This window comes from Trichosurus vulpecula, chromosome 4 (assembly GCF_011100635.1).
Source record: "Trichosurus vulpecula isolate mTriVul1 chromosome 4, mTriVul1.pri, whole genome shotgun sequence".
In the NCBI taxonomy this organism is placed as follows: domain Eukaryota; kingdom Metazoa; phylum Chordata; class Mammalia; order Diprotodontia; family Phalangeridae; genus Trichosurus; species Trichosurus vulpecula.
In genome coordinates, this window is record NC_050576.1 from 161,294,579 (window position 1) to 161,365,560 (window position 70,982).

The window sequence follows — 70,982 nt, forward strand, 5'->3', positions numbered from 1 at the left end:
TGTTTGTCTCCCGACAATTACTCCTAACTTCTCCTTTACTAAGGAGGAAGGAATTTCCAGCCGAAGGGACCCCACGCCCTGCCTCTACTGCAGGCCCTGCAACATCTATCACCATGGGCCCTATCCCCAAGGCAATCCCTACTCAGGTTCCAGCCTCGGGCCCTGCACCCACGGCAATATCTCCTCCCCTAGCCCCTCTCTCTGAGGTAGCACCCACTTGGGTCTCTGGGGTATCTTCCACTCTGACCTCTACCCCTCCTCAGGTACTAGCTGATCTCCCTTGCCAGGCAGATGCCCTGGCCTTGCAGTCTAATCTACCTCAGCCCCAAGCTCCAGGTCCCACAGTGCCTTCAAGGCTTTTTCCCCTGAGGGAAATGCCTGCCTCCCCTGCTGGGACAAGGAGATTGCATGTTCCATCCTCCATTTCAGATCTCATCCAAATTAAAGAAAAACTGGGGAGATATTCAGAAGATCCCACTAAGTTTACTGAGGGTTTTAGGGATCTGTCCCTACAATTTGAACTTTCTTCGTGTGATTTGCATATCCTTTTCTCTACCTGTTGTACCACTGAGAAGAGGAGAATATGGGAACACGCTCAAAAATTTGGGGACAGTTTGGCTAGCAATAACCCCATAAACTATCCCCCAGGAACAGCTGCTGTTCCAACTAGTGACCCAGGATGGCATTATCAAAGGAGTGAGGATAGAGAAAAGAGAGACCATATGGAAATTTGCCTGTTAGAAGGCCTAAGAACTGCATTTCAAAAGCAAATAAATTTTCAAAAAATTAGGGAGATTACTCAGGGAGAAAAAGAAAACCTTGTCCTTTTCCAAGCCCGGCTAGTAGAAGCTATTAAGAAGTATTCAAATTTGGATCCTGATTCTATTGAAGGGGCGGCAATACTTAACATGTATTTCATTAATCAGTCTGCCCCAGATATTAGGAGGAAACTGCAGAAATTGGCAATGGGACCCCAAACACCTCAGGCCCAATTACTGGAGACAGCATTCGGAGTGTTCAATAATAGAGACTTAGTCCAGGCAGAGGAAAAAGCCAGAGACAGAGAACATGCCCAATTCTTGGCGGCTGCCATGGCCAGGAGATTGCCGGAGGGTGCTTCTGGCAACTTTGGCAAAGGGGAAACCTGCTTTCGATGTCACAAGGAGGGTCACTGGTCTAAGGAGTGCCCCTCTAGGGCGCCCCCCTGGAAGAAGCCTCTAGGATCCACGCCTCCAGGACCATGCCCAGCATGTCCCCGAGGCTGGAAAAGTGGTAGAGCCTCCTCCCAGCACCCTGTCCTCCAGTCTTCTCAAGACTCGGAAGGAGGGGAAAGCCTGGGGCTTGGCTGTGCTCCCACTTTCTCCACCTCTCTCGCGGAGCCCTGGGCAAAATCGAGGCAGAAGGTAAGGTTACCCACTTTATCACGGCTATGTTCTCTTGTTTTAACTAATGGCTCTGGCCCCACATGCCCCTCGACCCATCAGGTCATGGGCATCAAGGATCTGTTGTCTGAACACTCCTTCTCTGCCCCTGCCTTTTGGGGAAGGGACCTGATGGTGAAATTGGGAAGCCAATTTTCTATAGTTAAACCTCATAACTCCCTTTTCCCTCTGTTTCCCAGACCTCCCCATGTTCCCCCAGAGGCATGGGAGAGGGTTGAGCCAATTGTTTGGGATCAGGGAATTCCTGGGCAAGCTACTTCTGCCACCCCAGCCATAGTTCCCCTCCATTGCCTTCAATATCCAATTAAGTCCAAGGCTTGGGAGGGGCTGCAACCATTAATTGGCACTCAAGGCCCTGACTCACTCCCTCTAGAGTGGGGCCCCTACCCAGCACAAGCTTTTGGGACTTTGAAAACTAAACTGACCACCACTCCAGCATTAGCCTTACCTAATCTAGAAAAACCCTTCACTCACTCTGCTGAAGGAAGGAGAGGACAGGCTTTGGGAATTCTAATCCAGTCCTTAGAATCTGACCCCTGTTTTCCAAAACAATTAGATTCTCTGGCTGCTACAGCCATTCCAATTGAGGAAGCTTCTAAGCCTCTAGCAGACCAGCCCCTAGAAGCTCTGCCTTGCCAGAGCACCCTGGAAGCAGAGGGCCACCAGTGCCTGGCTAACCACAGGCTCACCAAACATCAAACCTTGCTTTTAGATATCCCCAACCTAATTTGGATGTGCTACACACTCCTGAACCCCGAAGCAGAACAAGTGGTTAGGGGAGCTAGGTATGAAATAGTCATCTTTAATTCCCACCAGGGATATTGTCCTTTTTCTGTACTCCTGTACTGTCTGTTTTGTTGTTGCTTAACTTCCTTGCCAGGTTTGTCTCCTCCAGTCTCCAAGCCATCAACTTCCAGATGACTGTGCACCCCTTGAACTGGACCCATCAAGCCAGCTCTACGCCCCTTGTCAGCAGGAAGCAATTCCAGAAGCTGAGACCTTCGTCCCTGACCCCAAAAGAATTTGGGTCCCATTTGTTTGAGGGGGGAATGATGAGGGCACAGTCTCTGGGAACCCCTTGAACCCTTGAACTCTCCTTGAATCTTCCCATTCGAACTGGCCTTGGCCTGAGGCTATAACCATTAAGCCCAAATGCCTACCTTGCCCAGTCCTCTATTGTCCAGCTGTTTCCCACCCTTAATCCTGTTTCCCATCCTTAATCCTGATCAAAATATCTATACCCTAGCTCTGTTACCCTAGCCCTTCATGGTCTGTCATTTCCATATAGCCTTCAGCTATTTCCCCCACCCTGGAGTCTGACCTCGTCCTTAAGTCCCTCCCTAGACCCCTCCTCTGGTCACCCCAGACCACCCCTCAATCCCTCCCACAACCTTTGTGTATATAATCTCCATCTTGCCTCCATGAAGGCGGTCAGAACCAATCTAGCTCAGATGGGTCTGGCCCTTTTTCCTTACAGGCGTCGCAAGGGGTGGGATCTCTCGGGGCAGGCTTATTTGGCTAACTCTTAATAAACTTTATCCCTTCCCTTGGCTGAGAAGGCTTGAGTCGAATTCTTTCGGCAGGACCCGGCGTGTCGGTACTTTGGGGTGTCGAGCACCTCTCACCCCAAACCCTCATCAGTTTCAACTGACTTTTGTCAATATCCTTTACAACTCTATTCAATTAAGGAAAATCCTCTTCTTGTATCATGATTAAACATACATGGGGGTCATAAAAAATGAGGTAACACAGGCTTGCTAAGTCTGCTAAAATAACGTATATAAGTTTTCTCATTCCTTTGTTCAGACAACCAGAGCCTATGCTCTGACTCCTTGTACGTACAAGTAAGCTAGCTTAGCTATGCTTTAAGGGAAAATAATAAACAACATGGATTTTTCTATCACCTAGCTTGTTTGTTTCCTTCAACCAAATTTTCAGGTTTAACAGCCCTCACGGGTATATGCTCCACTGATTATCAGTCAGATCTAATTTTTTAACTTTCAGAGATGGTATTCATCAAGCAAATGTGCACCAGCAGTTGTTACAAAAACATCCCCTCTCCCCCCAACTCCTCTGGAGTGCATCATGCCGCTGTACCAGGTGCCTCTCCTCTCCTCCCTTTCAGCTTCCTTTCATGGGTTGTCTTTCCCATTAGAATGTCAGCTTCTTGAGAGGAGGGATCACCTTTTTCCTTTCTTTACATTTCCTGCTTAGCACGGTATCTAGCACATAATAGGCACTTTTTCAATGTTTATTGACCCAGACCAGAGATACCCTTTCCCCCTACACATATGAAGTCTCTGGGAATAGAAAGTGCTCAAATAGAGAAAGCACATGTGATCAAAAGTTTAATTCACAGTCCTGTTTACTGGAAGGCCTTTTTCAAGGCCTCCCTAAACTTTCTTTTAGAGTTAGTTCTCTTCTGGCCTCTTAAGGTCAGTGCCCTTCTAGAGTCCTAAAGCTTCCTTGTGTCTGGTCTGACCTTGGCCTCTCTCTCAGTTCCCAAAGCTGCTGCTCTGGGGGATACTCCTGACCACACCTATGGGAATTCCCAATCTTCCCATCTTTCAAGTTCATAAGGTTATCTGGTGGTAAATAGAGGTGGGGAGGAAAGGATTCCCTTTCAAGAGTCTTCACCACCACTCAACTCACTGATGGTGGAATACATCAAAACACTTTACTCCTCCCAAAATGATGAAACTTTGTTCCCCTTTTAGTTTATGTGCTTAATTGATTTACTGATCAGATAAAACTGGCTGGCTATTGTGGTTACTGTAATTGAGGTGGGGGTAGAAACACCTGTCTTCACAAGGATAAGTTGTGGTTTAGAATCCTTCAGTTTTAGGCTGGTGGGAAAGTTCAGGATGAAGAGACAGTTGAAATTTCAGGACTGAAACTCGGGGGAGACATCTGTTCTGTAAATATTGATTTGGGAGTCACCTGAAAAAAGCTTATAATTGAACTGTGGAGAGTCTATGAGGTCACCCAAGGAAGAATGTGACGTGGCAGCCACAAAAGTTAATTTGGTCTTAGGACACATTTACAGTAATACTACTGATGGGATACAGGCTTTGGGAACGCCCTTGAGTTCTCCTTATATCTTCCCCTCTTGATCTGGCTTTGGCCTGAGGCCATAAGCTTTTCATTATCACTATGCCCAAATCTCTGCTACTTTTAACCTAGCCCTCCAAAGTCTGTTATCTCCAGATTGCCTTCAGCTACTTCTCAGCCTTGATCCTATCAAAATCCCTTGGTTTTTTTGGTCAAATTCACCCCAATCCCATCAAGATCCTCCTTAGACTCCTCCTCAAGATCCTCCTAGACCAGTCACCCTAGACTACTTGACCACCCCTAGATCCCTCCCACATTTTTTTCTGTATATAAGATCCATCTTGTCTCCATGAAGGTGCTCAGATTTAGTCTGGTCCACTTGTCAATACAAGCATCACAAATACTCAGAATGCCAATATGGCAGATCTTTAATAAACCTTGTTTTTCTTTTTCTGCTATCTTAGTCCCTATGACAGCAGAAAGATGCCCGTGTCAAAGAGAATTGGCCACTGAACCAAGAAGAACCTCCTGCTCTGATAGGGGTGTGCTGAACCCAGTTCAAACTGGCTTAAAAGAGCCAATTATTAAATTTTCAGTGTGAGCTTTTACACCATTGGCAAAATGCTACAATTCAAAACTTGATTTTTTGTTTAGTTGACTGTCTAAACTTAAGAAAGTGATGGAGGAAAAGTGTTCCTGCAAACAATCCCCACCCTCCGCCAAGAGCCAGCTGTTAAACATTTACCATGGGCCAGTGCATTCAGTTTAATTTCAAGAGGAACGACTTTTATTTTCATTCTTCTTCCTCTCTCCAGAACCTATGTCACATAGTTCTCTCTCTCTCTCTCTCTCTCTCTCTCTCTCTCTCTCTCTCTCTCTCTTTCTTTCTCTTTCCCTCTCTCCCTCAGCATGAGAACAGGAGGAAGATCCATTAAAAAACAACAATGGTTTTTAGGCTTTAATGAAACCTAGAAATCCAAGTCAATGGGAGATAACTTGCATCCTTCAGGAGTAAGTACTAGAGGAGATAGATGATGGAAAAGAAGACAGTAAGCAGAACTCAGACATCCCACTACTGTACATACACCCCAAGGAGAACAAAGTGAGAAAGACCTATATAAATCAAAATATTCTTAGCAGCACTTTTTGTGGAAGAAAAAGGGAGGAAGGAAAGAAGGAAGAAAAAGTGGGAAGGAGGAAGGAAGGAAGCAAATGCCTTTTAATTGGGGACTAGCTAAACAAATTGTGGTAATCTGAACATGATAGTCAGCTAAGAGGCACAGTGGATAGAGTACTCCTAGTCTTTCTAGATTCAGGAAGATCTGGGTTGAAATCCAGCCTCTGACACTTAATAGCTGAGTGACCCTGGGCAAATCACTTAACTTCTGCCTGTTTCAGTTTCCTCATCTGTGAAATGGGGATAATAATAGTACCCACCCCCAGGGATTTTTGAAAATCAAATGAGATGGTATTTATTTAGCACTTAGCACATTACCTGGCACATTGTTGTAAGTTTTATTGGCATCTAGCCAATAGAGAGCAAGGGGAGAAGTTCAAATTGGGAACGGAGCATAAAAAGCCTTGCATTTGTCTGAGCAGAGTTACCCATTCACTAGGAATGTAAAATAAACGTAAAATAAAATGAGAACTTTCCTAGCTTCACAACGAGTATTGTTCTTTCTAGAGTGAGCACGTTTCTCCCAGATTCTACCTGGCTGGCTTGCCAATACAAGAGTCACAAATACTCGGATTCCTTAAGAGTCTGGCCAATATGGCAGATCTTTAATAAACTTTGTTTTTCTTTGGCTGAAAGAAGTCTTGAGTCGAATTCATTTGGGCAGGACCTGGCATGTCCCTTTTTCGGGGTCCCAGTACCTCTAAACCTCAACCTGTGCAGAATGTTGCTTATGCTCTTAGATGCAGTTGCTGTGTTGCTTGGTTTTGCTTTACACTGTTCTTTTTCTTTCAGTGGTGTACTTGTGGGGGTGGAGGAGCGAGACCTGGAAGTGGTGTGTGTCTGGAAATGACTGTGATTAAATACAAAAGAGGTCGATAAAACTTACTGGAAAAAAAGAACAGATAATAAGATGAATTGGATGAAGCCCCTCCCCATTGGGCTGAAGCTGGACCCTCTGCTTTCCTGATCATGATCCTGCTTTACCTCAGTTTTCTCATCTGTAAAATGGGGATAATAATAGCACTGACCTCACAGGATATTTATGAGGATCCAGTGAAATGTATATATCACTTTGCAAACCTTAAAGCACCATATAAACGCTGGCTATTATCATCATTATTATTATTATGAATTCTTGAAAACTAGCTATCCCCAGCCTATCCATTCAAGTAATTCTAAGGATAACAGTGTGATTGAGCGTGTGCATGTGTGTGTGCAGTTGAACTGTATTAAATAAATCAGGGGAATGTTGTGAATTTGTTTCCATTATCTCTACTGTCTGCTGTGCAACCTAGCATGACCTTAGTGGGTATGGAGTAGAAGAGGATCCCTTAGAGAAGATGGCATTGAAGATTCTGGGGAGATAGAAGAAAATTGGTGGAGAAAAGTTCTGGAGTGCATTGAGTCATATAAGAGCAAGAGCGTAAGTGAAAGGGTTAGCCACAGGAAGAACTGTTCCTCTGAGACAGATGAGAAGAGAAAGATGGTTAAAAGGATGGGGGTGACACTGCTTGCTCCCGGGTCTCCTTCTGCTTGTCTGACTTCTCCTTCTCGGTCTCCTTTTCTGGATCTTCATCCAGGTTATGTCCGCTAACCTTGGGTATCTCCCACAGCTATTTTGGGCCCTCTTTTCTTCTCCCTGTATATTGTTTTACTTAGTGATATCATTAGCTCCCAGTTACTCAATTATCTCTACAGATTATTCTCAGATTTATTTTTTTATCTAGTCCTACCTTCTCTCCTGACCTCTACTCTTGCATCTCCAACTACCTATTAGAGATCTCAAATTAAATACCGCTTAGAAATCTTAAACTTGAAATGTTTGATACTGAACTCATCATCATTTCCCCTAGAACCCTATCCTCTTCCAAAATTCCCTCTGCTTGTCAAGGATATCCTCGGTCACCCAGGCTTGTAGCCTGAGTATCATATTCAACTGCTCATTCTTACCTCTCTAGAGCCAATCTGTTGGCAAGTCTTGTGATTTCTCTCATGGTACCCTCCCTCATCTCTGACACTTCCACCACCCTTGTGCAGGTCCTTATCACCTTACACCTGAACTATTGAAATAGCCTTGTCTCTGTGGGTCTCCCTGCCTCAAGTCTCTTCCCATTTGAGAGTCCATCTTCCACTCACCTATGAAGTGATACTTCTATACTTCAGGTTTGACCATGCCACCCACCCATCCCCTTTATTCAATAGCCACTCCAGTAGTTCCAATCCCTATTACCTCCAGAATCAAATCGAAAATCCTGTTTGGGGGCTGCTAGGTGGTACAGTGAATAGAGCACCAGCCCTGGAGTCAGGAGGACCTGGGTTCAAATCTGGCTTCAGACACTTGACACATACTAGCTGTGTGACCTTGGGCAAATCACTTAACCCCAATTGCCTTACCTCCCCTCCCCACCCAAAAGAAAAGAAAATCCTGCTTGTCTTTTAAAGCTCTAACTTACCCACCTCCTACCCTTCCAGTCTTTCTTCCTTTTTCCATATACTCTGTGATCCAGTGACACTGGGCTTCCTGGTTGTTCCTCCTTCATGATACTCTTTCCCCTTTTCTGCACATTAGTTCTCTTCCTTGTCATCTCTACTTCTGTGGCTTCCTTCAAGACTTAGCTAAAATCCTACCTTCTTCAAGAATCCTTTCCCAATCCCCCTTAATGCTAATGCTGTGACCTTGAGATTATCTCCAGTTTACTTGTTTGTACAGAAATGTTTGCATGTTGTCTTCTCCCATTAGAATGTCAGCTCCTGGAGAGCAAGGAATGTTTTTTGCCCATCTTTATATCCCCAGTGTTTAGCACAGTGCCTGGCCCACAGTGCCTGGCACTGTAGAGTGGCTCAGAGTGGTAGAGGGAGGACAATCTCCTCTTGGTAAGAGGAATGTGGCTTTCTCTGGCCATTCCTTCCCATTTGTTATTGTAGGGTCACCCCAACAATATCCTATGGTTGGATCAGGAGATAGTCTTAATAAATGCTTGTTGATTTAAAGACATCAATAATGTTTTCAATCTTTTCCATGAATCAGGTAACCTGAGAGGGAAGAGAATGTAGAAATAAGTTAAAACAGATCACCATAGGGGATTTGCCAAGGAATGAATAAGGGATAAATAAAAGGAATGCCAAATAGTTGAAACCAGGTAGCATGAAAGTGTAACAAATGAGTTCATTGCTTCTCTGGCCACAGTAGTAGCCTAGAAAGCAGACATGGTGGTGATAACCTTAGGTTGGGGATTGGGGAAGGAAAAGGTCAAGAGATTGCGGCAGTGGACAGGAGTAGAAAAGGGATGTTGAAATGGCCAACCATGGGGTTCAAAATGAGAACCAGAAAATCATGAAACTTCTCAGCTTGTACACCCTACCTAGATTCTCTGTCCCAACTTCCCTGCTGTACCTTCAAGAAGAAAGTAGCCACCTTTAAGTTTTGTCTTTTTAATAAAAAATAAACTGTTTGTGGCAAGGCGTACACTTTTCCAAAGACAAAAACAAAGGGGAAGAGTAGAGGAGGGATGGTGCATCTTTATGGGGACTGGTAAGGTGGATAAGGGCAGAGGCAAAGTTGAAAGAGGCCACGGTTGGCCATATTTGTGCAAGGCTCAGATTACCCCACTCCCCATAATTCTATGGCGGGGGGGAGGGAAATTGGAAATTGTTCCCCATTGCATCAGGAGAGGCGAAACCTTGGGAGAAAACACCCAAGGGTCATTTGTGAGAACACTGGAATGAAGAGGGACATGGCTTCCTGTAGATCCTCATCAGACCGAAGGGGGACAAGAGTGCCGGTGGATATAATGGTCTGAGTCCCATCACAAGTTATGATTGGGTTTCCAGCCAGGGTCAATGACTGTGTTGCTTGGGAATATTATCACAAGAGGATTTCCTAGCATGATCTGTTTCAGAAGGGTCCCTTGGAATGGTTTGTGACTGCCAAACTGGTTCAACACTCCGGGCAGTCTCCTGACAAGAGAGGTTCCACCCTAAAGCTCTTGGTCAGGGGAAGGTGCCTAGGGCTGGCATGTCCTTACAAGATGGGTCGTGTCCCAGGGGTGGTTTTAAGCTGCTGGGTGTGCTCTTCATTATTTCTGTAGAGTGGCTCAGAGTGGCAGAGGGAGGACAAGGTCCTCTTGGTAAGAGGAACGTGGCTTTCTGTGGCCATTCCTTCCCATTTGTTATTGTAGGGTCACCCCAACAATTTCCTATGGTTGGGTCAGGTGATCTTTACCAAGGATAACTCTTCACCATACCATAGTATCATTGTACCATTACGATCTTTCATCATCTCCTGCATGCTGTTGTAGGGTCTATGCCACTTCAGTCCCCAGCTGGTTGTTGTCAGCATCCACACCCCCTCCGTTCAGGGCCCTGGTGTCCTTGGGAGGCTGGAGAGGGGGCTCTCCACTCAATGGGGCCTTTTCCCCCGGAGGCAGGGTACCACAGCCCTGGACTTTCCTCTGTGCTTGGACTGCCCGCAATGGAGAAAAGGCAAGGCCAATTAGGGCCCCAGAGAGAACCAAAGCCAAGAGGACAGTGACAATGATGAAGTGGGACCAATATGACCTAGGAGTGGTCAAGGGGGTGGGTCCCCCAACAGTCAAAGGAGTTTCCACTCGTTCTCTGGGAATCCCTGCCAATTCTGGATCCAGGGGCAAGGGGTCCTCCTGGGTTTGTATCCAGTAGGAGACAACAGGATGGGTGAAGCCGCTCTCAGTTGCCCAGCACTGGTAGAGGCCTCTGACTTCCTCCCGAAGTAGGAGCATGAGGGAACCATTGTAGACTGCTGAGGAAGAAGTCTGAATGGGGGTTGCTCTGTGAGTCCAGTGGTAGGTAGCTAGGGTGGAGGTTTGGGGACAGGGGAGTTCCAAGATGGAGTGAAGGGGAGCCAGGACTTCTTTAACTATGTGGAGAGAGAAGAGGAAAGATGAAGGTAGTAAAAGTAAGGAGGTGGAAAGGGGGACTTTAACCCATATCACCCTCTGACATTTGGGACAAGGATCACTCTGGGTTTCCTTATTTTATTTTTTTTCTTTCTTACGTGAATTCCTGAGGCAATGGGGAGGCAGAACAGGACTGACAAATAGAGGGGAGCACTTGAAATTGTCAAAAAGGGAGGAACAGGGTTTTAGAGAGTTCTCTACCCCAAGTCCAAATGCAACTCTGGCCTCAACCTTTGCCCTAATCCAAAACCTTCCCCTTCACCCAATTATGACCCCCAATTTTAGTCTTAGGTCAAATATCTTTACTCTCTCCTTCTACAGTGCCCTGCTTCTATTTCCTACCAGGCTGTTCAATTCCTACCTCCAGATGCCTAGGTCCCCAAAATAACCAGGTACATTGGACAGGTAGAGTTTTAGTGAACAAAATTCCTGATGGGGGAAAGGATGGATTATCCCTCACCCTCTATACCCCTACGCCAACACCACACCCTCTTTCCTTCCTCCTGGTCCCACTCCATACTCACTGAGCTGGGGTGGACTCTGGGGTCGGTGATGACTTCTACCCATGGGCCCGTTGACACATGCCCATGCTGGGTTCCCTACATCTATGTCCTGTTTCCAGGAAGTTCTGGAGAGATAAGAAGGCAAAGGTGATAAATTGTTGGAGATCAGGATGGGGAGAGGGTAGGGTGGAGGCCAGAAACTGCTAAAGGAGCAGGTGGGGCTTTAGAAAGCATCTTGTTTGGGAGGAGTAGGGTGGGTCAAAGATCTTAAAACTACCTAGGGCAATGGAGTCAGATAGCTGGGAGAGAGAAGGCTCTGTTACCTTCAAGAGTAGAAACATAGCAAAGATGGGGTGCCTCAAAACAACCATGAGGGGAAGGAAAAAGAGAAGGGCACTTAAGCCATTGTTATGGGCAGGTCAGAGCAGGCTGAGAGACAAGCCAGAATTTGAATCTATATATTGCAATTAGGGTAAACTTCTAACAAGAGATCCCCTCCAAACAGCCATACGAGGGCACAGTGCAAGAAAACCACTGTGCCATTTCCATTCTACCGTCCCTAGAGCAAGAAGGGAGCTCTGGGCAACAACACTTACAAGTCTGCAGAGGTATTGAAAAAGACACGGCAGGCCTCTTCAACAGTGTCCCAGGCACAGTGGGGGTCCCTGGCAAGGACACAGTCTATACAGCTCCCGTAGACACTGCAGTTGGCTCGGGGGACCCTCAGAAGCCCCCCAGAGTATCCCACAAATAGTGCTCCCTAGGTAAAAGAGGGATAGAAAGACACATCATCTTAGCACAGAAATCCCAAGGCCAGCCCAAGTATCCCTTTCCCCAGGAGAGACCCACACTATGATAGGCAATCCCTTCAATGGCCAGCAAAGTTCTCTCCTGTCTCCTTCCCCACGTAAGGCAGGGCTTGGATCCCTTCCCACCTGGGCAGGTGCCAGTAGTAGGTTTCGGATGGGTTCAGGTTCCTGGAACAGCTGGATCTCTTCCACCAGATGTGTATCACTGTCCTTACCTACCACAGCCTTGTGGAGGGAACCTGTGTCTGGTAGGAGATACAGAAAGACTGGGGCACTTGGAGAAGGGATTTTGGCTCTTCTGTTTCCCTGTCCTTCACTCTCTGCTTTCTTTTTATGTAAGATAACCCCTTCTCCTTTCTTTGGCTTCCCCTTTCCACCTATCAAGAAAGTTAGTGGTTTTCTTCTCTCTGAAGGCTAACTTGCATCCTTCCACTAGGCCATCTCTTGGATTCCTTGTTAACTCTAAGATTCTATAAGACGGATTTCAGAGAATACTCCTTAAGAATCTCCACCGCTACCCTGCCTTCTTTTCTCTGGGCCCTAGCTGCCCATCCTTTCCTTCTTGGTTTCCTCCTACCCCAGATCTGAAAGGCATCATGGCATAGTAGAAGGACCCCCGTGCTTAAAGTCCAGAGGCCAGAGTTTGAATCTGACCTCTGAATTTTCCAACTCTTTCGTTCTTATTGTTATTTTTATTGGTTATTTTTATTATTTACTATGTTATTTATATAATATATTATATATAAAATATATACAATATATTATTTATTATTTTTAGTGGTATCCGACTCTTTGTGACCCTATTTTGGGGTTTTCTTGGCAAAGATACTGGAGTGGTTTGCCATTTCTTTCTCCAGCTCATTTTACAGATGAGGAAACTGAGGCAAACAGGGTTAAGTGACTTGCCCGAGGTCATTGTTGTGTTTGTGCTTCATTCTCAAAGAGGACCATGACATCAGGGAGATGATGAGATGACTTGCAACTGACTTTGATTTGAGTGAGGGAGGGCCGTGCAAGGTCACCAGCCTCACTTTCTCCTCCAGAGCCATCTGGGGCCAAGTGGCCTGATATTCACCAGAACGACTGGAGATGACCCAGGATGCAATGGGAGACCCTGGCCCTTTTAGGCTAAGGCCTTTTCAGGTTCTCACTTTCAGTGAGGTAAAGCTCATTCAGTGAAGAGGCCTCTTTAAGAATTTAATCAAGGGATGGCCCCTTTAATAAAACAAAAAAAATCAAACTGGGAGTAGAAGACCCTCAGGGTTCCTGGCCAAAAGAGAAACAGTTACTATTTAGTATTTACATTGCCCAAGGTCACAGAGCTAGCAAGCATCTGAGGTAGAATTTGAACTCTGAAAGAGTCTGATTCAAAGCCCAGGGCTTTATCCACTGCGCCACCTAGCTGTGACTTTGGGCAAGTCACTATCCCTTTCTAAAACCTCAGTTTCTTCGTCTGTAAAATACAGGTAATAATCTTTATGCTGCTTATCTGGTTGGATTGTTGTAACACTTTATGAACCTCAAGATGCTATAGAAATGGATCTCTAGAAGACACCTATGGCTTCCCACATCAAATCTCCCTTTTGTCTAGCAACAGACGTCTTCATTCAAGTTTCTCCAAGGGGGATCTCTAAGCACTTACTGGTGCCCAAGTACATGACCAAGAAGCCTTTTCCGCTGATGTCCCTGGCCATCTCCACAGCCAGCTTGGTATACTCCACATCCAGTTTCACCAACAGGGGCTTCCCCACAACCTTCTCATCCATCAGGAAATGTTCTTTCACGAAAGTCAAAGCTTTGTCAGAGGAGGGACCCACAGAGCACTGAAGCCAAACAGAAGCAAGGTCAAAGATAGCTCTTCAAATCTACCACTTAATATCCCCCACCCCCCACTGTCCTTCTTTGGGTTCCTCTTTCCATGTTGCCTTCAACCCCAGATGGAAGAAGATAATGTAATAATAATAAATTATAAATTATAATAATAAATTATAAATAGGAGAGAAGAATGTTCGACTTAGAGTCAGGTAGGCATGAGTTCAAATCCTGCCTCCAATATTTACTAACTATATGACTCTGGGCAAGTTACTTAACTTCAGCCTGCCTCAGTTTCATCTGTAAAATGTAATCTCACCTACCTCCCAGGTTGCTATGAGGATCAAATGAAATAACATTTGTAAAGCATTTTGAAACCTTAAAGTGTTATAAATGCTGGTCATTTTATTATTATAATTATAATTATTGCTTTTACTCTTAAAGCACTGTAGATATCAGCTCCTGTCCCTACTAATTGGAACTCCTCACTTCAGGGCTGGGCCCTGAGATCTTGGTGTCTTGGTGACCAACACAGGCTGACTCATTTGGGAGTACTTTCCAAGGAAGGACCTTTCTCACCTCCCCCTGGGTTCCTGGCTCAGGCCTTCTTCCACTTTCCCTACCTCCCTTTGGAGCTGCTGACACACACACAGTAAGGGCTGGAAGGCCAGATTCTGGGTGTGCACAGAGAGACAGGGGTTGGCCCATACTTATCAGACCTGGAAGGTGGAGCTTGGCAGGTGTATAGTGTTCAAAGGTGCTACTCACACTGCCAGGCCGGGGGTTGCTCACTGGGCCACTGTATGTATTCCATCGAGAGCTTTCTTTGTTCATCTCCTTGTATTTCCCCTCGAAGACCTTCTCGATGTCTGAGAGAGAGAACTCGCAGACCGCTGAGCTTCTGGTCTCTCCAACCTGCCTGAAGACACACACAGGGCATGGAATGGACCTCTACCTGGCTGCCTTTCCTTCTGTAGGAAGGGTGGTGCTCAGCACTTAGAGATCCCCTCAGTGATGCTGGCCACCCAGCCCGAGGCAGGATCTTTGCCCAGCATGTGATCTGAAGTGTCATTATCCTTAATGAGGATTAATTGGGGCTCAGGCCCTGGGGCAGGTGGCAGGCACAGATGGGTGGAGGTGTCTCTCACACCTGCTCTACTTGCTTGCTCTGCCCAGGACTGAGCTGCCGAATGGGAGGAGTAGTGAGATTGGCAGTCACAGAATCCAAGTCTTAGAAGTCTCAGGAACAGAAATAGATTTCTCTAACCCTTGGAACCAGATCACAGATCTCTCTCAGACTAGATCTTACAGTTAACCAGATGTCTAGATCATATACAGCGCTGTTGGAACACCAAGTAGCTCTCTCTTTAAAATTAAAAAAATTTAAAAACCTAGATAATTTGAGAGCCCGACCCCTCAATGACCAGATCTCCCAGACACCAGATCCATTCAGATGTCAGAGAATTCTCAGTTACCAGACTTCCCCCGTCTCCACCCTTGACCTTCTGAGCCTCTTACTCACCACTGGGATGTGAAGACAGCATAGACTCTGGAAGCAGCAGCGGGGTCAGCAGGCATCAGGACTGCATGGCGGATCACATTGAAGGGCAGCTGGCCAGGCTGGGCACAAAGCAGCTGAGCTTTCAGGAATGTTGTCCATTTCTTCTGCAGTAGCTTCTCCCCACCCACATCATTCTGGGGAGCAGAGCCAGACGTTAGGACCCCTTTATTTAGAGTCTACCCCCTCCTGTGAGCTTGACCCATTGGCCCCTCCATTTCCAGCTCCTCCATCCTATCCCAAAGGTCCCCTCTGACCTTACAGACTCGTGCTACTCGGGAGATGGTGAGTTTCTCGAAGAAGTCAAACTCTTTGGCTGTTTCCCCAAAGAAGAAGTAAACGACCTGGGTAGAGGGGATGGAGGCCACAAAGGAGGCATCCGCTTCAGGGGGGAAGAGGAGATGGGGTTAGGGTCTGGGAGTCCAGCGGCCTAGGTCCCCCCCTGCAGTGAAAGCCCAATGATTCTAAAGACCCCAGAAGCTAAGTTGCCTGAATGTCTGGTTTCCCTGCCTAGTCCAGGTCCTACGATGCTGTGGTTATGTCCCAGACAAAGTTTGGGAGCTGCGCTGAGGTTTGAGGCCACCAGGGGCCACATAACTCAGGTATCCTTACGCTGGAGCCATCGGAGGAAAGCATCAGTCTTGAGGACAGGCTGGGTTCCCAGGGTTCGCATCAGGATGGGCTCGTTGCCCAGGAAGTTGTTCATGGTGCCAGTGTAGAGCATCCCATCTGAGGTGACAGTAGGAAGAAACAGAGCAATCAGGCTTTGGCAAGGTTCTTCTGTCTTCCTTTGGTTCCCTTGACCATCCCTCTACCTACCTCCCTCCTTCCCTTCCTTCCTCCCCTCTATTCCATTGGACTGAGAGTAGAAGACCTGGGTTCACACTGGGGCTTTGGCATGTCATTTTGTTTTTCTGACTTCATTTTCCTTTTCTGCAAAATGAAGGATTTGAACTAAATGATCTCTAAGAGTTCTACCTGCTCTAAAACCCCTAATAATATATCCAACATTTATATAGTTTTATAAACAGCTTTACATAATACTATCTAATTTAATCTTCATGACAACCCTATGAAATACATGTGCAAGTATTGTTAGCCCCATTTTATGGATGTGAAAGCTCAAGCTTAGAGAGGTTAATCTCCTTGCCCATAATCACATAGCTTATTAAGAATTAGAGGGGCAGCTAAGTGGCACAGTAGATAGAGCACTGGCCCTGGAATCAGGAGGATGTGAGTTCAAATCCAGCCTCAGACATGTATTAGCTGTATGACCCTAAGCAAGTCATTTAACCTTGATTGCCTAAAAAAAAAAAAAAAAAGAATTTGTGGTAGTGTTTGAACTCAGATTTTACTAGCTCCAGCTAGCTCTATCCGCTAAACCACACTGTTGCTTCCTGTGAGTCTGTGATTCTCCTCCAATCCAACCTGACCACTTACAGAAGTCAGAGCAATTTAAAATTGTTTTTCTTTTTATATCACTCTACGGGTCAAAAGCCTTCAATGGTTTTCCAGTCACTGACACCTGAGACCAGATGTGATCTAGACCAATCATATCTTTCCAGTCTTATTTCCAACCACCCTACTCTGTTTGACTTTGCTCCCCTGAAACATGGCTTGTGTTTCTCCTTCTTTGTCTCACTGGTTTCTTACTGTCTCTTCTCCTACCCAAATTTTCTCTAAAATCCCTCTGGGATCTTCTCTTGCCTCCTCCTTTCTAAAAGTCAGAGGCTGAGATATGGGGATATATAAGACAGGTCTTCTGGCTTCCTTTTTTCTTTTTGTGGCTGTCCTTCCAAACCTGCAAACTGGAGACCCCTTAGGATGAAGATCCTAGGAAGGAAACTAGATATGGAAGAGGAGAATTTGATACTCACCCACCAAAACTGCTGTGTGCTTGTGGGCAGGGTCAAAAGGGCTCTGTCCTTTGCCATCCAGGATCTTCTCTTCTGGGATAGGGACCAGGGAAAAATCCTGCAGCTCCTGGATTGAGTGTGGGGTGGGGGGTAGAGTGGAAAAGAAAGGCTGGAACCAGGTTGATGGAGTCTTAAGTCTGAGAAACAAGTTGTGTGGGAGAATGGGTGGCTAAATCTTAGGGCCCAAGGGTCTGGATTTGAGGGTCTAGTATGCCAGGTTCCATGTTTGGGGAGGTGATCATCCAGAAGGTGAGGAAAAGTTTTTGGTTGGTTTTCTGGGGGGTTTTTTTGGTGGGAAGAGAGGGATAAGCCTAGATGCTAGGCCATTTACCCCATAATAGCCCTCTGAGGGTTGAGGATGCCAAAGTCCCGTGTCTGGGAGAGAATATTTTTCAAGGGATGGAAAAGGGATTGTGACTGGGTAAGATGGGAAAGCAGGAGGCCTAACGACTCACTATGTAGGTACAGGCTGGGCTGAAGGCAAAGGTTCCACAGGCGTAGAGCTGAGAGGCATTGACAGCCACTAGGACTCTGATGAAGTTGAAACATTCAGTCTGAAGGACAAGGGGAAGCAATATTTTCCTGATGTTATCTGCCTGGATACTTGAGTCCCTCTGAGAACAGGGCCCAAGGTTGATCCAGTGTGGAGCATTGGAGCAGAGGGGCAGGGGCTTGGGGGCACTGGAGGACAAGGTTAGAAACCCAGGAAGAGGGGCAGTTAGATGGTATAGTGAACCAGCCCTGGAGTCAGGAGGACCTGAGTTCAAATCTAACCTCAAACACTTACTAGCCTTGTGACCCTGAGCAAGTTACTTAAACCCGATTATTTCCAAAAAAAAGAAAAAAAAAGGAAACTGAGAAAGAAGAAGAGGAACTAGGACATTAGGAAAGAAAAGAGAAGACAGAAGAGATGCAGGGAAGACTGGCAAGGACTGGAGAAGACACTGAGAAAGACAGAGGAACAGTTGTGAGGAGGGATAAAAGATGGGGAGACACAAAGAAGGCAGGGGAGGAGGTAATCCTCATCTAACTTGTTGCTTCTCATCAAATTTTGACAGTGTTGACTGTCCTCCCATTGGATTCTCTTTCCTCGCTTGGCTTCCCTGACACTGTTTTCTCCTGATTTTCCAACCTTCCTTCCACAGTCTGGCTCCCATTTTACCTTTTAAGACTCATTTCATATAACTTTCCTTTCACAAATGCTCTATTTGCCAAGTTGGCAGAGTTGTAGTTCTCTGAACTCAGCATTTCTCCTCCAACTCCTTGCGTCTTGGCACAGCAAAAACTCCATTCCTGGAATGCATTCTCTCCTTACCTCCAAACCCTGGCTTCCTCCTAGGCTCTGTGCAGGGGGTCATCACCCTCTACGTGAAGCCTTTTCTCACCTTTCCAATTGTTAGTGTACTCTCTCGCTCTCTTTCCTCTAAGCAACTTACTTGTATAGGCACTGTTTTTTTATTTTGGTATCCATGGTGCCATGCATAAATATCTTTGTTAAATTGGGGACTATCAATGGACTATCAATTTACACTACTGTAACATCCAAACTGGCACGCAAATAGAGACCAAGTGAACACAACAAACATTTCTTTTTTTAATTTATTTTTTCTGCAGGCCAATTGGCATTAAGTGACTTGCCGAAGGTCACACAGCTGCTATGTGTCAAGTTAAGTGACTTGCCGAAGGTCACACAGCTGCTATGTGTCAAGTGTCTGAGGCGGGATTTGAACTCAGGTCCTCCTGACTCCAGGGCCGGTGCTCTACTCCCTGCGCCACCTAGCTGCCCCTCAACAAACATTTCTTAAACAGGTCTTTGGCCCAAAGGCTCTGGGTTTCACCTTCTAGACCTCTACCCTCTATGCGCTCACTTCCTCTTACCTCATTGCTCTTTTTCTTAAAGATGCAATCTCTCTTTTTCTTGGGACTGGCTTCCCAGGGAATCTGGAGAGACAGAAGAAGGAGGGTGGGTCCAGACATAGGTTCATTAGATCACTGGACTCTAACTACTTCCTTACCACTACCACCACCACCACCACCACCACCACCACCATCTTCCTGTCACAGATTCTGCCCATCAAGTGAAAAAAATTTGTAAAGAATGTGCATCAGCGAAAACTGCTGTTACAATTTTAATTAGCATGCCTATTAACAACATTAATGTAAATTATTGACCCTCTTAATATTCTTCTCAATATTAATAGTTATGATAGTTCTCCAAACACTTCTCCTGTAAGTACTGTCGTAAGTGATTATGAATGTTTACAAGATTTAGAGCTAAAAGGACTTTTGTCATCTTATTTCCCCATTTTTCAGAAAGAGGAATAGAGTTGCCCCAGGTCACACAAAATAGCAAAGTGGAAGAGCTAGGCTTTAGATCCATATGAGCTAACTCTGTATGTACTGTTCTTTCTACCAGGCTACGGTATTCCCGAATATAGTGGTGATAATTAGTGTATCAATAGGTGAAATTGACGTTCTTTTTGTACCAAAATTTTAACATGATTATAATTATTCTAACATTCATTATCCTAGGTGATTGCATGCTCATCCTAATTATTTCATTAATTAGTTATATTATGCATGAACACTGGATAATTAGTTAAGAGTGAACACCCCACACAGCCCACCCAGGGGCCATCAGCCTTTGTTTCCTTCCATCAGTCCCCCTGCCTCTCAGTCTGGCACTCACCATACTCTGAAGGCCTGGGATGCCTGGTTTGCCAATGTTCAAGGCCAGGATGGAGTCCCGAGCACCCACATACAGAGTGGCCCCATCCTCACTTAGAAGCAGTTCATCAAAATCCTGAAGACCCTCCTTGCTAAAGAGGCTCACAGAACGATGCCTATCACCTGAAAGAGGGTGAGGGTGAAGAGAGGAGAGGTCAGAGCTTGGTGAGGTAGTTGGTGAGCCGGCAAGGGGAGGGCCCAGCTAGGAAGCAGCAGAAGAGTAGGAGAATGGGGAACAGGGAGGGGATTGGCAGTGTATGCCATCACCGCCCAGGCTCTGGCAGCAGTATCTCCCTCCTCTTGCCCTATCCTGCTGGCAGCCATACTTGCTTTGTGTGAAGAACCAGCTGTGTTGGAGTGCTGGGCAACCAGAAGGCAGAGTAATGACAGCCCTGGGGCTGGGGCGCACAGAGCTTTGAGGAGGGGGTCAGGAGAGGAGGGGCAGGCACACAGAAAGCAGACAAAAGGAGAAACGTAGAATGTTAGAGGTAGAAGGGACCTTACAAATCAGATTCATCAAAACCAATGCCCTCATTTTATAAATAAGGGATATGAGGTTGAGAGAAAGGAAGGGACTTGTCCAAGGTCATGCAGGTTGCAGAGCCCAGACTAGAACCCAGGTCTACCAGCTCCCGTACTAGGGCTAGTTTCATTACATATTTGGCATGTATTTAAAAAAGATAGCAATCGAGAGATCAGGTGAAAGGTGTCTATCAAGGTGGTGGGGGGTGGAGATGGGTACACCGATATCCCAAACCAAAACGAGGAGGAAGGAAATGGTGTCAAGGGATGTTCTCACATCACTGTGTACAGTAACAGCAATGTTGTAATGATGGTCAACTGTGAGAGACTCGGCTACTCTGATCAGTACAAAAATCAAAGACAATTTTAAAGGACTCGCCGTGAAAAAATGCTATCCACCTTCAGAGAGAGAACTGATGAACTCCGAGTGCAAACTGAACTATAATTTCTCACTTACTTTTATTAAAAAAAATATGGTTAATATGGAAATAGGTTTTGCATGATTTCACATGTATAACTGATATCATATCGCTTGCCTTCTCAGTGGGTGGAGTAGGTATGGGGAGAGGATTTGGAACTCCAAATTTAAAAAGAAAAGAATGCTAGAAATAAATAAATAATACATTAAAATGTTGAAAGAAAGAGAGATGGTCTCACAGATAGACATGAAGATAAACAACCAACTATAGGATCAGCACAGACAGACCAGCAAACACAGAAATAGCCCTAGACAGGATCACAAACAGGCAGACACACAGATGAGAAGAGAAACACCCGTAGGTGGCTGCCTACGTGGTGTGATATTTGAGCAGCACCATGTAGCTTCCCCTCCCAAAGACATCTCCCCCCACATCTTAGCCTGCCAGGAGCCTCCCTCCCCTCCCACCTGGCTCAAGCTACCCACCCTTCCTTAGGCTCTGTTTCAGACAACCAAAACAGATGTATTATCTCCAGAAGGCCCGTGTAAGAATGCCTGCCTCTCTTCCCAGAAAAAGGAGATTAGGAAGTGTGTGTGTGAGTGTGTGTGTGTGTGTGTGTGTGTGTGTGTGTGTGTGTGTGTGTCTGCATGGAAGGGATAGGAGGGCTTCCTCCAACACTCTCTATTAGTGCAAATGAGTAATCCTGAGAGTGAGGAAGAATAACCTCCAGATGAAATGCTGGAAAGTGAACAAAGCAGAATCAAGAGAACAATACACTATTACCACTGTTACCAAAGGAAATAGCTTTAAATGGCAACCAAACTAGTTAACTAACAATGAGAATAACTAAGACTTGCATAGTTAACTCTTCAGGTTTGCTAAGTGCTTTCTATATAGTATTTCATCTGGTCCTAGAACAACTCTATGAGGTAGATGCCGTTATGACTCCCGTTTGCAGGTGAAGACACTGAAGCTGGAGGAGGTTAAGTGAGGTGCCCAGGGTAATGAGACTAATAAGGTCCTGAGGTAGCTAAGTGCAGTAGAGGTGTAGAGCTTGGAGCTTGGAACCAGGAAGACCTCTGTTTAAATCTTGCCTCAGACAATGCCCAGGGTCAAAAACATTGGCCATCTCTGATAGTGTCTTATAAAACACCCACCAATTCTTTCTGTTCACAAACAGAAAAGTGTAAGAGTAGAAGAGTAAGATTTTAAGTACTCTCAGCCACAGTCCTTCATCCATAGTATTGTATTTAACTGTTTTCAGGAGTTGTGTAGGGCGGGGGATTCCAGACAGATGGTAGAGATAAATAGATACATAGATAGCATTTATTATATGCCAGGTATTGTGCTAAGTTCTGAAGAAACAAAGCAAACAAGACATTGGGGGTTTGTATGGTGTAGTAAGACAACATATAAAAGATTTCAATGGGAAGCTATAGGCAACACAGGGGCAGGATGAAGGCTACATGTTCTGGGTGGTCAGGGAATAGCCTAGGGCATGGAGAACATATTAGGGGGCACAAGAAGCTTCCCAAGGAGATCCCCCAAAGCAGGGAAGTAGAGAAATAGTGGCAAAGAAGGTGGAGACAACTTTGACACACTCCAGAACCTGGCCTGGGACTGCTGACCCAAGAAAACACACGTTTACAGACTCCTAGAGATGCAGACCCAGAGAGATACACTGCCAGAGACAGTCTAGAGAAGGGAAGTCTCGGGGGGTGGGGGGACAATGTGATCTCAATCTCTGAAGGGCTGTCCCATAGAAGAGAGATTAGACTCTTTCTGCTTGGTCCCACATGGCAGACACAGGTGAAATGCAGTGGAAGGTGCAGATTTACACTCGATGTAAAGAAAATCTTGCCAACAATTAGAGCTCTCTCAGAGTGGAATGGGGTCCCTCAGGAGGGAGTAAGTTCCCCTTCCCTGGGGGTTTTTAAAGGCTAACTGAGCACTTTTGGGGGGTTCTATTCATCCAAATGCAACAAAGATAATATACGTATCATTTTCAGTTCTATTTCCTGTCTCTCATTAACAAATGACTTAAAAACAAATTGGTTTGGTGAGAATTTAAATTTAGTTTTTGAAAATATATAAGTAAAACACATTCTCCCAAGAAGTAGAAAGTGGGGGTACCAAACTGAAAAGGAAATAATGTTATCCTAAATTCACAATTCAAATTCAGTAAATAATATCTCCTTCCGAGGCTTAGTTCAGTTGCCACCTCCTATGAGAGCCCTTTATGCATGCCAAGCAGCTTTGAGTATATGTTGCATTTATTTATCTCTGTGTGGAGTTATTTAGAATGGCAGTTCTTGAGGGGAGGACTATTTTTTTTTGTCTGCATAACCCAGAGCCTAGCATAATACCATGCATATATAGTAGGTGCTCAACAAGTGTCTGCTGGACTGAACTGAATTGACTTTATTAAACACCTACTGTATATGAACACTAGTTAGGCACAGAGGAAAATAGTTTAAAGAAGATGAGATCCTTGACTTTAACGGGTTTATAGATTAATTGGGGATATGACATATACCAAATACCGAACATGTGGATGAGCACTTGTAAGGTACATTGCAAAAGGAATCTTGTTCACGAATAGGTTAGTGTAGATCGATCACAGTCAATCTGAGATTGTGTGATTCTGAGCCATGCAGAAATACAGTTACTTAGATACACATAGACATTAAGTCTCACCCAGACAAAGATCTAGACAGATTCACTCGATCGACAAACACTGTATACAAGGCTCTGGCTTAGGGGCTGTGGGTTGCCCCCACATCACTCAAAGCTTCGTAAGCCATATAGACTGAGATGACAAGAACACACCAAACCACAGAGTGAGATGACTAGAGAGAATCATCTCGGCCCTCCTGCTGTACCTCGCTAACCTCTCCCCTACCTCTTGACTCAGTAGTTGAAGAAGCACCTTTACTGCTTCAGGCTCAGGCTCAGCTGACACCCTAACTTTGACTCCAAAGGAGAAAGATGAGCAGTTCCAGATGCTTTGGGGAGAAATCCTGGCACAGCCTTTTATTGACAACAGGAAATACATCCCTCCTGAGTTGTAGATAAGAGCCTAGGCAGCCATGGGCCTCCAGGCAGTGGCCAGGGTGGCCAGAATCCTGCTCTATGGTTTGGCTGTATAATTGTGACCCTTGTGCCAGATCTACTCTGTTTTCCGTACCCTGGTATAATCATACAATCATACACCTAGAAATGGAAGGGTCCTTGGAAGTCAACTAGTCCAACCTCTTTGGAAACAAAGGCTAAGACAGGTTAAGTGACTTGCCTAGCTCATACATGTAGTAAGTGACAGGTAGAATTTGCACCCAAGTCTTTTGACTACAAATCTAGCACTCTTTCCAGTGTGTTATGTTGCTTCATAGTCTTAAATGTGAGTATGTGCCATGGAATGGGTAGGATCTGCTGCTGGCTTGTCCACTAGTGATCTCTTAATTTCCAAATCTAGTGACCTTTTCTCAGTCTTCCTTCTCCTCAGTGTCTTTCCAGCCTTTGACACTGTTGATCACTCTCTCCTCCTTGATTCTTTCTAGGTTTTGGGGGCACCACTGTCTCCTGATTTTTCTCCTACCTGTCTGACCACTCTCTTAGTCTCTTTTACTAGATCCTCCTCCAGATCATGTCCTCTGACTGTAGACATCCCTCAGGCTTCTGTCCTGGATCCTCTTCTCTTTTTCCTCTATATTACTTGGTGAGCTCATCATCTCTCATGGATCTAATTACCATCTCCATGCTGACAATTCTCATATCTGCTTATCCTGCCCTACCCTTACTCCTGACCCCCAATCTCACATCTCCAGATGCACCCCAGTCATCTTGAAGTGGACATCTAGTGGACATCTTACATTCCAAAATTTAACTCATTATCTTCCTCCCTAAAACCTTCCCTGTTAGGTGGCAGCCAGATGGCACAGTAGATAGAGTACTGGACCTGAAGGCAGGAAGACTCATCTTCCTGAGTTCAGATCTGGCCTCAGATACTTAATAGCTGTGTGACCCTGGGCAAGTCACTTAACCCTGTTTGCCTCAATTTTCTCATCTATAAAATGACCCAAAGAAGGAAATGGCAAACCACTCCAGTATCTGCCTAGAAAAGCCCAAATGAGGTCATGAAAAGTCAGACTGAAATGACTGAACACTGACAACAAACCCTCCCCATCTCCTACTTTCCATGTTACTGTCTAGGACATCATCCTCCCAGTCCCCTCAGGCTTACAACCTTGGTATCATCTTCAACTCCTCATTATCTCACCTGCCACATCCAATCTATTGTTGAAGTCTGTCAATTTTAGCTTTGTAGTATCTCTCCAATATGCCCCCTTCTCTCTCTGTCACTGCCAGCACCCTGGTGTAGGCCCTCGTCACCTCACCCTGTACTATTGGAATAGCTCACCGATTGATCTCTCTGCCATAAGGCTCTCCTCACTCCTGTCCATTTTCTACACAGCTGTCAATTTAATCTTCCTAAAGCCAAGGTCCCACCACATTACTCCCCTACTCAACAAAATCTAGTGGCTCTCTATCACTTCCTGGATCAAGTACAAAATCAAAGCCCTTCATAATCTAGCCTCCTCCCACCTTCCCAATCTTCTTAAACTTTACTCCCTGTTATATATACTCTTGGATCTAGTGATACTGGCCTCCTGGCTGTTCCTTGAGCAAGACCCTCCATCTCCCAAATCAGGGCATTTTCACTACCTGTTCTCCATTCCTGGAATGCTCTCTCCTCATCTCAGCCTCCTGGCTTCCTTTAAGTCCCAACTAAAATCTCATCTTTTACAGGAAGACTTTCCCCAGTCCTCTTAATTCTAATGCCTTCATGCCTTCCCTCTGTTAATTATTTCCCATTTATCCTGTGTATAGCTTGCATATATCTATATCTATATCTATATATGTATGTATATATATATATATATTTTTTTTTTTTTTGCTTGTTGTCTTCCCCATTAGAGTGTGAGTTCCTTGAGGGCAGGGACTATCTTTTACTTCTTTTTGTAACGCTAGCACTTGGCAGAGTGCCTGACACATAGTAAATGCTTGTTTCAAGTAGCTTCTTGTTCTGTACCAGCAGATTCCCAAGGATTTCTTCAGTATCCTTTCAGGGTAGGAAGTGAAGGGAAACCTGTGACCCTGGGGAGGTGAGAGAGGGGAACGGGCCACCTCCTTTACTTATACTCCTCTCACACCCCCTTCCCTAACTCAATCCTCTTCCAAATGACTTTTCACTATCCACGCCTCTCCCCTCCTGCTACAATGGGTCTCTATTCTCTGTCCATTTCCTACAATGTTGCCCTGTCTCATTCTCTATAATCATATTTCTTTCCCTTTTTTATATAACTCTTTGTGTGTGTGTATATCTATATACATATATATACGTATATATACACACATATATATGTATATATATACATATATATACACATATATGTCTCCTGCCCTTCTTCTCTCTAACTCTTTCCTCTCTTTGTACCTCTCCCATCTTTCTATATTGTTTCTATCCTCCTTATCACTATCACTTATAATGTTTATCACTCTGATCTCTTTCTCACCCATTTCTTTTTTTCTGTTCCCCTACTCTTTGTCTCTCATCTGTTTTATTTTTGTTTCTATCTTGCCACAGTAACCAAACCTTGCCTCTTTCTTCATGACATTTCACAAAGCTGTTACCCTTTCTTCACACCGCTCCCCCTACAGCTACCACCCTATTTCAGGCCCTCATCTCTTCTTGCCTGGACTATTGCAATAGACTCCTAATTGGCCTCCCTGCCTCAGGTCTTTCCATACTCTAGATCCTTCTCATAACTATCAAAGTGATTTTCCTAAAGGGCAGATCTGAACATATCGCTCCCCTATCCAATAAACTCCCATAGCTTCTTATAACCTCTAGAATGAAGTCCAAATACCTCTGTGTGGCGCTTAAGACTCTATACGACCTGGCCCTAACCTACCTTTCCAGTCTCATTACACAGTCCTCCCCTTCCATGAGCACTGGCAGTTCAGTATATGCAATATATGTATAGATGTACATATACATGTGTTTATCCATATACATGTTGTCTGTCTGGATTGTAAGTCCCTTGAGGACAGGGACTATTTTACCTTTATCTTGTTATCTCTGGTATCTAGCCTATGGCCTGGCACATTTAATATTGCTTGTTGATGAATTTTCTGCCATTTCATTCTCTAACCCATCTCCCTTTCTCTCGCCTATCTCTCCATCTCTGACCCCTCTGTAACTTTCCTGTGTCTCTCTCTCTTTCTTTATCTTATATCCATCCCCCTCTCCCCCAGCTCTTTCTGTCTCTCTGTCACCCTTGTCAGGATATTAGGAGACACCCTGTTTTCCAGAGCTAAGGTCCAGCAAGCAAGCTGTGTCCTGAGCTTGGCATAAGCGCTCACCCTCTGAATGATCACACCCTCTGGCAAAATCACATAATCATTGTATTGCTTTGACCAACACAAGGTGCTCTCTGTGCTTGGATAAGCCCTGGACAAACTTGGATAAGTACCCATGTTCTAGTCATGAAGCACTGCTATGATTAAACTTGTCACGTTGTTGCTGTTACCCCTCATTGTTAGGGCTATAGTTCACTATGCAGCTCTTGGTATAAGTACTGAGATGTCCCCACACTGCCTTGGGTCCCCCCACTAGGGGTGGGGCCCCGGCACTTGTGTCCTTGCTTACAAGCCATTTCCCTCACTTTCAAATTAAACTTCTGTTTGATTCCTGACTCTCCCGTCATCCACAGGTTAGAGGCTGGTTCAGTCTGGTTAACACCCTCATGTCTCCCCCATTTCCCTGTCTCTCCCATCTCTCTGTGTCTTTTTCCTGTGTCTCTCTAGCTCCCCCCTATTGATTTCCCATTTCTTTCCTTCCCATCTCTGTCTCCCTCCCTCCTTCCTCTCCTTTGAGATCCTTTTCACCTCCCTCTCCCTCTCTGTATTTTTCTCAGCAGCTATCCCATTTCTCTGTCCCTGCCCATTTTCATCTTCTTGTATCTTCTTCCCCCATCTGTCTGCTCCTTTGCCTTCTCTCTCCCACTTCTTCCTTTAACTCAGTCTTGCTTTTTCTCCCTCTCCATCTACTCCTTCCTCTTCTTCCTCTGCCTATATGTCTCCCCCTGCCCCTATGTCTCCCCCTGCCCAGCCCTTAAGGACCTTCTTACCTGCAGCATATTTGACCCTGGGCACTGGACCCTGGCCCAGACCTCCAGGGAACAGCAGCAGCAGCATAGGGGGGAACAGGAGAAGGAAAAAGATCCTGGAGTTCAGGCGAGGGGCTGAGTGAACCATGGTGGCTCTCAGTGTCACTTGGAAGTTCTGCAGAGAGACAGAGGAAGACACATATTCTAACTGAGTAACCCTCCTCACATCCCTTCCTCCCCACCCCCTTTACTCCACCCCCTATCTTCCCTCCCTCAACTCAAAGCACAGCCCAGGGAGGAAGAAGTGAGTGAATGCTAAGTTGGGGGTGGGGGAATGGTATGGAAAGATTCGGGGTAGAGGGGTAGAATCTATCCCTCATTAAAATTCAGGTGGGTCCCCAGCTCTGCCCTTTGTGGCAAATGAAGTAGAAGAGCCCCTGCTGTAATCTCTGGGTCACCTCTGCTACCCTTGAGGCCCCTCCACTTCCACATTCAAGCCTTGTCCCTGCAAAAGTCTAACCTCTATCCCTCCTGCTGAAGGGGCCAAGACACCTTCCCTCCTGATCTTTTTTTCAGGACTTCTAGAGCCAGACACTGAGCCAGTGAGCCTGTGAGAAGGCACACATCCATTCAGGTCTTAGATGGCTCAGGTTTCCTGTCTCCTCCATCCTTCCCACCTCCTTCTTTCTAGTCATCCTTCCACAGCCCTTTTTCTCCATTAGCCTTCCCCTAACCCACACATGACCCTTGGGCACAGCTCTGCCTTTGCCTGATCTGGTTTGGGCTCTAACCGCCTCAGTTTCTCTCTCTCCCTCTCCCCACCCCCTTTTAAGTTAAATAAAATCTAATTGAATTGCCCCACCTGATGGAGCTTAGACAGTTCTCTGACACTAATTACAAGCTCAATGCAAATCAGTGTCCTTTTTGCCTCACTCCCCCACTGACTCAGGATGTGGGTCTTTCACATTGGTTAGTCCAGCTGTATTCAGTTAACGTAAATATGCATGGACTAACCGATGTGACAGACCCACATCTCTCTTCGGTCTGCTCTTTCTAGTCTTTATTTCCCTCTTCAGGTCACCCCATGTTTCTGTATCACCTTTCTCCACGTCTCTCTGTGTCCTGATGTTTCTATGGTTCCCTATACTTCCCTGTCTTCATACTGTCCTTCACCCTACCAACTTCTTCTCCCTTGTCCCTTCCCTGCCTAAGTCCTTCCCACCGCACCACACCCCCAGCACTTCCCACTCTCACATACCCTTTAGATGCAGTGCTGAGCTGCCCCCCAACAAGAACTCAGATGTGCTGGCTCCCAGCTGGGAAGATTATCCAAGAACAGGTGAAATCAGGAGGGGAAAGGGGAGGGTTGGGGGGTGTCAATGCCCCAATGGGGCAGTGGGGGGGGAAGGCTCAATCTGGCCGAATCAAGAGGGCAGCAATCCAGGTGCCCATGGTGTCCAGGAAAATGCCAATTTCAAAGCAAGGAGTCCTGGGGCGGGTGAGTCAAACAAACCAGAATTTCCGCCTCTCAAGTTGCTACAGATCCCAATCCGTACCCGGAAGTTGGGGTATTGGGAGGAGAAAGAGGTAAGCTCCCCCTTCTCCCCAAGGGACCCGCCCCTTCTTCTCCATCCAGAGCCATCCAGAAAACCAAAGTCCAATACCAAAAAACAAAACAAACCACCACTCTAGGGTCATATTAGCCCTCTCCTCTGCTTTTATACCATGCAGTTATTCTCCTTCCCTGCCACCCTAGATCTTTTACCCAAGATCTCCCAGGAAGGAAAAACAACACACCCTCTGATTTTCTCAAATTCATCTAAGAATAATCTGGGGTCTTCCCCCCATGGCCCACTCCAGGAAGTCCCTCCTGAAGTCTGATTTTCATCCCTCCTTCATCCTTTCATCCCTCCTTTCATCCTTCCTTCATACAATCCCAGCCCTGACCTTAAAAAATAAAATAAAATAATTAATAATATGAGTACAGAGGATCATGTTTAGGGCTCTACTTGGTAGTTCTCTCCTGATATCTAACTTCAGTCTGTCATGCTGCACCATCAACCCCTCTCATTTGCCACCCCCCCCATGTCTCCTCCTCATTCCCTGAAGTCTGTGACAGGATATTATCCCTCCCACCTTCCTCAGCCAATTTTTCTTGGGGTTCCAGTTCCCTAGATCCTCTTCCCTCTTCTCCTCATTCCTGGCTCCAAGGAAAAACTCATAAAAGCCAATTTAACAAGGCATCCCTCGATCAGGGGACCAGTAGCCCATAAATTGAGCTTCCTGTTCACCCAGACTAGGTCATCTCCAGCCTCTACCACCTCCGGGGGAGGAGATGATGCCAAGACTGCCAGTTAAGGGCACTTTGAGATCCTATGACCCACCTCATTCCAGGTGCTAAGGGACAAGATTCCCGGGTCCTGGTTGCAGCCTCCTAGGAATGGGAGGCATGGGGGTCAGGGCTTATTATACCCATCCTTCTGCCTCTGTGCCCCATAAGCCATGGTGCTCTGGTAGAAGGAGCCCTGGAGGGGGAGTCAGAAGATCTGTATTCCATCAATCAACCTATCAATCAATCAAAAGGCATTTATTAGGTGCCTATTATGTGCCAAGTACTGTGCTAGACACTAGCAATACAAAGACAAAAAAAATGGTCCCTGATCTTAAGGAGCGCATTTTATTAGAGAAGACAATATACAAAATAAATGTATATAGCATAAATATGAAACAAGTACAAGGTAGTTAGATACAAGATAGTTTGAAAGGGAAAATACCAGCAGTTGGGGGATCAGGAAGGATGGAGTGCTTGATCTGGGGCTTGAAGGAAATATGGAATTCTAAGGGAAATCAGAAGTCCATTCCAGGCTTAGCTAGCACAAAGTAGAGATAGGAGATAGAGTGCTCTATGGGAGGTACAGAGAGAAGGCCAGTGTGACTGGACCATCAAATTCAGGAATGGGAGATTGTGTATATATACATGCATACACACACATATACATACATACATACATATACACATGCATACACATCCACGTATATATTGTAGGTATGGATATATGCGTTATTGATATATACATGTATGTATTATACACATATATTTCACAGATGTATATTTGTGTATGGAGAGAGAGAGGTTAGAAAGATAGGTTAGGGCTAGGGCAAGAGTGAGGAACCTTTGTTCTGTGAATTTTGGATTCAGTCAAAGGGCCAAACTTGACCTAGAGACCCACATGTAGCCTTGAGGTCACAGGTTCCCCACCCCTGGGCTAGGGTGTGAAGGGGAGGAAGGAAGAGAAGGAATAAGCATTAAGTGCCTACTATGTGCCAGGCACTTGTGCTAAGTGCACCAAAAATATTTTGTCCTTTGATAATATTGATGTCAATTTTACTTTAAAAGCCAAACAGAGAAGTTTCTTTCTCTTTCTTCCTTCCTTTCTTTCCTTCTTCCTTCCTTCCTTCCTTCCTTCCTTCCTTCCTTCCTTCCTTTCTTTCTACCTTTCTTTCTTTCCTTTTCTTTCTTTTATTTTATATTTTTTCCTAAAACCTATAGGAAGCCACTGGAGTTTATTGGAGTGTCATACATGGTCATATTCCTGAAGCAAATAATTCCATCTGCCCACTGTAGGCATTTTCCCCCATACTTTTTCCTTACTTCTAAACCCTTGGCTTCAAGTTCTAACTAAAATCCCACCTACCACAGGAAGCCTTTCCCAATGCCTCTTCATTTTAGTGCCTTCCCACTACTGATTACTTCCAATTTCCGTTGTGTATAACTTGTTTGTACATAGTTGTTTGCATATCGTCTCTCCCATTAGATTGTGAGCTTCTCCAGGCAAGGGACTGTCATTGTCTTTTCTTTTTATCCCCAAAGCTTAGCACAGTACCTAGCAAATAGTAGGTGCTTAATGAATGCTTATTTATTACTGACATCTACACTTGAAGAAAGTTCCTTTGGTAGCTGGGTAGAGGCTGTGTTGAAGTGGGAAGAGACTTGAGGGAGAGAGTCAAATTCTAGTCTCAGTTCTGTTACTACTAGTTGGGGGATCTTGAGAAAATTAGTCACTTCCCCTGTCTAGGTCTCAGTCTTTTCATCTTTAAAATGAGTGGGTTGGTACCTGAAGAAACTCTTAGCAGGGGTTAGCTAAATCTTCCTCCCAACCAGAGAATCATCTGCATCTCTTTCCTGGATTATTGTTTGCTTGAATTTTTCTTTTTTTTTTTTCTGTACCATCAGCCCCTCTTGTTCTGTGCCCTCTATAGATCAGATAAAACCAGTCCATCCCAGCTCATAAAGAAACTGCATCCAAAGCCTATTTCCTCTCCGTCTTATCCTATTGTTCTTGGAGTCCCTGAATCTAAACCTTCTTCTGTATCCTCCTATATATCTGAGGGGCTGTGGTAGGGCCCAGGAGTAGTCCCTTTTCCCAGCAATTATTGCTCAGAGTAGTAATAATAATAAGTTAGCATTTATAGGGTACTTCAAAGTTTGCAAAGCACTGTATACATGCTATCTCATTGGAGGTTATGGATTTCAGCAAGGGATCCCATCTCCCCTATTCCCAGATTCCAGGCTCTGTTTATCCTCTTTGATCCATGGGATTGAAGGAAACTGGGTAACTTCCAATACCCAGCCCATCCCAGCCTCCACCCCATCCCAGTTCTGATGAAGGTGCCAGCCCTTTTCCCCTCACCCTGTCTGAAGAGATACTCATGCATCTGGGTCAATTGGGAGGAGTTCTGATAAGGAAGGGAAAGGACAGGTGGAGTTGGAGCTTCCACTCTACCCTCAGTAGAACCCAGGTCCCCTGAGATGGGTTCTTCAGGACCCAGAAGGGACCTGAAGACAATGACATATGAAGATCAGTTGAATGAACTAATGTTTAAACTGGAAGGAATATGATAGTTGTTTTCAAATATTGAAAGGGCTAGCTGGTGGAAGAGAGATTGAACTTGGTCTGTTTGGTTTCAGAGGATATGACTAGGAACAATAAGCAGGAATTGCAGAAAGGGAGATTTAGGCCTGATATAAGTAAAAACTCTCTGACAATTAGAGCTATTCAAAGGTGAAGTGGGAGGTAGTGGGTTCCCCCACCTCTATCCCAAGAGATCTTCAAGCAAAAGTTGGATTACCATTTAAGAGGAATAGTGTGTGAGTGTGTATATGTCTGTCTGTCTGTCTGTCTGTCTGTTGGATTCCTGTAAAAGTTGCAATAGAGGACCTTGGAGGTCCCTTTCAACTATACAATTCTGTCGTTTGGAGTCCTGGGGCCCAGTTCAGTGGAAGAAGGAGGGCTATTGTGGAGGGTAAAAGCTAGGAAGGTATTCTAGCCTCTAGTTTCTCTCACCTCAGGCATCTTAATCCCTACTACCCCAATAGGTTCCTCCCCCCTTTCCAACTCCCACCTACACAGATATGTGTATCTTCCATGCAACCCATGTTGGAGGTTCACCCTGGGTATAGGTGGGGAGAGGGGGGTGGTGACAGAAATGCCCATCCCTTCTGAAGCTGGAGCCTTGTTTCCCTTCCTCTGTCTTGCTGTAGGGGGAACAGAAACCTCAGAAGAGAAAGACCATTATCACTGCCCTCCCATAGCCTTCACAGTGAGCTGCTCTCTCCCTAAACCCAGCCCCACGGGGATGGAAAGCCCCTTTCTTCTTTCCTATCCCTCACAATCTAGTCCCTCCCAAAATCTATCTTCCACAGTGTGAATAGGAAAGGAAGGAACCAATTTGGAGTTCCACCTCACTTAGAAACCAGAGATTGAGCCTTCAGAATGATATTAAGGGGACAGTGCAACCCAGAAGCAGGGGACTGACCACAATGACCTCCAAAAAAGCCCTGGGAAACTCTAAAATAGAAAGCCTTAGAACAGCTTGGATTCTCCATTCAGGGCTCCTCCCCCTTTAGCTCCCAGACCACATCAAACATTAACCCCTTCCTGTTTGCGCTTTATGGCCTTTGAATGGAGACCAAGGTGGGAGTAGAGATGGGAATGAGGACCCAGGTATCCCTAGCTTCCCTGTTTTAATCACCACAACCCACACACTCCCTCTGAAACCTAAATCTTGGTATGGATAACTTCCTGAACTCTACTACAAGCAAGATGGGAGAGTATCTTCTCTTCCAGCAATGAATGAGCTGGTCTGCTCATGGGGAAAATGGAAAAATCTATGCTGGTTCTTGTTCCACCTGTCCACCCCATAATTCACTTTCCATCTGAACTGGGAAGGGGGTGCCTTCCACTCTAGGGGAATCCAGGAAGTCGCAAAGGATCTCCTTTCTGTTGGATGCATCTCTTTTCCCGGCTTTGATTTTCTATGTGGTCTAAATAACCTCATACTCCCTCCTCATTCCTCCATGTCCTCATAGCCCCTAGCCCTCCTCTCCCGATGTCCCCCAGCCCCTGGCCCCTCTCCTAATGTTCTCAGCCCCTCCCTTCTTCCACAGTGTCCCTCATCTTCTTTCCCTCCCTTCCAGTATGCCCTAACCCCCTACCCCTCTCTTCCTAATACTCTTTCCAACCTTATTCCCTCTCCCCCACCTCCCAATCCTTTCCAGTCCAATGACACTGAGAGAGCTGGGGTCTCCACACAATAGCCTGCCCCCGCCCCTCAGTCTATCTCTTCCTCAGACAGGAAGCAGTGCCAGACAATAACATGGCCCCCACCTTCTCGGTGTGCCATCTGTCTCCTTACTCTCCCCCCACGACACTTACCTGGAGCTTGGGAAATCCGAGTCTCCCTCCCCCGTGCAATCGGGATATTCCCATCTCCCTCTGTCTCAGTTCTTGCCACACCCCCGCCCCTCACAGCATCCTCATCTCCGCCCCTCTGGTCCTCATGTCACCATGGCAACCGCATCTCCTTTGGGGGGGTGGGGCCATAATCTCCCCCATCTCACTCCTCTTACCCTCCCCACCTTCTGCAGCAGGAAACCAGATGTGGGGGAAAGATGTATGGGCAACCCCTAGCCATCTAATCCCCTGCCATTCCCCCTCCCCCACTTCTCCACAGATCAAGGTGCAGATGTGCTCCAGATGTGGCAAGCAAATCTAACTATGGCCAATACTTTTTGTGCAGACCTTTCCTTCATCACTACCTCTCCTACATACCCACCATGCCCAAGGGACTGTTTGAGAGATGGGAGACCTGGGCTGGCCCCCAGGCAAATAAGGATGGTAATAGCCTATGCAAATAAATGTGCATATCGGTGGGCAAATGAGGTGATGTACAGTCACATTCTGGTCCAAAAACCAAAGAAGCTTTTTTCTCTTTTACCTGTTTTTGATGGAAAGGGGGACCCCAGGATATCAAGCCCCAGCTCTCCTACTTGGCTACCCAGGAAGTTTCTTCTCCTGACCTCCTCCAGGCAACACTCTTTGGATTACCTGCTAATGACACCCAAATAATAAGAAGGGAGTGAGTCTGGCAATGAAATAAGGACAGAAGGTAGATATCAGAAAGCAATCCCAACGTTTTGATTGGACTCTCTTCTCTAAAGAGCTTGATCTGGCCAGGTAAGAAAGAGGAGAAGCCAGTGGGTTCAGAGGCAAAGGGTGGCCCCCCTGCATTATCAGTATCAGGTTGGAGAACCAAGGGGTCTGGACAGGACTTATTTTATTATTTTATCTTGTGACTCCCCCACTCCAACCTAATTTCCCAAGTATTTCTTTTTTCTTTCTTTTCTTTCTTTCTTTCTTTCTTTCTTTCTTTCTTTCTTTCTTTCTTTCTTTCTTTCTTTCTTTCTTTCTTTCTTTCTTTCTTTCTTTCTTCCTTCCTTCCTTCCTTCCTTCCTTCCTTCCTTCCTTCCTTCCTTTCTTCCTTCCTTCCCTCCTTCCTTCCTTTCTTTCTTTCTTTGATCCATCAGGCAGGAGCCTGGTAAAGTGAAAACTGCACTAATCTTATACTCAGGAGATTGATTTGAATCTTAGCTCTGATACTTCCTAGCCACATGATCTTGAGCAAGTCATAACATCATAAAACTAGAGCTAGAAGGGACCCTGAAGGTTGGACACAAGGTCCAACCATCTCATTTTACAGATGAGGAGTGACTTGCCTAAGGTCACAAAGATATTAAGTATCAGAGGCAGAATTTGAATCCAGGTCCTCAGATTCCAGAACCTATGCTCTTTCCACTATTACACTTAACCTTTTTGAGGCTGTCTCCTTACCCAAAGAATGGAGATAATAATCTGTGTTCTACTTGCCTCAAGAGTTAAATATGAGGGGGGCAGCTAGGTGGCGCAGTGAGTAGAGCACCAGTCCCGGAGTCAGGAGGACCTGAGTTCAAATTTGACCTCAGACACTTGACACACTTGCTAGTTGTGTGATCTTGGGCAAGTCACTTAAATCCAATTGCCCTGCCTTCCCCCCTCTAAAAAATTGTTTTAAAAAGAATTAATATGAGGAACATGCTTTGTAAAACACTACAAAGCACTGTAGAGGTACTGCTAGGTGGCACAGTGGATAGTGCACCAGCCCTGGAATCAAGAGGACCTGAGTTCAAATTTGGCCTCAGATACTTACTGTGTGACCCTGGGTAAGTCGCTTAACCTTGTAGGAAAATGTTGAGTCCAAAGTGCTTGAGGCTTTGAAGAGCTAGGGCTTTTCCCCGAATCAGCTGCATTTCCAGGAAGAAATAAAATAACAAGAATGAAGTATTTGTGTGTGTGATTGGTTTTGGAGGGGGTTTCAAAGGCTACATGAAATATGCCAAGTTCCCTTTTAGAGTGGCAATCAGTCTGAGGTAGAGTTAGGGGATGAGTAATTTCCTGCTGAGCAAGATAGAAAGCGGAACATCAATCGGACCCACATCCCCTCCCTATCACTTCCTGCCAATCTGATTGCCCCAGCTCACTCCATTCAGCATTCTAGAGGGCCCCTGTCTGGGTGAGAGCCTAGGGATGCTTCCAGTTCTGTCCTCTCTCCAGGACTTAGGACTGGGAAATGTCAAAAGGGGATAGTGACAGTAACCAGAGGAAATGGGGCCTGGATTTAGGAGGAAAGCAAAGTTAGACTGCAGGACAGACTTCCCCTTATTAAAGACTGCCAGTGATGACCTGTTTCCATTTACTCAACTGTAAAATGAGGGGATTGAGCTCAATGAATCTTAAGTTCTCTTCTAGCTCTCCATCTATGATCCTCTCTTTCCAGCCTCATTGAATGTGACTTCCTTTCCCATAGACTGAGATTCAGCCAAACCAGCCTTCTCTCTGTTGCTCACTCAGCCATTCGGATTCCCATCAGTGTGCCTTTGCCCTCGCTGTCTCCTCTGTCTGCCATGTGCTCCCTCCTGACTTCAGCCTCAGAGTCCCTTTAGGACTTACCATCTCCCACATGAAGTCTTTTCTGATCTTCCCAAGATCTAGTCCCCTCCCTCCCAAACCACCTTATATTTACCTGTTTCGTGGATTTGGATTGATTATATATTTTTATATTTCTTGTCTCCCCTAATAGACTTTAAGTTACTTGCTAGTAGAGATTGTTTCATTCTCTGTACTTGCGTCCCCAGTACAAGGCCTGGCAATAGTAGGTATTAATGAATTCTTGTTAATTGATTGATTGATACCAGTTTACCCAGTTGATTTCTTATGACCCAGTTCCGGCTATTCAAGAAAGAAGCCAAGTTACCATGATAAGGGATCGAGGACTTTGACCTTGGGCAGAGAAGCAAGGAAGGAGCTGGGTGGGGTGAGCTGGACACATGGGTCCTTCCTTCCTGGGCCCATGGGAGAGGAGCCCTTTCTTTGGTCTAAACTCCATCTCTCCTGATACAACAATTTCATCGATATTAGTTTGCTTCTCTCTCCCAGCCTTAGTTTTCTCATCCTGGGGAAGCTGCTATGCCTGGGGGAATTAAAGCTGAGACTCCAGGGGAACCAAGAAATAGAGATCTGGGTGGGTAGTGAACTGAAGACAGGAGAAAAGCAGCAAAGATAGGGATCCAAGCATCCAACCTCCCTGCGTCTGTCTCTCAGGAGCTCAATGAGTTATCCGTCTTGCACCTAGATGTTGGAAAACTTCCCACTCCTAGAGCTATACTCTCTGAAGGATCCAGAAATACTGGGAACCTAGGTAGGGGCCCTCCAAGCATCCACATGTCCCAGCCCCCAGCTCCAGAGACTCAGAATCCCTTCTCCCTAACCCCAGATCTTACCCCTGGCCCCGCAGAAGAGACCCCAACCCAGGCATCCAGGCTCCTAGAAGTGTCTGTATCAGGCAGGGGGCGGGACAGGGAGGGCATGGTAGGGGGAGGTCCTCTGGTGCCAGCCCCCTCTGGTGCCCCAGTTCCCAGGCAGCTCTTAAAGGAGCCAGGTTGGATTAGCTGGGGGCAGCTTAAGGGGGTTGGTATGTGTAGAAGAATGAATGGTGGGGCTGCTAAGGCCTTAGATCCATTCCACTCCCTTTAGTGCCCCAGATCAACACTGTTCAGTCACTTCTGGGTCATGGAAAACCCAGGCATCCTATCTTCCCAGACTCTTGGTTTCTGCTCTTCCTAAGCCTGTACTCCCCTGAGGGACTCTAGTGTCCAAACCTCCCAGTTCCCTTTGATCCCAGGCTACCACTCCCTACAGGGGTCCAGGCACCCAGCTCCCCTCCCCCCCAGCATTAGTGCCACCTCATTTCCTGGCTGGGGCTGCCAGCTGGCACTGCCTGGCACAGAGCATGGGCACCCAGCCCCTGAGACAGGGCCCAGGGAGCATAAAAGGAGGGAGGGGGAAGGGAGCCACATCCTCAGATTCTATAGGACAGACTTAACACATTTAGGGAGCTGGGAAGAGAAGGAAGCTGGGCACTGGATGTCTGGGGCAGAGATTCTCCTGTCCCCTTCTTGTTTGCCTCCATAAGCCTTTCTTGCTTCTGTTGGTGGAGTAATTATGGAAAATTAGGGCTCTGAGGTGAATGACAGGGACCTTGGCAGCCTGATCTCCACCCTCCCCTTCCTGGGGCTCTAGCCTTTGATAGGAAAAGGGATAGTAAGCCCATTTACTTAGTCCTTTGTCTGTGTAGGGGTGAGGCTTCAGGAGGGGAGGAGGACATGAGCAGTTAGGTGGGAGAGCACTGAGGAAGGAATGGTAGATCTAGGTTTTAGCCCAGGCTTTGTTGTTGAGGGACTCTGACCTCACTGGGCTTCAATTTCCTCATCTATAAAATTATATAATATGTATATTTGTATACATGACATCTCTGTGTATATATACAAGTATATGTGTATATGTGTTCATATGTGTATATATATATGTATGTATGTGTGTATGTGTGTATGTATGTATACACATATATATCCAGACCTATCATTTAATTTAACTGATACAGGGAAATCCTTTGAGCAAACTCCCTCTACCAGTACATATCAGATATCAGTATTTTCTCTACAACACAGAATCTTCAAGAGTTGCTGGGGCGCAGAGAGGTTAAGAGCCTCGTTCAAGGTCCCAGCCAGTATATGCCAGAGGTTGATTTGAATCAATGTCTTTTCTGTCTCTGAGACAGATTATCCACTCTACTATGTTACCTAATACAATCTATATAGCACTTTATAAAAGCCATAGTTCACATTTGTCTGGTACCTTAAGATTTACAAAGTGATTTGCTAGCCACGGTCCTGAAGGGTAGGTCTGGCAAGTATTTATTCATCCCCATTTTACAGGTGAAGAAGCTGAAGTTCAGAGAGGTTGCTCATGACTGAGCTGGGACTTAGATTGTTGCTGACTCCCAGCTCAGCTGAGCTTTAATGACACCACATTGCCTCTCTTAGATTAGGCTAATGATTTCTGAGGTCACTTCCAGCTCTGAGGTTCTGTGGTTCTTTGTGAAGATGGAGAGCCAGAGAGAAAGTGACCAAGAGAGAAGCTGAGGTGCCTCCCTGTGCCAGGAGGATGGGTGGATGGCACCCTCAGATGACAAGGACAAGAAGTATAGGCAGGCAGGATGCAGAGCATATGTGTGTGTGTATGTGTGTGTATCACAGACACATACACACACACATACATATATGATGAGCTTCTGGAGAATAAGGCCAAGATATCAGCCACCTTCTAATGGAAAGAGATTTGGAGTCATGAGAGACCTATGTCCGAATCTCTGTGTGTGACTTTGGACCAGTCATTTCAGCATTTCTGAGACTCTGTCTCCTCATCTATAAATTGGGGATAATAATGACAGTCCAATTCCAGGTTTTCAAAAACACTTTACAAACACTGTCTCATTTGCTCATCATAACATCCTAGTAAGGTGGTTATTATCTTCATTCACAAAAGAGGAAGATGAGGCTCCAAGGGGAAAATGACTCTGCCAGAGTCATAGTTATTTGGCCATTCAGTGATTTGACCAGAGTAGTACAGGATCCCTGGACAACTCTTAGAGACTTTAAGATGCACAACAGTTTCCAGTAGGCATGTATAGAAGAGCTTTGCTTGTTGGAAGTTTCCCATAGGGAAAAACATCATAGTTTTGGACCAAACTGATATTCCTAAAATACAAACCTGACTATAGGATCTCAGATTTATAGCTGGAAGGAACATTGGAGATCATCAAGCCCAAATCCATTAGGTTATAGATGAGGAAACTGAGGCCCAGAGAGATCAGACAACTTAGCCAAGGTCACACAAGTAGCAAAATGGAAGAGCTGGGATTTGAGCCGAGGTTCTCTGACCCCAAATCCAATGCTCTTTTCATGCTGCCACACTTTCTCCGATGTTTTCCATGTCACCCCCTGCTCAAAAATCTTCACTAGCTCCCTATTATCCCGAAGACATAATGCTGCCTGGCATTTTAAAGTCCTCTACAATCTTGCTCCAATCTATCTTTCTGGTCTCACTTCTTTTCACTCTCCTTTAAGTGCTTGCTATTCCAGTCATTCTGGCCTGCTTGCTGCCCCAAATCCAGGCCACTTCACCCTGCACCACCACCAGCTCAGAGAATCCCTGCCTTCCTTCAAGATATAGCTGAGGCACATGTGCACGCACACACACAATGTACATATGTTTATATGTATATAGCTATTGTATATACACAGTGCAGTTTATGTAGATGTGTGTGCATATACACACGTGCATATATTCATGTACACATAGACATACATAAACACCTGCATGCATCTACATGCTCACATATATAGATATTGCACACACACACAGCAATGCGTGCATATGTGTATAGATGTACAGTTGGTGATCATATGCATATGTGTGTATATGTATACGTGTTCCATGTACATATAGCATAATACACATACCTGTATGTGTATATTGCATTTTATATACATATTGCATATGTGTACACACACATAATACACATGCATAGTCACCTGTAGTGAACACATGCACATATATGCACAAGGACATATAGTGTAATACGCAACTATGTTATATGCACACATGTATGTTATACACATACATACTTATACACACACCTGCTATACCCTTTCCTGAACGCCTCCATTATTAGCACTCTCTCGCTTTTGAAACGACCGTGTGTTACTTTGTATTTACTCATCTATGTATCATATCCCCCTTACAGAAGAGAAGTTTCTTGATGGCCTTAGTTAGTGTCTCTGTATCCTCAGTGTCTAGCATAGTGCCTTGCCAATGAGGGCTTTACAAATGTTTCTTGACTTGAAGTCAAGTCTGCTCTGCCCCAGGGTGCTGGGCCCTTGTACTAGTTATCATTAAATAGCCTTTGCCTATGGGACTTGGGGAATCATCCCGAAGGCCAGAGAGCCCAGCCTCCAGTGGGGGTTGGGAGCGAAGGGGCGGCCTTTTCCCAGTCGGAGGAAGGCCTCCTTTTAGGCTCCCTTCTGGTGTTGCCCACTTAGCATCTGAGTTTGCAGGTGCTCACACTTGTGTTTCCAAAGACTTTCAACCCTTCTTACCAACCTCCTTTATAATGCTACTAATTACTGTTATTAATAACTCACATTTCTATAGCTCTTTAGGCTTCACAAAGAATTTTCTTCACAGCACCCCATGAGGTAAGTGGTTTAAGCAGCATTAGACCCCATTGTATAGAGAATAATAGTTGGAGAAAGGCAGAGCTGGGGGGAATGGGAGAGACAGAGACAGAAAAACGCCAGGAGAAAGAGAGGAGAGAGGGGTGGGAGGAGGGAGAAACAAAGAGAGAGACACACAGAAAAGGAAAGAGAGAGACAGTGGGGGGGTGGAGGGAGGGAGAGACAAAAAGAGAGACAGAGACATAGGGAGGAGAGAGAGACACACAGAAAGAGAGGGAGGGGGAGACAGACAGAAGGAGGGGGAGACAGAGACAGGGAAGGAAGGAGACAGAGACAAAGAAACAGAGAGACAGAGACAGAGAGATGATGGGGGGGGCAGGGAGAGAGGGAGGACAGGTAGAAGGGAGAAGGAGAGAAAGAGACTGACAGAGAGAAAGAGACAGACAGACAGACAGAGAGGCCAGCCCTAGAGTCAGAAGATTTGGTTCAAGTCTTGCCTCTGACATGGGCTGGCTGTAGGATGTTGGGAAAGTCATTTAACTTCTCAGGAGCCCCAGATAACTCTCAAAGACATTAAGAGGCAGAACAGTTTCCCATAGGCACTGATTGAGGAGGCTTGCTTGCTGGAAGTTCCCAGTTCATCATAGGGATGAACATCATGGATCTGAACCAAACAGAGATAGAAACAGTTCCTGTCATTTTATTAGCATAGGGAACATGAGGAAATTTCCTCTATCCATGTAGGTGGGCACTTTTTCTGTTCTTAAAAAATTAAGAGTACTGAGAATTAATTAAATTAACTTCTCCCAAGGTTGCTTAGCTAGGACATGGAACCCAGGTTTCTTGTCTTTGAGGCCAGTTCTATAACTGCTATGTCACTCTGCCTCTCCTAGACCAAATGATAAAAATGGATACTTTAAGATTTTGGAACTCATTTATGTATGTTATCTCATTGAATGAAGAAGCTGGATATAGAGATGGTGTGGTGAAGTAGAGAGCAGGCTAGATTGGAATTCTACAACTTATTACTTTTGTGACCTTGGACGTATCAATTCACCTGAGCTTCAATATCCTCACCTATAAAAAGTGGGGGGAGGTGGACCAGATGACCTCTAAGGACCTTCCCAGCTCTGAGTCTGGGGAGAGGGAGGGAGAGAGGAGAAACAGCAAAGTCACTGCTTCTAGCTTGAGTAGGGAACTAAAGGTATTTGGACATTAAGCATCCTTTAGAGCAGGAGTGCTAAGCTTGGGGTTTCTGAATTTTTAAAAAACATATTTTGATAACTATTTCAATATAATTGATTTCTTTCATAGTACCCTTTATTTTGTTTTATGCATTTAAAAACAGATGGCCATTTAGGTCTATGACACAAAAAAGGTTAAGAACATATGGTTTAGTAATTGTGGGCCTTGCCAAATAGGCTTGGAAAGTAACCCGCTAGGCTTTCTTTCCCTCACATCCCTCAGTCCCAGGGATGGTAGCTTTTTGACTCCACTTAGCCTTTTAGTACCAGGATCTAGGTTGGAGGATTCAAGGTCAAGGGCTGACCTTGTCGGTGACTACTGGGTCTGTGGGGCACAGTCTCCAATTCTTTCCCAGGCTACCTTCTGCCTTGAAGAGAAACATGGAGGAGTAAGTATAATTAAAGTGTGTTGGTTGTGAGTGTACTGTGTGACTAGAAGAAGGAGGGGGATATTAAAGTGGACACAACAATGTGGCATTGAGGATGCTTGGACAGTCACACTTGGTCAAGGGTGTGAGCATTGATGGCAACATATGTGGTTCCCTCCATCAAGTTATTCGTAGGATGTGAACTTGACTCTTGATGCCCCATCCCAACAAAGGACACCACACACACAGGGACAGAAAAGTCTAGTGTATTGATTTGTTGGGGTTGGAGGGAGAAGGGGAAATAGGGTAGGAGAAAGCAGATGGGTTGGGGGTAAGGGGCAAGGGGCTCCTTAGTGTTTGCCAAAAACCACCTGAAAAATCTACTCCTCCACCCCACCCCCATCCCCACACACTCCCTTTTCTCTTTGGGGGCTAGGATCCAGGTAGGTTATCTTCCCAGCTCCTCCCCCACTCTCTTCCTCTCCCTTCATCAACCTTCAGAGACATAATGGAGCCCACCAATCTTAAAAGCAGGTGGAGAGCAGAGACTCAAACCCAGCACCTCCCCTCCATTCCCCAATCCCCTCATTCCCATCCCTTGTCTAAATAAAATGCAGGTAAAGGCACTGTAGCTGGGGGCTAAGCAGAAGGCAGGAGGCAAGAGTGTCCCCAGAGGACACAGAGAAGCCTCAGCAAGGGGAATGGCCAAGTGCCCTTTCTCCCAGCATGCTGGCCACCCTTGGGAGAGCAAGGAAAAGACCCTTGTTCCTCATAGGACAGAAAGCGGCTGGGCAGGTGACTTTTCCCACCTGCAGATCAGGCACCATTCAAGAGGGTTCCTGGTTATATGAGGGGAGGAGGATAATGAAAACAGAAGCAGCCAGCATCAGAAAGCAAAAACTAGACTCCCTAAAAGCACCTCTCCCCCCTTGGCCCCTACAGGAAACCCTCTTTGGCTTAAAATGTAGGGTTTGGGGTTTAGAGGAAGGGAAAGGGAAAGGGAAAAGGGAGATAGACTACTATCTGGAAAGAGGGGACTATTTTTTTCTTTTGTTTTTCTTTTTTTTTTCTTTTCTTTTTTTTTTTGCGCTTGTGTTTTTCTTTCAGTATAAAACCACTGTAGAAAATAACTTCTTTTAGAAAAAAAACACAAAACACAGGAAGGGGGAGCAGAGAGGAGAACAAAAACCATAGAAGGGTTATGGGGTTTTGTTTTTTGTTTTGTTTGGGGTTTTTTTTGGCTTCAGACTCTCCCTCCAGGAAAGCAGGAGGGAGAGAAAATTGGCATGAAGTGGGAAGAGGGAACAGACAGGGCTGCTGGATTCTCCCCACACCAGGTTCCTGGTTACATGATGCTGCAGTTCTGGGGAGTCTAGGAGAGAAAAGAGGAAGGGGAAAGGTGAATAGACTCCTGGGCACCTTCTCTCCCTACCCCCCAATATTGGAACAGGTTAACTCTTACCCACCCACCTCCTCTCTGGGGGAGGGACAGGGCCCTTATTCCCCTGGGGATGGAAGCTCTCTACTGTTCCCAAACTACATAAAAGCTTCCATAAGGCCTCTCCCCCAGATAACCAGGAGTATGAGGGGTGGGAAAGGGAGGGAAGAAGAGGGAAGGAGATGACTCACCTGGGTTCTAGGGCGTGAGTTCCCTAGGAGGTAGGATCGGGTAACCAGGCTGTCCCCAAAGCCACTGCCCCCAGTGCCCCCAACACTTCGGTAGCTTCGAGTAACAGTGACACTGGAGGCTGAGGAGGCAGAGGAGACAGAGCCACCAGCCCCGGCCCCGGCACTGCTCCCGGACTTGTCAGCTGGCTGCCCACAGGTCCCACACAACACGGTGCGAGAACGAAGGTTGTACTCGGCCGGGTCCCCCGAGCCACTGCAGTGGGCACCCTGGGGAGGGAGACAAGACTCAGGCGGGATGGGGCGAGTCTGGGATGGAGAGCAACAGGCCCAAAGTTCCTAGACTTCCAGCCATGAGGCTAAAAAACATAAGGATCTCTGCTCCCTAAAAGACTAGAGAGGCCAACAGTGGCAGAGCATGAGAAGGTAAGGCAAACCAGGTAGGCAGGGGGACTGCCTTCAGAAGGTAAGGAGTCCTCATATAAGAGAGGAACCAGAGATTAAGAGTCTGGCTTTGCCTTAGCTACTCTGAATGGCTAAAGGGATGAGAAACAAGGAATGAAGTAGAAGACAGAGGGACCGAATCAGGGGCTGCCTATTGCTCTTATCTGCTGTTCCTCGTAGCCCTACCTGAGGAAAATCCAGGTCTTGCCCACTGCCTTGCTTCCCCTCCTCTGGGAACACTATGTGACACCAGGACGTCTTCCTCTCCCTCCCTCTCTAGGACACCCAGACACTTGAGTCCCAGGTTTGAGGCATAAGGGAGGAGGAGAAGAAAGGCCAGGGCAGCTGTGTGAGGTTATAAAAAAAACTCTTTAATGAGAATGTACTTGGCATGGAAAGGCCCAAGGAAAGGGTTGGCAGGGAGTAAGAGCACCCCTGTGGGTTGGACAGGGTGCCTAGGCTGAGGGCCACCTGTCCACTTGGCTCAGCGGCGGCTGCCACTCACGTGGTGGTGATGGAGCAGGACTTCTCCATCCTCGTCCTCCTCATCATCATCATTGACAGTCACTGTGCGTACCAGCTTACGCATGGCCACCTCCTGGTGAAGGGAGAATGGAGATGAGGTCAAGGAACGGGAGGGGGTGTCCATCCCATGGGATTAAACATCAGGCTTACTTTGCATGACTCCTTCCTTCTGTTCAGAGTTTGGAATACCATCTCTCACCCTTTGGGCCCCCCCAATCTGCTCTCATCCTCTCTAAGAACCCTTCCATCTGTTTCATTCAGTACACATTTATTGATCACCTACTGTATATCAGTAACTATATATGTATACTACACATAATCATATATAAAAAACTATGTATGTATACTATCCTCTTTAAGAACACTTCTTTATTTTAGTTTCATTCAGTACACATTTATTAATCACCTACTGCATATCAGTAACTAATACATATGTATATATACATACACATATACATACATACTATATACATATATATTATATATATATACTACATAAAACTACTACATATAAGTAATGGGGCAGCTAGGTGGTGAAGTGGATAGAGTGCCAGACCTGGAGTCGGGAAGACTCATCTTCCTGGGTTCAAATCTGGCCTCAAATACTTCCTAGCTGCATGACTCTGGGGCAAGTCACTTAACCCTGATTGCCTCAGTTTCCTCATTTATAAATGAGCTGGAGAAGGAGATGGCAAATCACTCCAGTATCTTTGCCAGGAAAACCCCAAATGGGGTCAGGAAGAGTTGGTCATGACTGAAGCGACTGAAAAACAATGAAATATAAGCAAACCACTGAAACTACAAAGATGGAAAAATTATATAATCCCTGCTCTCTCAAGGAGCAAGGAGGTCTATACAAAATGTATATAAGTATGCTAGAAGGTAAACTTTACTGGGGCAAAGGAGGAGTCTAGACAAAGTGCTCTAGTAACAGCTCAGATGAGAAATTAGATTTCTCTCTGATCTCTTTTCCAAAATTGGATGAATTCTATTGCCCCTACCCAATAGTTGTTTCTGCAGTCTGACTTCCACCCCTCCTACAGCAGTGAGACCCCACCTCCCATGGCCTCATAATTCTAGTACTTTCCCTCTGTTGATTGCTTCCTGTTGAGCCTGTCCAGATCTCCTTTGTACCTAGTTATCTGCCGGTCATTTCCCTTGAACTTTCAGGTTCAAGGACAGGGACTGTTTTTTGTTTTTCTTTGGATCTCCAGCACTTAGCGCAGTGCCTGGCACATAGTAGGCATCTAATAAATGTGCAATTACTGAGTTACCGACCCTTTGGGAGGTAATCCTCTAAATGAAAACACAATAGAAAAAAACATATACAATGCCATAGAGAAAATTGACCACGAGGGGGCGATCTTGTACAACAAAAGAGAAAGCTGTGTGAGAGGGACAGAGGGGTATACGTGTGTGTGGTGGGTATGCATGTGTGTGAGAAAAAGAGGAGGGGGGGGGTGTACTCCTCACCTCTCCAGTGGCACTGATGAGTGCTGTGCGAAGGCTGTTTCCACAACCCCAAGAACTCTGAGCCTTCCACACCATGTCAGTGGGAGGGCTGTGGGTAGCTCCTGCCCCTGAAGCCCAGATCTGAAAAATTAAACAGGGCAAAGTTCACAGCTGATTCTCCCATACACTGCACCAGCGTCCCAACCTCCCTCCTGGATTTCCAAAAGAAAGCCACCCAAGTATGTAGGGCACCCCCACTCACCGTCACCACTTGCCCAGCCTTGAGAGTGAATTTAGGGGGAAAACGATAACTCAGCAGGGGCTCATCTCCATTCTGGCGCTTGATCTGCCAGTTACCCATGGATTGGTCCTGGAAGAAAGAAAGGGGTGGGGTGGGTAGAGAAAAAGTCAGAGGAGGAGGAAGAAGGCAGAGAAAAGCAGAGGGGGAGAAGGGAAGCGAGTCCACCTACTGATTCCCCACTGTCTTTGCTCCTTTATGCCTAGCCTTGACTCTGAAGTGTCTGATCTTACATTTCTCCCCGTATATTCATCTTTGAAGTCTATCCCATTGTTTATACATAGCAGCACCCTATCTCCATGGCCCTGAGTTACAAGAGACTGGGACCTGGGCTCTCTGGGTTGCAAGGTCCTTGGGGAAGCACGCATGAGGTGTCCAAGTTCCTATCCACCCCCTCTGCCCAGGTCCCGCCCCCTTTGCCCTCGCCTCCACGGACCTCATTGGACTTGTTGCGCAGCCGCACGAACTTGCCCTCCTCGTCCACCTCCTCTACAGCCACTCGACCGCTGGTGCGTGCATGCTGCGAGAAGCTGCTTCGGCTCTCGCTGGTCTCCAGCTTTCGCTTCTTGGTGGCGCTACCCCCACTCTGGGTATGGGATGAGTGAGATGAGGTCCGGCCCCTGCTTCGCTGAGACGTGGGGCTGGGGGACAGCCTCAGCCTGGCATAGGGGGAGGCAGATGAGGAAAGAAGGAGAGAGGAAAACAGGCACGTAAGGCCCAGGGCTCAGGCTGGGAATCTTGGCCCTGTGCCTGCCCCCAGACCATCCTCCCCAGCCTCCTGGCCCCAGCTTTCCTCTTCCTAGCCTCACCTCTCCTCCTCTCCTTCCAGGAGTTTTCGGTAGGCGTGGATTTCCATGTCCAGGGCCAGTTTGATATCCATCAGCTCCTGGTACTCATCCAGCTGTTGCTGCATCCTTGCCCGCATCTCTGCCATCTCCCTCTCTTTCTCAGCCAGCAGCCGCCGGCTTGTATCCCGCTCCCGGGCCAAAGCATCCTCCAGATCGCGCAGCTTTGCCTCCTTAGCCGACAGCTATTTGAGGAAAAGAGATTCTTGAGGATCTAATGAGCTCTCAATAGGGATCTGAGATCCCAGTGATGAAATCCATAGATACCAGGGATTAATTGTGTTCCCCTTTGTGGTAAAGGGTCAGTCTTTAGGATCTCCAGGAATTCCAGCTAATCCCAATAGGCTGACTGACTTCAATACCACTTCCCACAATGCCAGGAAATATTTCAAAAGGTCTAACAATTTCAGTTGCATTCCACAAGCCTTTAAGGAACTAAGTGATTCAGATAGAAAATGAACTGATCCCTGCTACTCTCAAAAAAAAAAAAAAAACCCAACATGCTCACCTGTAGCTAAAAAATCCCTGGCCTCCATTCTGAAGCCCCAGTTGTACTCCCAGAACCTGTGTTTAGACTCCTGTTCCCATGCACAGACCATCCTGGTCTAACTGTATCCTGTCTCCATCTGTTTGGAAGCTCCTGAGGAATTTCTCTCTTTCCTCCCCTTTCTCACTGTTTTACCCTGACAGCTCCAGGGGGCAATTTTTCCTCCCAGCCATTGGTGTTTCCATCACCTCCAGCCTCTCAATCACCATTCCTGCCACGGGGTAATACCTGCTTCTGGAGCTGGCTGAGCTGGGCAGAAAGGCTATCAATGCGGATGCGTGACTGCTGCAGCTCCTCGTGGGCAGCCCCCACCATGTTGCTGTTCCTCTCGGCAGACTGCCTAGCGTTGTCCAGCTGGTGGAGAAGGGGTGGAGAGAAGAAAGCAGTTAAGTTAACACTACAGAGGCATGGTGAGATGAAGGGGCAAGAAAGCTGTTGTCAGGGTGGAGAGTGGACAGTTGTCATTGGCCAACCCACCCCTCCCTTCCCATGCTCAGAGGACAGAAGAAAAGGCTTTCCAGAGCAGGAAGCCCACAAGAGCCCAAGGGAAGGGGGTGATTGGGGCACCTTGGCAGAATAGGTCTTCTCCAGCTCCTTCTTATATTGTTCCACTTGTTCCTCATGTTGAGCCCGAAGATCCTGCAGGGCATCAGCTAGCTTGTTCTCAAACTCCCGCTGCTTGCCACTGTCAATCTCCACCAAGCGAGTCTCATGGCGACGTTTGGTTTCACGAAGCTCCTAGGGAGTGGAGGGGAGCCAGGGGGGCAGGATCAGAGTCAGTGCCAGCCAGGCACACAACCACAGGAGCCCAGGTATCAGGCACCCTTCTCACACCTCGGCAGTGGCCCCACTCCAGGCGTTCCACCTCCCCACCCTCAAACCCTGCCAACAAGCAAGGTTTCCTGGTGACCCAAGCAGTCAGGTTCTCAGACTGTGCCTTCTAAACAAGCCCTGTGCTTAGCTAATTGGGAATCCCCGTGAACCACGCAACCCTTGCCCCTGTGCATCTCTGGAGTTCTGGGCCCCCACCTCGCTATAGATGTTCTTCTGGAAGTCCAGCTCCTCCTTCAGCGTCTGCAGCCTGTTCTCAGCATCCACCCTCCTCAGCATCTCATCCTGAAGTTGCTTCTTGGCCTCACTCAGAGCTGCCTCTAGCTGTGGGGAGAAGGAGAAAGGAAGAGAGGGAAGCGTCATAAATCCTTAAAAGGGATTTTAGATCACTAGAACAGAGGTTCTTACTCTCTTTTGTGTACTGAACTTCTTCAGGAGTCTAATAAAGCCTAGAGGCCCCATCTCAGAATATATAAATGCATAAAATAAAATACAGAAGATTCAAAAGAAACTAATTATTTTGAAATAGTTATCAAACTTTAAAAAAATTAAGAACCCCTAATCTAAAACAACCAATTAATGAACAAGTAAGCACCTACTTTGTTTTAAACACTGGGGTATAAGCATAAAGAATGAAACAATCCCTACTCCAAAGGAGCTTACAATGTATCGGGGAGACAAGTACTCAAAAATACAAAGTAGTTAAGTATACAAATATACAAACTAGTTAAATACAAGGTAGCTTGAGAGGAAGGGTGCTAGCATTTAGGAGGGAAACAGTGTTAAAGTAAGGAAACTAAGCCTGGGAGGAGGGCAGTTAGAGCCAGGGCACACAGACTGGTCTCCCATACTCCCAGTCTAGTATGTTTTCCACTGTACCACATGACCTGCCTATCTCTTTCTCCTGCAAAATGGGACGTAACTACATGTCGACCCAAGGTCACCTAACTAGTATGTGGCAGGGCCAGGAGTGGAAGGCGGAAAGAGATGAAAGAACTCCTTTTTGGACTTTAGACTCTAGTCCCTCCTTCCTTTCTGGTTAATTAAGAAAAATTTAAAAACAATTTTTTTTCAATTAATAACACTCTTTTTTCTCCTTTCCATTTTTCCCATTACAGGAAAAGAAAAAAATATAACAAATATGAACAAATTCTCAAACTGGCCATGTTTTTTTAAAAAAAGTCTCCCTCTACACCCTGAGTCTATCACCTCTCTGTCAGGAGATGTTTACCATCTCCTTCCATTAAGCACACACTCCTCCTAACCTCAGTGGGGGGGGGGGGGGTGATTCTTATTCTAGTGTTTAGTAAGAGTTGGAAATGCATCTGACACTAGTTAAGGCTACATTGGGATAATAATCTGTTGTCAGTCAAGTCTCTGCCTCAGAAAGGAACTGTGTGTCGCAAGGACAAGAGAATGCTGAGTCAGAAGGCAGTGCCCCAGCTCTGCCATTAACTAGCTAAGATGAGCTTGGGTTGCTCGCTGAACTTTTCTGGGCCAGTTTCCCTAGCTTGTAACATGAGGATAGGAGGAGATAATAGATAGGAAAGTGCTTTGGAAAGTAAAGCACATTACATAAATGCAAGGTATTATTAGGACAATTACTCTTGTGTCCTTTGCACACCGTATAATTAGTATTAAATAAATATTCAACTCCCAATTATGGCTTTTGTGTTCTGCTTAGTAACACATAATTCCTATACAGTGGAAACATGGAGGCCAAAGGAAGAGGAGTAGAGTCAGGCATGGGCAGAACAAGTCTGTTCCACAGGTAAACTGAAATGAATTTCAGATTTTTTTACTTCAGTGCTACTCAGGTAATTAATGAGAACTCGATGTGCCCCAGAGAAGTGTATTATTAGAAGACATTATTCCCTGACCTCAAAGAACTTTAGAATCTAGCCGAGACAAGATACACTTGGAAACATTCATATCTCTTCTTCCCCTTCATGACATAACTGAGAGGTGATTATTCTTGTGTGTATCTCAGATTGGGAACTTCCTGAGGGTATTAGGTATAAAGTAAGCTTCCCTGAGTTGGAGAAAGGAGTAAGAATGGGGGCAAAAAGAATGGAAGGAGGAGGAAGTATGTGTATTGTAGCTACTTGTAGAGCCCATAGATGGAGATGGTCTTACCTTGGCTACTTGGCCCCGGAGTTCGTGCACCTCACCATCTAGAGTACGCTTCTCACTCAAGGCTGTGCTCAGAGCTGCTTCCTTGGAGTTAAGCAGGGCCTCCAGATCCTTGAGCCGGGCCTGAGCTGCCAGCAGATCCCCCTCCTTTTTGGAATTGCTGGATAGAAAAGAGAAGAGAAGGTAAAAGAAGGCACTGGACAGACCAAGGAAACTAGGATTGTCAGATATGGCTGGATCTTACATGGAGCCCATGAACTGACAAAGTGGAGAAAAACAGAGTGCCCTGAAATATCTCAGCTCGGCCACTTATATATTAGCTATGTTGACGGTGGACAAATCAGCTAACCTCTCTGTCCCTCAAGCTCCTCACTTTGTAAAATGAAGGATTAGAGTAGATGCCCTCAACGAACCCTTTCAGTTCTATCAATAACGTTCCATGATATCACATCTGTCCCCCTTTGAGTTAGCACTAGACCAACAGCTGCCTCTTGCCTTTCCACATGACACCAGCAGAGGGCGCCATTGGCCGCACCATTAATTGGTTCCTACCTATAACAAAGAGTTAGGATACTGCCAGGGTACCTCCCCTCCCTCCCCTCAAACCCTAACTCCAGGGCACAGTCAAGATCACTCAGGTCCCATGAAACATTCCACCTCTCCCATGACTCAGGGGCTAGGAACGTGCCTGGGGGTTGTAGGGAGAGATTGGGTCCCATGATTTGAACTGATTCCCCTTTCCCTCCATTCTTCCTCTAAGAAACAGGGGTACCTTTGTTCCCCACCCTCCCACACAGGGCCTTAACTTTCTCTTCCTTAGGCCCAACCCACCTCCTTTCAAACCAGCCTTCCTCCCTCCCACCCTCAATTCAACCACCCACATCGGAACCCAGCCACCATGGCTCTCAAGTTATTTCCATGTCTGTTTCCAAGAGGCTTTTAGGTGGCTGCCACAGCCGTAAAGTCTGGGATTCCCTCCTCCCCTGCCCCCTTCTCCTCAATGCAGACTTAAGAACCAAAGGGAGAGTCTGGCTTTACTAGAGTTTTTGAGGAAGGGAAATCTTGTTGGAATCAACACCCCAGTGAGACCTCAGAAAACAAAGCCAGAGGGTTCTCCTTTTCTCTGCTCTAGGCAGTGAAAGATGGCTAGATTCTCTCTACTTTCCCTTTTTCCCAGTCAACCAGTTCTCTTGGGGGTGGGGGTGGGGAGTGGAGTTTCCATCAGATATCTGGGAGAACCCTACCCACCCTTCTTGCAAATAAGGAACCTCAGTATCTGGCTCCAGATGTTGGCTCTGAGGCAATTGGGTACATGTGGGTGCTTCCCTTGAAACTGTTTAGAACCCAACCTAAAGCAAATCTAGGGACGGGGGGATGACACTTCAGCTACCCCACCTTGGGGACACCAGCTATTTCAGAAAGATGGAGAAGTGGGTAGAAGGGCTCTTTTTTCTTGTTAAAAAAAAACCCAACCTCTTGGAATCCAGACTCTGAGATCCAATGGATCCTAGAGGAGGCAAGAAGAGGGGAGAAAGGGGCTCTATTGTTGTGTAGAAATTCTGTACCTGTGTGGTGTGTTTGAAGTCACAGAATTCTAGAATTTCAGCTGGATAGGATCTTAGAGACCATGCAGTCCAACCTTTTCTTTTTTCAGATGAGTAAACTAAAGCCCTGAGAAGGATTAAGTGAGTTGTCTAGGGTCATGTAGCTTGAGTCCAAGGTGGGATTTGATCTCAGGTCTTGCTGACTCCAAATCTCATGCCCTATTCAATTATATCACATTTAGATCATGGCTCTATTTAGGAACTGTGTGACCTTGGAGAGGGAAAGGAGACCTCGCTGGACTTTATTTTCCTGATCTGTAAAATGAAGATGTTAGATTGAATAATCTTTGAGTTCCTTTTAGCTCTAAATACTAACATCCTGTCTACATTAGGGCACCCTTAGGATGTAGAGGGAAAGGGTTAATAAAGAAGGAATCAGTCACCACCCCTTCCCCCAGTGCTATCTGCAACTCTTAAGCACAAGACCACAGCAGTGGGAAAAAAACCAACAAAAACATGCTCTCTACCCCGAAATGGAGAGAAGAGTCACACTTTCATTAATGCTTCTAGTATGAAAGCCCTAAGTATCACTTAAATTCACACCATAGCAGGACAGATGGAGGTTAGACTTTAGGGGAGGGCATGAGATTGGAACAGGCATATTTCTTCTCTCACCACCCGAATTATAAAGATAAGAAGTCACCCTACCCTAACCAGATCTGATTGGCCCAGGGAGAGGGACATGATGACCCTGGCAAGGAGGGTGTTGTCACTTTTGAATTTTTCTCCATCTGGGTCGTTTCTCCCCAGCACTGTTGTATGCACCTCCCAACCCACGACAAGGTGCCTCATACAATACTCATTCCATCTACAGAAAGAACTGATTTCTCCCTTCCTCATCTCAGCCAGAAAAGCTAAAAATAAAATAAAAATCCAGCTCTGGTTTTGGCCGCCATCCCGTCCAGACCCTGGCTGGGAGTACAGCTCCAACTTTCCATGACTTCAGAACTTTTCTGAAGTTGAAGCAGCTGGAGTAGAGAAGGAGGAGGAAAAGAAAAGGGCAAAACCAGCCATAAAGTGATAGAGCAGAGAATCCTTGTCTGACTCCAAAGCTACAGGGACTTGGCTTTTCCATGGGCCCTCAGGCCCAGAAGCACATAATAGATGAAATGCCCCAGATCAGTAAGTTGGATTTAAGGTTAACCAGCAGGAAGGCCTTCCTGAGACAGGACCCGGTAAAAGAATGGCAAACAGGGGGGAAGGGAGCCGTCTCTCCTCCTACACAGGTGAGGGTGAGCTGAGAAAGCTCTACCACCCTGGCCAGAAGCAGGGAGGGGAACAGGGTGATCTCAGTGGGCTGGGCTCCCTCTGGTTCCTAGGTGAGTCAGTCTCATCCGAAAAGGGTTTAGGATCCTAGACATATGGAATTTTAGAGCTAGAGATCACCTAGTGATCCTCATCACCATTTGACAGATGAGAAGACTGAGACTCAGAAAGGTAATTTGTCTAGGTTGTTTCTCCTCTACCTCTACCACAATTTTCTTGAATACTTTCGGAACAGACAAGATCTTAACACTAAAGGGAAGCCAGGGTGGAGAATTCTCACCAGTGGGCTAGGTGGGAAGTCTTTCCTTAAGTCCAATTACAATCTCTTCCACTGTTGCTCCTAAACAGTGATACTCCTGAGAAAAATGAATGAGCCTTTCCTTCTCGGTTGGGGAAGGCCTTAGTTATGGTTTAAGAGAGAAAGAAATTAGGGTATGGTAAGGAAGACCAATCAGAAGACTCACTAAGTCACACCCCTCAGAATAAGGGAAGCCTCTAGCTGAGGAAGAGAAGCTGAGGCTTCTGTGGTTTCCTTAGCCAGGCTAGGGGGGGGGGGTTCCCATCCCTTGGGAGAGAGCCACCCCACCTCCCATTGCCATATGACTCAGAGCCTGGGGAACCCACAGCCAGTAACCACAAGATGGCATCTAAGCAGCATGGACCTCCCCTCCCTTCGGTCCTGTCAGCCCACTGCCCTGATGCCACCATCTCAAGACATGGTGATTTCCCAAGTTTCCTCTGTTCCAGGACCCAGAAGTAGATCTCTAAACTTAATCCATCTCACTAGAGGTCATACTTTAGGAAACTGAAGGTAATTCTTTTTGTCCTTTCCTTGTAAAAAAGTTGTAGGGGAGGGGTCCTTCAAAGCTAAATTGTAGCTGAAGGCCTGTGGGGATGAGGAGAAACCCAAACTGCTGGGCAAAGAGACAGGTTTGAGATCAACATGCCTCAGTTTCCTCATCTGTAAAACTAGGAAGTTGGCAGAGTGATCTGTTCTAGTTCTAAATTGTATTATCCAATGCTTGTGCTTATGCTCAAGATAGACATTTGGGTATCAGGATGTGGGCAAGAGTCCAGGAGGGACAGCCAATAGGGATTTGGTGGGCACATATCCACTTCTTTTATTTATGCCTGGGCAAGAGGACTGGAAAGGGTGAGAACCAGGGGTTCCTCAAGTGACTCATCTTCATTCAGACAATACCCGGGCAAGGGAAATCCTCTAGTGCCCACAGGGGAGACCCTGGCTCTGCCCATGTCCTGGCCCAGACCCCCATACTGCTACCTCAGAGAAGACCTCTATCTAGATCCCCTTTGTTCTATTTGTCGAGATCACAGAGCACAGCTAGGAGCATCCCTTGCTAAATCTTGACAAATCTACTTCTAAAGGAAGAGGTGAGGGAAGAGGGGGGTGGGCAAGAAGAAAGGGCAGGACTTAGCAGAAACCCTATAAGCTAGAAATGAGTAGGTGGGTGGGGAGGAAGAATGTGGTAATCCAGAGATTTTTGAGTAAGGGGTAGAAAGAAGCCCACTTCAGGAGAAGGAATTGAATAGAAGGGAGGGCTAAAGCCAGGGTGGAGTGGGGGTTGGATCTAGAGTCTGCGTGAGGAGAGAATCCTGGGCACTGAGGCCTGAGGCCTAGCACAGGGCTGCCAGCCAGGGAAAAGGCGGAGATGCGGGGGCTGCAACTATGCTGAGATGAGGGACTGGAGCCAGGGAAGGCTGAGGGGCCGGGCCAGGCCCAGGGCCAGCCTCTGACCCGCCCGCTGAGTCACCCAGACCCAGCCTGGCTCCTACAGCCACATATGGAAACAAGGGCCAAGGCTGAGTGGGGGTAGGGAGCTATTGAAGCCTTACTGGCTGGAAGTGTTTGGTGGGGCCTGGGCTGGGGAGGGAGAGGCCCCCATTTCCTCTACTAGGTTGGGGTGGGGCCGGGAAGGGAGGAGGGAGGAAAGGAGGAGTAAGGCTCCCTGGGCTGGGGCTAACAAAGAGGGAGCGGCAGGGACAGACAGACAGAGGGAGGGAGGGAGGAGCCACAGAAAGAGCTGGCGATGAGCAATAAACCAACTATGCAGGGGAGACACACACACACACACACACACACACACACATGTTCCCAAACCAGACAGCAGGAGATTCTTAAAGACAGGGTGGGGACAGCATTGTGCCGGTCCATCCCTCCCCCCTGCCATACCCACACAGACACAATCCCAGACCTAAGTCTCCCTCCAGAACTTTGGCCCATGCTGTTCCTTCTTGCTGGAGTACGTGCCTTCCATCCTTCTTCTGGCTGTTCCTTCTATGCCTAGTACATATGGCCTTCTCTCAGACTAATAACAAGCCTCAGTAATCACATTTATTAAATGGTAAACTGCTTGAGTGCAGGGATTGTCTTTTGTCTCTTTTTGTATCCCTTGCACTTAGCACAGTGCCTGGCACACAGTAGGCACTTAATAAATGTTTACTGATTATTGATTAGTTTCAGTTACATAAAGTACCTCAATCACAGGCCTCCCTGATTTTTCCCCTCAAAAGAGAAAGAGACTCGAGGTCAGGAGACCTGGCTTTGAATTCCAGCTCTGACACTTAGTAGGTGTACGACTACTGCCAAGTCCTTTTCCCTCTGTGGGCCTGCTTCCTTATCTGTAAAATTGGATGCTGAGACCTGCAACACTCACTTCACAAGGCTGTTGTTTTTAGGAAATTGTTCTGTAAACCTGAAGTACTGTATTAACATGGTGTTACATCTTCTTTGTCATAGCTGTTGGTTATTTATCACTTAATTATCCGTTTCCCTGGGTGTTTCATCCCTCTTAGTTGTTTGGTTGCCCCTCCTCCCCCTCCCTGCCCAAACTAGATGGTATTCAGAACGAGGACAATATTATATATTAGCCTTGCTCCCCCTTCACACACACACACACACACACACACACACACACACACACACACGTTCCATGGGTGAGAGAGGTAGACAGAAATAGCAAGAGACTCATAGGGAGAGACAAGTGTCACACAGAAAGACAACAGTAGGAGCCAAACAGGGGGAGACTGAGAGAGGAAGAGAGAATGACAGAACCACACACATCAGAGAAAGACAGAGAGACTAAGCAAGGCACACACACATGTATACGTGTATAAATAACCTCCCTTACCATATACCATAGGAAACAAAAAGTAAGTTTTAGGGTTTATGGATTCTCTACTTCTCAGAACAAACCACCACCCGGTTTCCTGAGTGGTATGTGGCTCTGAAACCACTTTCGGGTGGGCAGGATGTGGAATCCAGGAACACCTGGGTCCTCTGCTCTCCCCATCTGTCACCTTCCCTGTGCATTCCCTGACTTCTAGATATCCAGGACTCTTCCTTGAGTGGAGAAAAAGCCTCTGGAAAAGGAGGAGGTATGTAGGTAGGCAGGCCTAGGGGTTCCAGGGTCCCAGAGGCAACATGCCATAATGGAAAGTGAACAGGACTTGTCAACTGACAGAAATTTGAGTCCTTGTTTGGCCAGTTACTACTTATGAGATGGTAGACAAATCATTTCACCCTCTCTGGGACTTAGTTTCATCATCAAACTAGGGGGTTCCACTAGATGACCCCCTCAAGTCCCTTCTAGATCTGACATTCTATGTCTCCATGATCCTATACCATCCTTACCTTTTTTTCCCTAGCAAGAGGAAGTACCCATGGTGCAAGGTCACAAAGGGCTCCCCCCTTTTGCTGCTCCTCCATATGTACAGTGTCCCACACCACACATAAAACACTGTCTATGCCACCTCCTAATTCCAAATATATGGAACATAGGTACAGAACACACTCCAGGCACCCCCAAGAGACTTCCGCAAGCATGCACTAGGTGTGGCAATCCTTCTCTACACTTCAGTTGGTATGACACTCACCAACACACCCAAGGCGTGAGGCCCCTCACATCTCCATCCAGAGCCACTAGGCTCCCAGCTGCTTTCCTGCTGCCCCCTCCCTTAAGCTAGCTAGGACTAGATGCCAGGGAGGGAAGATGGGTTTTGTGTGTTGGGGGAGGGGACAAAAGATGACTATTTACATGTTAAGACACAACTGGAGAACAGAAGAGCTAGTGGTTGGCAGGGGGCCATGGGGCTGAGTCACAGCTGCTGGGTGTATCAACGTGGCATTGTACAGAGGCTACGGGCCAAAATGCCAAGGCCCTTCATTAAGAAGCAAATGGCGGGGGCTTCTGTGAATCCCCAGCCCTCCTAACTCAACCTCCAGCTAGAGGAGTTTCTTCTCTTAGTCTTTGCTTCCTTTTCTTCCCTAACTCAGTCCTTTTATATACTCCTCTATACCTCAGCCCAAAGTCACCTCTGTCTACTTAGGCTAGAGAAAGCACTAATAGTATAATGGGAGGGGAAATACTGAAAAGGTAGTAAAGGTCAGCGATAGGTTGAAGGAGGCAGCTGTCCAAGGTGTTGAGGCTGAGGGGAATCCCCTCCCCCCAAACGTCAACCTCAGCATCCCCTCTTCAACTATTATTAACTTTCAATCTTCTGGGTCGTGGCTTATAACTCTATTAACCAGTAAGAGTACAGGAACCCTACCCCAGAGTCATGAAAGGAGGGAAGGGGAAAATCTGAGAGTTCTAGTCCCACTGCATTCTAGCCCCTGGCTTGGGTAAACACAGTGTTCCTTCCCAATGTAAGAAGAGAGGAAGGGGCAAGGGTGTCCCTGCAGCCCAGAAGCCGAAGACTCCAGAATAGTGGACTTCTAAGCCATATTCCTCCTCCCGTCCCCTTAGCTAATCTAGAGACCCAAGTGTCCCATCCTCCCCCCCACCATAAGACAACAACATGAATGAGAGGGAAACAGTTGTCTCTTGCCTCAATTCTGTCTCTCTCTCTTTTTTTTCTCCCGTATGACTATTTCATAGAAGCATGAGGCCAGAGGATTCCCCAGAGACCATTACATCCATCCTACCAGTTCTTCTAATTCTCCAAGTGCCACCTCACATGGCTGTTTTTTTTTTTCAGTTTTGACACAACTCTTCCTCACCCCACCAAAAAGACCAAGTCTTGATATTTCATTGCCAAAAAGCTCAGGAAACTAACCTCCAACCCTCACAGGAAAGCTGGAGTTTGCCTTTTAAAAAAGTACTTATTTCCTCAGCCTTCTCTTCCCCAAACTTTATAATCCCATGATCTTGACTTCTCTCTTTCCTAACTCCCACCATGACTCAGCGCTCCCACCCCTGGGATGCCAGCCAGAATTATGCCTGGCTCCAAGAGAAGAGATTCTAGTTTCCTCTCCCAGTCAGATGGAGGGAGGCACCCCCACTCCCTTTATGATCCCTCCTCCCCAAGGGAATAATAAAGTCCCAACTACCTAATATCCTAGCCTGAGGAAAAAGAATCCAGAAGCCAACAAACAGAAGGAAGGAAGGAAAGAATACTGGCCATGGAAAATGTCACCTCCATCTTTCTGCAGGGTGACCCCAACCCTGATCTATGGATACTGGAAAGTCCTTCCTGTTGTCTACCCTATACAAATCTTGCATCTGCTCTATTAACACTTCTTTTTTCTTATCCTAAGTGGAGAAAGGATGAAGAAAGACATCAGAATTCCAATCAATGCAGTAACTTTGAAACTTCAGAGCACTGGCAGCAAACATACTTCCCTCCTCTTGGCAGATAAGTAACGGACTATAGGTGTGGAAGATGGTGTTCCTTGTCAAAGATGGCAAATGGCTTGGTTTGTCTTACTATAGTGCATTTCTTTCTTGCCAGAGTCCTGAGGGGATATGAGGAGATACAGGAAAGAGACAGGTGTTTTTTAAAAGCACCAGGAGTATCAATAAAAGATTTAATTTTTAAAAGACCAACTGTTCTTTCTTATTAGCAATTAAATATCACATGAGTCAATGGTGCAAAATTATTGACGAGGTAATTAGCCAGTTCTAATCCATGATCTTTTAAAACCAATGATACTGTTAATGCTTTAACAACACATTGTATAGAAAAGTATTGCTAAGAAATACTTGGTAAATGCTCTTAGTTTTTATATTCATATTTAATGTAAATATTTTCATATTTAATAATATATAATATAATATTTTATATATAATAATTTATATGATATATGATGTATAATTACATATTACATATTAAATATATATTAAATTATTTAATATAATTTTGTGTTTAGTAGGGTCACTTCTCCATTTTAGGATTAGTTAATAATAGTGCTTTTTTTGGACCATGGACTAGGACCCAAAGTCTAAAGTGATTTGAGATCTCCACAAAGCATTTGAGGGAGAAATTCAGTATTTAACCACTTAGTAAAAATATCAGTAACTTTCTGTATCCTATAGGACAAGGGGAAGAAAATAGACAGAAAGCCTGTCTTTCCTCTGGGGAAGAGTAAGGAAGAGCAAAAGAAGGAACTGCAGTTGGGTAGAAACAGCATTAGACCTGGGAGTCAGTAAACTTTGACAAACTATGTGACCTTGGGCAAAACATTTTCCCTCTTTGGGGCTCAGTTTCCTCCTCTGTAAAATGAGATGGTCAGACGATCTCTAAGGTCCCTTCCAGCTCTAACATTCTAGCAGGGCACAAGGGCTGCTGTGAGACACGGGCATCTGAACCAGAAGCCAGCTTCTCTCTCCAGTTGTCCCAGACAGCTGTGCCTAGCTTTGACTACAACACTGAGGTTTATTGAACTGAGGATAAGGGTGGGGTAAAGGAATTCTCAGATACATTGCATGTTGAGGTCAGGGTCCTTACCCTACTAGGGCTAAAGGAAGAAATATTCTGACTGATTAGAAGAAATTTGAGCAATAGAAATGGGAAAAAAAAGTTTTCTTGTGATTCTCTTGAAATTTAAATCCTTTGCAGGCTCTAGGCTGAGGCCAAGATATGTCTTGACCAATCCATTCCCTGCTTCTTCTCTAATCCTTACATCAGGAGCAGGGATCAAGGAACCCTAAAGGGCTCACTCACACCCCCACAGTTTGAAGGGGAAACATAATCAGCTTTTGTTTCTGTCAAAGGGCATTGCCTCCTCCAAAGACAGACAGAGGGAGAAAGATGGAGCCAGAGGCAGAGAAACACCACTTCCAAGTCAGGATTCAGGAATGGTATCTGGCTAAAGGCAAAACTGGATGCAAAGAATTTGTCTATACTTCTGGCATGTATGCACATAACCCACCCAACCAAACCAACCTTGTGCCTTCACCAACTCCCACCATGTAGCTTGGCACAAATCTTGGTCATCATGCTGAGAAGCAGTGAGAAATATGGAGGAAGGGATGAATTATGGACTTAGAGAACAAGAGACTCAAATTCAAACATCTCTACCCCTTTTTAGTATGATGATTCTAAACAAGTCACTTCAGCTCCATGGGCCTCAATTTTTTCATCTATAAAATGGGGATCCTACTTATATTAGAGAATATTATAGTAAGTAAAGTCTTAGGAATCAGGAAGATGTAGGTTTAAGTCATACCCCTGACACACAGTAGCTCTGTGTGGCCATGAGGAAGTCACTTAACTTCAAAGAGCACTGACACTATAAGTTATAGATCAGTGGATCATCTGCATTGGTGGAGGGAGCATCCACAACCTGAGTTGATACATAATCAATCTGACTCCCTCCATCCTCTCTCTATAAATACACACACATGCACACATATTCTTATATATGATACATATATACTATCTGCCTCACAAGGCTGTTTTGATAAAAGAACTTTGTAAAGCTCAAAGTACTATAAAAATATGAAAGATTATAAGCATGGGTGGGGTATGGGTTGTACCACTTCTGGAGGTAATGGGACAGAAATAGGAGCATAAAGGTAGAAAAAAGTCTATCTGGGTCAAAAGGGAAAATTCTGACCCATAGCACAGTTCCAGTTCATAAGACTTCTAGCCCCTGAACCTAAAGCTTTCTCATAACTAAATACTCAGGACAAAGATGGCACAGTATGGTATAAAAAAGCATTGGCCTGAGAGCTTGGAGACCTGGGCTCTATTTTTGGTTGACACCCTACTGGCTATGTGACATTGGACAAGTCCCTTGAGATCTTGGACTGCTGCAGAAGAGGCATAACTTCTAGGAAAAAAAGGTGACTGCCACTGTACTGTCCCTTGGTCATACTATATTTGGAGTATTATGTTCTGTTTCAGAAACCATAGTTTAGGAAGGACATCAAAAACTTGGAGAGAGTCAGTTGTAGTATAGTGGAGATCCCTATCGTGTATAGATTGAACTAGATGGCTAATAAGGTTCCTCTTAACTCAAAATTCTGTGGTCATGTGACTTATAGGAGAGCAATGAGAATGCTAAAGGGCTTTAAGGCCTTGCCAGAAGAGTATCAGTTGAAGGAACTGGGGATATTTAGGCTGGAGAAGAGAAAATTCAGGAGTAGATATAATAGCTGTCATCAAGTATACCATTTGGAACAAAGCTTATACTTGCTTAGCTTGCTTCTGTAGGGCAGAAATTTTGAAGAGGCAAATAATGATGATGATGATGATGATAACCAGCTTCTACATAATTCTTTATGTTTTGTTAATTTTTTTAAAGGTTTTTAAAGTGCTTTACATACATTATCTCATTTGATTCTCATCACAACCTTGTGGTATAGATGTTATTATCAACCCCATTTTATAGATGGTTGTAAAAAAAAACCGATGTAAGGAAAAATTTAACAATTGGAATGGGATGACTTGGGAGGTTGCAGGATCTCCTTTGTTAGTGGTTTTTAAATAGAGGCCAGATGATCCCTTGTAGGGTGTGTTGTAAGTGGGGATTCTTTTTTGGGTGTGGGTTGAACTGGATGGCTTTTGAGGTCCCTTCAACTCTAAAATTCTGTGATTCTGAGAAATCAACTCTGGACCTCAGTCTCCTCATGTGTCAGATTAGAGGGTTGGACTCTATGCTCTCTAAGGCACTTTCCAACTTTTGGAATCACAGAACATTTAAAATCTTCTTAATGCCAGAGCCTCGGCCTCCTAGTCCACATAGGAGCTGGGAGGGTCGAGCAATCCAGGAAATCATCGAGCAGGAGGACTATGTCTGGAGGGAAGCGACTGTTCCGCTTTTAGAAGCCCAGGGTCTCCCCCTGCTGATTCAGACTTCCTCTTCCCCAGGGACCCTAATAGGGAAAGGGGACCCTAATGGGGAAAGGGATAAAGGGGCTGATTTTCTTCATCGAAGTCGTCTGGATTTTAGCTCTGTCCCTCTCCCGTCTCATCAACTCATAACTTTGTAAGGCCTCTCCAGCTTGACTTTGACAAGACCGCTTCAGAGCCACTTCCCTACCTAGAACTCTAGATTCTGGAATTCCTCCAAGAGGAACAACAAGGGAGGAAGACATTCCCCTCTACTTCCTATCCCTCTCTCTGAAAATGAGGGCTGGGGAAGAGGAAGGTTCCAAAAGGGGTGATTTCTCCAATGGAAAAGCTTTCAACGGAAAGAACAAAGGACATGGACTCACAAGAACAGAGTTTGAATTCAGTCTCAGACATGAAATTTACAAACTTGGGCAGCTATAAGTCTGACTGTGTCACTCACCTGCTCAAGAAACTTCAATGGCTTTCCCAGTTTGGAATTACAAAGTCTTTCACTTGTTATTTGAAGCCCTTCATAATCTTGTTCCAACCCATCTTCCTGAACTGCTGTTACATTATTCTCTTTGACCCCTCTATATTCAGAACAGATCAACCCTCTTGCTGTTCTCCTACACAAAATTCCACCTCCCCTCTCTACACTTTTGCAGTCTGTCCTCCGTGCCTATAATGTTGTCTCTCCTCATTCTTTTCTCTTTGGAATCCTTAGCTCACTCCATGGCTCAGCTCAAGTACTACCTCCTACATAAGACCTTTCCTGATTCCTCCCCCTCCTAATTATTAGTATGCTCCCTCTGCTCTGAAATTACTTCGTATTTACTGTGTATATATATTTTATTGACTTATCTCTTTATGTAGAATGTAAGCTACTTAAAGGCAAGGACTGTTTCATTTTTGTCTCTATATCCCCATCATCTGGCGTGGTGCCTAGCACATAGGAGCTTAATTAAATAGAACTATTTTGAGCCTTAGATTCCTTGTCTGTTAGATGGGATTAACAAAACTTGTACTTCCTATCTCGTAGCATTGTCAGTAAAGCATGTTGTAAATCTCAAAGTGCTCAGGAATGTAAATGATCATTATAGGGACCACTCTTGCCAAAGAATAGGAAATCTGGGCTCTTGGTTATTGTCCCCAGACACCGAGTTCCAACAATCCATTAGTCTATACACCTTCCCTTTCTTTGAGGTATCTGTTAGCCACCCTCTCCACCACCACCACCACAGGGTGGGGATATAATAAAGCAGCAACTGTGAGTCACCAATACAGCTGTCCACCATCCCCCTTCTTTCCCTCCCCCCACCTCTAACATTTTCCTAAGCTACTAATCCTGAGTATCCAAGACCCAGAGTTCCTCTAACTTTGGCTCTACTTTCTGTAAACTCAGAGGGTGAATCCTACTTGACTCAGTGGAAAAAAAGAAGGGTCTGAGGGTCACAGATATTTTAGCTGGGGGCCTTGGCTTTGCACACTTAGCAATATGAAGAGTTCCTTAGACTTGGGGTCCAGAATCTAGGAAAGGGAAGGTGTTGCTGAGGGCAAGGGCTGGGAAGGATTGGCTCCTCCTGTGGCTACCTCCAAACCTGGCCCTGAACTCTTATTAAACATTAAACCAACACTTGCATATGTGTGTGTGTGTGTGTGTGTGTGTGTGTCTGTGTGCCTGTGTGTCTGTGTGTCTGTGTGTCTGTGTGTGTCTGAGTGTGTGTGTATGTATGTATGTATGTATGTATCTATAGAGCCTCAGCTCCCTACCTCCCTACCTCAGGGGGTACTGAGCCAAATGCTTCCTTTTAGTTCAAACATCTGCCCTGCACACTAAGACATCTGTATGTACAAACAGGGAGGATAAGAAGAGTTCTGTCCCCAATCCTCTACCACCCTGGGGTGTGTGAAAGGGTACAAAAAAGATCTGAAAGCACCCTTTATCCCAGGCACCCCAACCCAGAGCCTTGAACTTCCCTTTGAAATTTACCCTCATCCCCACTGCCCCAGGGCACCCAGCCTTCTCCGGAAGCTCAGCCCCACCCCAAGCCAGGATCTGTGGGGGAAAATAGAGGCAGCTGGCTAAATATAATACATACATAGCATACACCCCTGTCTCTACCCCCACCTCCCCACACTCATTGCCATCCCAGAAGCCACGATGGGACAGCTGCAAAATAGGGAGAATTAGACAAACAGTTTCAAAATCAAGAAAAAAATGACCAACCCTCGGAGACAGACCTATTAATCACACTGTTCTTGCCGAAGAAAATAGCAGCAGCCAAAATCTTCCCTTCCCGAGGGAACTAAAATCAGGACTAATTTAAGACTCTTAACTGGTTCTTATGTATTTCTTGATTCCTTCACCTTGAGGGATCATACTCAGAAAATGAATGAGATACCCCAACTGGTCTCCCTCCTGTCCTAATTAGACATCCTCCTTCCCACTCCCTAACTAATCGGATCACATAGAGGAAAAATGGGTTAAATTATTTAAGCAAAGCCATGAGAAAAGTTGGGCTTTTTTTTTTCCACACACTTAACTAACTTGAGTTCTTCCTGGGTCAGTTATGGAATAAGATTGAAGGAGGGGAAAGGGTAGGATGAAATCTAACAGAGAAAGGGGGAGGTGGGGGGGAGGGAGGTGGGAAGGTACAAGAAATATTCTGGGAATTCTTTAGAGAGGAACAGATAAAAAAAACTTTAGGGAAAATGACTAAGGAAAGTGTGAGGAAGGGCAGGATCCCAAATCCAGATTCACTGAGGAATCTCTAAACACATTTACTGGTCTCACTAAGGAGAATTCAAATACAAGCATTAGAGAAAGAAATGCCTTAGGACTTGTGGTAAGAAGACCAAGCCTCCCCAAAGCCATTTTTTTTTAATAAGTGGGGTGGGGTGGGGTGGGGTGGAAGAGAGTAGGAGGGGCCATGGGAGAGGCTGCCGATTAACGACAGTTGATTTTCAAAAAAATTCATAATCTCCAAGCATTTTAATAAGGCAAAGACCAAACGTCAGAGAGGAAAGGGATGAACCAGATGACATAGTTGCACAAACCTCACCACAGAAAATGAAAGTGACCAGCCCAGGCAGAAAGAATGACTGGGGTCTCTAGGAAGGCAAGAAAGATAGACTCCCACCAACTCAAGATTGAACGCTCACTGAGATCAGAGGGAGCTAGGCTCAGCAGGTAAACATCTTGCCAATTTTCCTCTGAGGTAGGACATAGGAGCAGCATAGTCCAGATCGGAATCTCTAGCCATGCCCCTTTCTCTTTTTGCTCCCATGCCAGAGAGGCCAAGGACTGTGGGAACTCTGGGGGCAAAAACTTTTTTTGTTGTCTAGGCACTGTAAAAAAAAAAAATCAGGAAGGACCCAGGCAATTGGGGGTGGGGTGTATTGGGAGGAGGACATGTTATTACAAGAAGGGAGGCTTGCAGAGTCCTTCCAAGAAGGGCAACAGTGCCCGTGCTCACCATTGGCTGGAGGAGGAAGTTTCCATGCCCCCATGTAGGGGGGAAAGGGGAATCAGCAGTCTTCCAAACCTCCCCTACACCCCCACAAAAACACTGCTAGGTATTGTGCCAGGTTGGAAGCCCATGCTTGGCTAGTACACCACGTGCACAGAGACAGCCTGGGCAAGGTAGGCGTGGTGCCAATTCATGCAAGGGTAATACTTGACAGGACCCTTTCAACCACCCCAGCACCTCTAGGACTTCCTGACTGGCCAATGCCAGCTCCAGTTGGTCATTGCCCAATCTTCTCCTTCGGGCTTCAGGAGTCTGGCAGAGTCCCATCTGGGCAGGCACCCAGGCACCCTGACATATAAGTCTGTTGGTAGCGTTCTCCAACTTGCTTCCCCCACACCACCTCCAAATGCACCCATTCCCCTAGTCCCACAATCTAAACCTCACAGTTACCCTACTCAGAGGCTCTTCTGACCTGACATGTAATTAATTGCCATTTGACTCAGCCTAACCACCTAGGGGGTTAGGGACTCTGGAACGGGCAAAATTGTTCCTTCCCCCACTCTTACCTGAGAGAACCTCCCAAAAAGAAGGCCGGATGCTTTCTCTCTCCCCACCAGGCTATGCCACCTGCCGCTTCCTAGCTCTAGGGAGCTGCAGACACCACCACTGCCACCCCACCTCACCCCCCCAACGAATACCCTTTCCCTGGGCCGTATGGAGGTCCTCGCTACCGGGGCCCACTCACCGGGCTTTGAGCTCCTTAAACTCCTCCCGCACTTTGCTCAGCTCCAGCTGCAGACGGGCGCGCTCCTTGGCTACCGAGTCCAGGGTCTTGCGGGCGTCCCCGAGCTCGGCCTCGTAGGCGGCCTTGATGCCGGACACCTCCCGGCTCACCACCTCCTCAGATTCGGTGATCCGGAGGCGCAGGCCCGCGTTCTCCGTCTCCAGCGAACGGACCCGATCGATGTAGACAGCCAGACGGTCATTCAGCTCCTGCAAGTCCTCCTTCTCTTGCAGCCGCGTGATTCGAGTCGGGGTCAGCGGGGTGGAGCCCGCCGGTGCCCCGCTCCGGGTGGCACGCCGCTGCGACGGAGTATCCATGGCAGGCAGGGTGGCAGCGCCCTGGGGGCAGGGGGTCCCTGAAGATTAAGGACCTGAAGACGTGGGAGGGAAAAGGGTTTGCAAAAGTCGGGCAGCTGAGCCTCCTCTCGGAGACAGGTGCCCGGTAGGGTTCTGAGCTCGGATGCGCGACCTCCCGGAGTTGTGATCTTAGCCCTTCTTGGGTAAGTAGGCCGCCCAGTGTAGACGCGGCGCTCTTGGACAGTCTGAGTCTGAGTCACCGGGCTGTGGAGCTAAGGCTCAAATAAGCCTGGGAAGAGGGGAGGGGCCACATTCTTAAAGGGACAGCAGCATGCCCACCGAATTCTTAGGGTGGGTAGTAGGGCCTTAGGACGAAATGGAGTGGGGGTGTCCAGGCCCTTCACGCTGTCCTCCCCGATGCTCTCGTGTGTACATAGTACCTTTGATTAATGTCCCTGTGGTCTGGGTCTTGTCTGCCTGCCCAGGGCTTAAACCCTTTCCTGTCTTTCAAGAGGCTAAGAACAGAATAGTGAAAATGTGGCAGTGGGCAAAGGTTGGGTCAGGAGTATCTGGAAGGGAGAATAGGGGCCAAATAGTAGAGCTGGGGGAAGGCATAGTTAAGGGGTCCCAGGCAGGTGGGGGGTAGGCTGGTACCCAAGAAGTGACTCACTCCACTTCTCCCCATGGGTTCCCTTTCCTTTCCCTACCATAGTAACCAATGAGTCACCCTCCCCTTTCCCCCCTCCTGCCCACATCTGGGCAGCTCATTCAGCAACTAAGATTTGAGCAAGCCAGGTGTGGGGGAAGGGATGCCTGCATTCAGCTGAGGGGCTCAGGAAGCTCTGGATACCTGAGACATTCAAATCACTACCCACCTTAAGGTTCTGAATTTTTCTGACCTTTCTCCCTCCTTCCCACCCCTCTCTCTCCAACCCAAACCCAGGTTGGAGAGCAAGATCCAAGCAACCTGGATCCCACTCTGGCTATCTCCCCAAGGTTCGTAAACGAGAGCCAAGATTGCCAGCTGTTGGGCCTAGAAGATGGGAGGAAGAACATACCTAGGTGCCTTCCCCCCTCTTCAGCCCCTCTCCCTTCTTTAACTGTAGGACTTATTTTTAACTAGTAATTCAAAACAGACGCCCAGAGCCGTGCGTCACGTTGCCAGGACACCAGGGTCCCAGATTCCTGTGGTTCTTGGAGGGGCCAGGAGGAGGGGAGTTAGGCATAGGGCTAAGAGGCTAGATGCCTGAATCCCTATCCCAGTTCTCATCAGAAAGGGGGCAGTGGGTTGGAGCTGGGGGATGAAGAGGGAATGGAAGCCTGGACTGTTGAATCCCTGGCCTGACCCTGATTTTCCAGAAACCAAAGGTGAAGCCCAGGTTCCCCCACTTGCTAAGTCCTGAGTTGTAGGTGGCTCTGGAGCAGACTGGTGAACTCTCTCAGGCTCTCAAAAAACCTAGGCTCAGAAGTTCCTAATCTTGCCAGGCTCAGCTATGACAGACTTCTGCTCTTACTCAAAATCCAGGTATCTAGTTCCATTCCATTACCCATACACACTGAGTAGGGTACCTACCTTTATCCACCCTTATCCTCCACAGCCTCCAGGGCCAGGTATCAAGACCCAGACTATATACCTATTGTGATGTTTTCTCCCACTTTCCTCCAGCTGATTCTCTAAATGAAGAGCCATGGAAATTGAATTACACTGCTCTTTTCCAGCTTCACAATATCTAATAGTTGAAAGAAGATGCTGGGTTCTCAAGCTTGGGTTCTGGGGTGGCCAAAAGGGAAGGAGGAGGGCTGAGGAACAAACAGGACTTCGGGCTGTCCTTGACATCAAGAAGAATGGGAAGAGACTGGGACTGGAGATAACTGGGTCCCAACACTAGGGAGACAGAGCAGAGGGGAAAGGGTGGTTGCCTGACTTTTGGGCTCCATTATTTGGATCCCATTGGCTCTTCCTATCCCTAAGACTAAAGAACCCATGAGCCTGGCTCCCCACCCTAGCAAGTTCTCTCCCCTCCTAGGGTGTGGCACTTTACTACCACCAACATCAGCTTCCCCGACAAAACAAAAGCTCTGTTCTCCCTCTTCTGTTCCCCAAACCAGGAGCGGGGGTGGGGAGGGGGGGAAGGAGAAAGCCAGAGAAACGTGAGGGACAGGGCTCATGCTGTTCCCGTC

General features: G+C 46.3%; 2 protein-coding genes across 2 annotated transcripts; both read right to left on the bottom strand.

Annotated features, from left to right (window-relative positions):
- Positions 1-9,086: 9,086 nt before the first annotated feature.
- SEMA4A (semaphorin 4A) lies at positions 9,087-29,581 on the bottom strand. Its single transcript, XM_036757172.1, has 15 exons — positions 29,298-29,581; positions 28,061-28,214; positions 19,892-20,052; positions 19,081-19,143; positions 17,658-17,756; positions 17,164-17,269; positions 15,899-16,015; positions 15,544-15,668; positions 15,251-15,423; positions 14,497-14,647; positions 13,559-13,739; positions 12,043-12,161; positions 11,704-11,867; positions 11,129-11,232; positions 9,087-10,564 (listed from the first exon to the last, which is right to left on the bottom strand). Exons 2-15 carry the CDS (start codon positions 28,185-28,187, stop codon positions 9,972-9,974), a joined length of 2,283 nt encoding a protein of 760 aa, XP_036613067.1. The 5' UTR covers positions 28,188-28,214; positions 29,298-29,581; the 3' UTR covers positions 9,087-9,971.
- Positions 29,582-43,852: 14,271 nt separating this feature from the next.
- Positions 43,853-69,054, bottom strand: LMNA (lamin A/C). Its single transcript, XM_036755283.1, has 12 exons — positions 68,467-69,054; positions 52,307-52,463; positions 50,369-50,494; positions 49,907-50,077; positions 49,568-49,693; positions 48,757-48,977; positions 48,384-48,606; positions 47,912-48,019; positions 47,671-47,790; positions 46,178-46,270; positions 45,232-45,498; positions 43,853-44,974 (listed from the first exon to the last, which is right to left on the bottom strand). The coding sequence occupies exons 1-12, from the start codon at positions 68,820-68,822 to the stop codon at positions 44,948-44,950; spliced, it is 1,995 nt and encodes a 664-aa protein (XP_036611178.1). The 5' UTR covers positions 68,823-69,054; the 3' UTR covers positions 43,853-44,947.
- Between the last annotated feature and the right edge of the window lie 1,928 nt (positions 69,055-70,982).

Excerpts from the sequence above, each read along its gene's own strand:
- SEMA4A (XM_036757172.1), bottom strand. The coding sequence starts at position 28,187 with ATGGTTCACTCAGCCCCTCGCCTGAACTCCAGGATCTTTTTCCTTCTC. Across the intron at positions 16,016-17,163 it reads GCACACAGCAGTTTTGGTGG|ATGGGATGCTCTACACTGGC; the intron begins GTGAGTATCAAA and ends CTGTCACCTCAG. Across the intron at positions 15,669-15,898 it reads TTTCCTCCGATGGCTCCAGC|CGGATGCCTCCTTTGTGGCC; the intron begins GTAAGGATACCT and ends TCCCCCCTGAAG.
- LMNA (XM_036755283.1), bottom strand. The coding sequence starts at position 68,822 with ATGGATACTCCGTCGCAGCGGCGTGCCACCCGGAGCGGGGCACCGGCG. Across the intron at positions 48,607-48,756 it reads CTGGAAGGAGAGGAGGAGAG|GCTGAGGCTGTCCCCCAGCC; the intron begins GTGAGGCTAGGA and ends CCCCTATGCCAG. Across the intron at positions 46,271-47,670 it reads TCATCAGTGCCACTGGAGAG|GAGGTGGCCATGCGTAAGCT; the intron begins GTGAGGAGTACA and ends TCCCTTCACCAG.